This window comes from Brassica rapa, chromosome A03 (genome assembly GCF_000309985.2).
Source record: "Brassica rapa cultivar Chiifu-401-42 chromosome A03, CAAS_Brap_v3.01, whole genome shotgun sequence".
Classification (NCBI taxonomy): Eukaryota; Viridiplantae; Streptophyta; class Magnoliopsida; order Brassicales; family Brassicaceae; genus Brassica; species Brassica rapa.
This window is the reverse complement of record NC_024797.2, coordinates 18,398,771-18,460,283: the sequence shown is the minus strand read 5'-3', so window position 1 is coordinate 18,460,283 and position 61,513 is coordinate 18,398,771. Positions and strand designations below refer to the sequence as shown.

General features: G+C 35.1%; 9 protein-coding genes and 1 non-coding gene across 17 annotated transcripts; 5 read left to right on the top strand and 5 right to left on the bottom strand.

Moving 5' to 3' along the window:
- Window positions 1–7,555: 7,555 nt before the first annotated feature.
- On the bottom strand, window positions 7,556–10,348 carry LOC103859653 (pentatricopeptide repeat-containing protein At3g16010). Its single transcript, XM_009137221.3, has 2 exons — window positions 9,921–10,348; window positions 7,556–9,823 (listed from the first exon to the last, which is right to left on the bottom strand). Exons 1-2 carry the CDS (start codon window positions 10,003–10,005, stop codon window positions 7,986–7,988), a joined length of 1,923 nt encoding a protein of 640 aa, XP_009135469.1. The 5' UTR covers window positions 10,006–10,348; the 3' UTR covers window positions 7,556–7,985.
- Window positions 10,349–10,600: 252 nt separating this feature from the next.
- On the top strand, window positions 10,601–13,375 carry LOC103859650 (MAR-binding filament-like protein 1). Its single transcript, XM_009137219.3, has 4 exons — window positions 10,601–10,964; window positions 11,042–11,088; window positions 11,193–11,339; window positions 11,492–13,375. The coding sequence occupies exons 1-4, from the start codon at window positions 10,691–10,693 to the stop codon at window positions 13,193–13,195; spliced, it is 2,172 nt and encodes a 723-aa protein (XP_009135467.1). The 5' UTR covers window positions 10,601–10,690; the 3' UTR covers window positions 13,196–13,375.
- Window positions 13,306–17,289, bottom strand: LOC103859652 (probable sulfate transporter 3.4). Its single transcript, XM_009137220.3, has 13 exons — window positions 16,972–17,289; window positions 16,339–16,387; window positions 16,040–16,247; window positions 15,470–15,641; window positions 15,317–15,382; window positions 15,118–15,231; window positions 14,916–15,032; window positions 14,701–14,827; window positions 14,337–14,623; window positions 14,060–14,250; window positions 13,888–13,973; window positions 13,726–13,802; window positions 13,306–13,644 (listed from the first exon to the last, which is right to left on the bottom strand). The coding sequence occupies exons 1-13, from the start codon at window positions 17,287–17,289 to the stop codon at window positions 13,495–13,497; spliced, it is 1,962 nt and encodes a 653-aa protein (XP_009135468.2). The 3' UTR covers window positions 13,306–13,494.
- A 10,193-nt stretch (window positions 17,290–27,482) lies between these two features.
- LOC103860170 (coatomer subunit beta'-3) lies at window positions 27,483–35,062 on the top strand. Of its 8 annotated transcripts, none has more exons than XR_004456372.1 (26): window positions 27,483–27,688; window positions 27,995–28,015; window positions 28,119–28,180; window positions 28,298–28,352; window positions 28,492–28,528; window positions 28,637–28,962; window positions 29,064–29,195; window positions 29,278–29,426; window positions 29,567–29,635; window positions 29,848–29,998; window positions 30,102–30,167; window positions 30,417–30,605; window positions 30,863–31,003; window positions 31,150–31,224; window positions 31,327–31,503; window positions 31,591–31,682; window positions 31,773–31,889; window positions 32,167–32,281; window positions 32,380–32,451; window positions 32,684–32,880; window positions 32,979–33,072; window positions 33,158–33,264; window positions 33,443–33,572; window positions 33,677–33,782; window positions 34,142–34,242; window positions 34,894–35,062. XR_004456372.1 is itself a non-coding variant. In XM_033287910.1 (25 exons), the coding sequence occupies exons 1-25, from the start codon at window positions 27,686–27,688 to the stop codon at window positions 34,159–34,161; spliced, it is 2,748 nt and encodes a 915-aa protein (XP_033143801.1). In that variant the 5' UTR covers window positions 27,483–27,685; the 3' UTR covers window positions 34,162–34,460. The 8 variants fall into 8 exon arrangements, 4 of the variants coding, with proteins under 4 accessions (XP_033143801.1, XP_033143800.1, XP_033143802.1 ...); XR_004456371.1 differs by having other exon boundaries at window positions 33,677–33,827; XR_004456370.1 differs by having other exon boundaries at window positions 33,677–33,863; window positions 34,894–35,038.
- A 320-nt stretch (window positions 35,063–35,382) lies between these two features.
- Window positions 35,383–36,984, top strand: LOC103860169 (nuclear pore complex protein NUP50B-like). The gene is given in 4 exon segments (XM_033287346.1): window positions 35,383–35,412; window positions 35,490–35,969; window positions 35,972–36,145; window positions 36,148–36,984. Coding segments are annotated over 4 exon segments (957 nt in total). The 3' UTR covers window positions 36,421–36,984.
- A 2,787-nt stretch (window positions 36,985–39,771) lies between these two features.
- LOC103859649 (nuclear transcription factor Y subunit B-3) lies at window positions 39,772–40,794 on the top strand. Its single transcript, XM_009137218.3, has one exon. It carries the CDS (start codon window positions 40,014–40,016, stop codon window positions 40,581–40,583), a length of 570 nt encoding a protein of 189 aa, XP_009135466.2. The 5' UTR covers window positions 39,772–40,013; the 3' UTR covers window positions 40,584–40,794.
- Window positions 40,795–41,235: 441 nt separating this feature from the next.
- LOC117133252 lies at window positions 41,236–41,323 on the bottom strand. The gene has a single exon (XR_004457075.1). It is a non-coding gene; the product is annotated as a small nucleolar RNA snoR121 (small nucleolar RNA).
- Window positions 41,324–41,900: 577 nt separating this feature from the next.
- On the bottom strand, window positions 41,901–44,230 carry LOC103859648 (PTI1-like tyrosine-protein kinase At3g15890). Its single transcript, XM_009137217.3, has 4 exons — window positions 43,745–44,230; window positions 43,189–43,336; window positions 42,841–43,103; window positions 41,901–42,701 (listed from the first exon to the last, which is right to left on the bottom strand). The coding sequence occupies exons 1-4, from the start codon at window positions 43,786–43,788 to the stop codon at window positions 42,116–42,118; spliced, it is 1,041 nt and encodes a 346-aa protein (XP_009135465.1). The 5' UTR covers window positions 43,789–44,230; the 3' UTR covers window positions 41,901–42,115.
- Window positions 44,231–46,968: 2,738 nt separating this feature from the next.
- LOC103859646 (topless-related protein 4) lies at window positions 46,969–54,156 on the top strand. Its single transcript, XM_009137216.3, has 26 exons — window positions 46,969–47,411; window positions 47,592–47,711; window positions 47,795–47,974; window positions 48,047–48,160; window positions 48,259–48,417; window positions 48,520–48,697; window positions 48,775–48,895; window positions 49,003–49,118; window positions 49,205–49,373; window positions 49,492–49,601; window positions 49,811–49,880; window positions 50,010–50,083; window positions 50,368–50,463; window positions 50,536–50,631; window positions 50,988–51,115; window positions 51,199–51,433; window positions 51,514–51,678; window positions 51,780–51,878; window positions 52,046–52,189; window positions 52,269–52,379; window positions 52,468–52,647; window positions 52,729–52,857; window positions 52,954–53,049; window positions 53,123–53,311; window positions 53,396–53,562; window positions 53,643–54,156. The coding sequence occupies exons 2-26, from the start codon at window positions 47,632–47,634 to the stop codon at window positions 53,836–53,838; spliced, it is 3,402 nt and encodes a 1,133-aa protein (XP_009135464.1). The 5' UTR covers window positions 46,969–47,411; window positions 47,592–47,631; the 3' UTR covers window positions 53,839–54,156.
- Window positions 54,023–61,270, bottom strand: LOC103859645 (probable lipid desaturase ADS3.2, chloroplastic). Its single transcript, XM_009137215.3, has 5 exons — window positions 57,638–61,270; window positions 57,396–57,536; window positions 55,210–55,350; window positions 54,830–54,936; window positions 54,023–54,735 (listed from the first exon to the last, which is right to left on the bottom strand). Exons 1-5 carry the CDS (start codon window positions 58,142–58,144, stop codon window positions 54,540–54,542), a joined length of 1,092 nt encoding a protein of 363 aa, XP_009135463.1. The 5' UTR covers window positions 58,145–61,270; the 3' UTR covers window positions 54,023–54,539.
- Window positions 61,271–61,513: the final 243 nt, after the last annotated feature.

Below are 61,513 nucleotides of genomic sequence, written 5' to 3'. Positions count from 1 at the left end.
GGCTTCTCTCTCATCGCCTCATCATCCTCCGGTGAATCATCCTCGGAACGGGACTCTACTTCTGGTGATGAGGACAACACAGGGGATTCCCAGGATGAATTCATAGAAGTCATCTCTAAGCGCTCTAAGAAGCAACTAAAGGATAAGGAGAAGTCAAGAGCTAGGGTTAGAGGCCCTCAAATCCTCTAATTTTGCCTATTTTTATGGATATTTTTTGTTGGAACATAAGAGGTTTCATGATTCTGTAAAGCGGAGAGGTTTTAGAAAATGGTTCAAAAAAAACACAAACCTATATTCGGTGGTCTCATTGAGACGCATGTACAGCCGGCTAAAGCATCGACTATAGTATCGCGTACGCTTCCGGGTTGGTCTTTTGCTAATAACTATGAGTTCTCTGATCTCGGGAAGATATGGCTTCTATGGCACCCATCGGTTCATGTCGCAGTCATCTCGAAATCTCTACAAGTTGTTACCTCTCGGGTTAAGCTGCCATCGCTCAACTCCGAGTTTATTGTCTCGATGGTCTACGGCTCTAACTGTGCTATTGAAAGGCGTCAGTTATGGTTGGAACTTGAAGCTACTGCTAATAATCCTGCTATTGCGTGTTCTCCTTGGCTCATTCTTGGTGATTTCAATGAAATCATTGCTACTTCTGAGCATTCGAATGAAGCAAACATTGCCATAACTAGAGGAATGCGTGAATTTAGGGAATGTCTCATCCCGCTGTGATCTTTCAGATCTTCCCTACCGTGGAAATTCTTTTACTTGGACGAACAAGCATGTTTCTAAGAAGCTGGACAGGATTCTGGGCAATGATATTGGGCTGCAAACATTCCCCGACGCCCTCGCGGTCTTTGGAAAACTAGGAATCTCTGACCACACACTTCCCTCGTGCCTATCCAGGATCAGTTTAGGCCCAGCAGAAAGCGTCCGTTCAAATTTTTTGCTCACCTAAACAGCACCCCCGAGTTCTCAGATATCATAAGGGTTGTTGGCATGGTTTTGCTTTTTCTGGTTCTCGTCAGTTAGCTACTCAAAGAAGCTTAAAGAGCTAAAGCCGGTCATCAGATTTTTTGCTAAAGAAAATTATTCAATCTGGAAAAACGAGTGGTGGAGGCTTTTGAAAATCTCTCTCTTTGTCAGCAAACTCACTCTTGCTTCCCCCTCTCCCTCAGCAGCTACAGCAGAAGAGGAAGCTCACCGTAAATGGCTGGAGTTAGCTAAAGCAGAAGACTCTTTTCTCAGACAGTGTTCAAGAATTCAGTGGACGTCTTTTGGAGATGCAAGCACAGCTTTTTACCATAGGTCTATAAGGACGAGAAGGGACCAGAAACAGATCGATTTCTTCATTGATAACAATGATAATATCATTGACTCCCTGGAGGGCGTTAAGGCACATGCTGTGTCGTACTTCAGTTCGCTTTTGGGTAGCTCTGATCATCACACATCCTCATCACCCCCAAATCATCTCAGACTCGTCCCCTTCAGATGTTCACAAGAATCTGCAAATGCGCTAAACGCTCCTTTCACCGCTTCAGATATTCAGCAGGCCTTCCTATCCCTCCCAAAGAGTAAGGCTCCGGTCCGGATGGTTACCCAGGAGAATTTTTTCAAGCAAATTGGGCTGCAGTGGGAAAGGATATGATCGATGGGGTCAATGAATTTTTCGCCTCAGGATGTCTCCTTAAGCAATGGAACGCAACCATCATCTCCCTAGTGCCTAAGAAGACGAACGCCTCACGTATCTCTGATTTCAGCCTAATATCTTGCTGCAAACTCCGTTATAAAGGTCATCTCTAAACTTTTAGCAAATAGGCTAAAAACGGTTTGCCGCAGATTATATCAAACGTGCAAATCAGCTTTCCGTCCGGGCAGATTATTGGTGGAAAATGTTCTCCTGGCTACTGAATTGGTTCAAGGATACAACTGGAAATCCATATCGAAGCGGTGTAATGCTTTAAAGTTGATCTCAAGAAGGCCTTCGATACTGTGAATTGGGAGTTCATATTGAACACTCTTGAAGCCTTGGGTTTTCCTCCTTATTTTCGTCACCTGATCCGACAATGCATTACAACTACTAGATTCTTTGTGGCCATTAATGGTGAATTGTGTGGATACTTCAAGGGATCTAAAGGCTGAGGCAGGGAGACCCCCTTTTCCTCTATCTTTTTGTACTGTGCATTGAGGTATTTTTCACGCTACTGAACTCTAAATATGCTGATGGTTCGATTGGCCACCATCCTAACGCGGTTAACCCATGTGTCTCTCACCTCGCCTTTGCTGATGACATAATGTATTCTTTGATGGTGAGCGGTCTTCCTGCAAAACATCTCTAACACATTTGATACTTTCTCGGGATGGTCTGGCCTTGAATTGAACAGGATGAAAACAGAGCTTTATACTGCAGGCTTGACTCAGAATGAAACCTACGAACTCTCAGGTCTTGGCTTCATCACTCTAGGGTCTCTACCTGTTCGTTTCTCGGGCTTCCTCTTAATGCATCGTAACTACGGCTTCCAGACTACAGACCACTCATTGACAAGATTACCGTATACCGGCTGCTTCTCTTCATGGTCTAACAGAGCGCTTTCTTACGCTGGGCGAAGAGAATTGATATCTTCAGTTATCTATGGTATCATAAATTTTCTGGACATCTGCGTTTATCCTACCGAAAGGATGTCTGAAGCGCATCCAGAGTTTTGTTCTATGTTCCTATGGAGTGGAAAGATCTCTGGCCCGGTCCAATACAAAGTCGCCTGGACCACTGTCTGCCTCCCAAAGGCGGAGGGTGGATTAGGACTACGGGACTTTGGTCTCTGGAACAAAACGTTATGTTTAAAACTGCTGTGGTTGCTATTTGCAAATGGCGCCTCTCTTTGGGCGACCTGGATGAAATCAAATAGGATCAAGGATGAAAATGTCTGGAGCTGCGATGTAGATAAAGCAAAATCTTGGACTTGGCGTGCTCTCTCCTCCACCTGCGGTACTTGGCCTCTCGATTCTTAAGGGCTCAGGTTGGCAATGGTCGACTGATCAGCTTCTGGTGGGATATTTGGACACCTTTCGGTAAACTGATTGAATACTTCGGACCTGATGGTCCTCGAGAGCTGTCTATCCCTATTCAGGCCTCCATCTCCGCCGCTTGCAACTCTGAGGGGTGGCTCGTACGCGGGGCAAGGTCGCCTGCTGCTGAGACGCTTCAGATTTTCCTTACCACGATTCCACTTCCCTCCCTTGTGAGTGAAAATGACTCCTTCGTTTGGCATGTTAACGACACTGCTCTAGAAAGGTTCTCGGTCAAACGAACTTGGGAAGTCCTGCGTCACAGAGCTCCAACACAACCTTGGTCCTCTTATATCTGGTTCAAAGGTGCGATACCCCGCCATTCCTTCAATATGTGGCTAGCTCAGCTTGACAGGCTACCCACAAGAGCTCGTCTATCCCAATGGAGCACCAACATCCCATCATCTTGCTGCCTCTGTAATATCTATACAGAAGACAGAGATCATCTCTTCTTTCGCTGTGAATGGATGCTGATCTCTGGAACATCTGTCTGTGCAGAATGGGATACTCCTTTGCGGGGTTCCACACGTGGTTAGCTTTCTCCGAATGGCTTAGCCTGCGTGACATAATTGTTCCTAGGTTACTCAAGCGTCTAGTGGCCTCTGCAACTATCTACTCAATTTGGTCTGAAAGGAACAAGCGCTATCATGATAACATATCATCGTCTCCAACAACCATCTTCAAACTACTAGACCGTTTCATTAGAGATGCAATTCTGTCCAAGAGGAATCAAAAAGAGCGGCGGACTAATGCAACACTGGCTTTCTAGGGAGTGAAATTCTTGCTCTTCCTCTCATATGCTTTACCTTGTTTTTATTATTTTTGCCAAGGTAAACCATAGTATGAAACAACCGATTGTAATAATTTACAAACTCTACCCATTTTAATGGAATTCACATTTTGGCAAAAAAAAAAAAAAAATTTTATTTTGTAATTTTTGATAGAAGAAGGTAAATAAAGTTATCTTGTTTCGTGAACTTCAGAAAAAAAAAATTGTAGAGCGTTTTTTTTTGTAATTGTAGTAAGATGTTGGTATCTTTTTTGTTCCTTTTCTAGCCCGTCATAGCTATCCCATTGCTGCAAGCGGTGTACTTTTCTCCCCAGACGATGACTGGATTAAGACTAGCACTAATGCAAACATTACGCTATCCGCTCAGACATGTAAATAATTCAATTTCTGGTTTTCATAATTATATTTTTTCTTTCTTGATGATTTTCAAGTTAACTCTTCCAGTATTTTTTTTTCTTGGTGTGAACAGACACAAACATCTCTGATGGAGCAACTGTAACATTCAGCATTTGGGGATATATCTCAGACGATAGAAACTACCCCTTATGTGATCTAGTGGCGTGCCCAGTTGCACCTGGCCCCCTTGTGTTTACTTTACCTAACGTATTCACGGAGGAAGAACTAACCAGAATAGTAAGTTTTTCTTTACATTAACAACTAGTCTGAGACTAATTTTATAATCGCTGCATTTCAGATCTCCATTTTGTTGGGTTTTTTAGTGACCTAACAAGACCGCCATTTTTTTTTCCTTACAAAATACTTTTAGAAGAGATACTATACTTATTCGGCCACACTAAAGATAACGGTGGAGAATCAGGAAGACCCGATGATGTGCATCCACTTCGATTGTTTCGCAACGGCTGAAATGGTCCCTGCTTAGGGAAGTTTCCGAGTGAAACTATATGTTCCAAATCGTTTATGAGTCTGATTCTGATCTACTCTTGTATGCATGGTATTTCTAATGATGACATGATGTAACCTCTTTACCTTTTATGTGTAGTCCAAAAAATAAATAAATGTGTTAATAAACACACTTAACCTATTTCTATTTGTCTATGTTTCTAATCTGGTTTTCAAGCACCTTAAATTTTAAAATAGACTGATTAAGTAGTCTATGCGCGCAATTTGTGAAAAAAATGATCCACATTGCCTACAGCTTCAAGTATTGATTTATAAGTGATTGCATCATACACAAAAGCCTTTATCTTCCATCTCTCCCATCATTCTTGCAGCCTCCTCAAACATTCCAGCATGCGCAAAACATCCAAAAAGAGTATTATAAGTTACACCATCAGGCTTAATAACACCAGAACGCTTAATAACACCAGAACGCTTCATAGCTTCAAACATTTCTATAGCTCGTCTCAGCGCACCTGTTCTAGCAAATCCATTGAGTATGATGTTATGCGAATTTACATCCGGACTGCAACCGTTTTCTTCCATCTTTCTAAGCAACGTTTTAGCCTCGTTTATAATACCAGCCTTCACCATTCCTGACATAAGCGCGTTGTAAGCATAGACATTAGGACCACTTCCTTGGTTCTTCATCTCGTTGAACAAGTCTACAGCTGAAGAGAGCTTATGGTCAGACAGCTGAAGAAAACGTACGTGTGCATCACGTGGTTTAGTCTATATGGTTTTCGAGTCGGTTTTCCGGTTCTCAAAATCTTGGTTTTGAAATAATACCACCGAATTAAACCGAACTAGATAGTTATCTTAATGTCTTTCTTTTTTTCTTAGTGTTCTTTCCTTTACTCTGCAAATACATCTTTTTTTTTTTTTTAGTGATTACATGTCATCTATTTCATGGTAGATACTAAAGATATAATATAGGCTCATTAATTTGAAGCAAAATGTATAATCTACAAATTATTGCATGCATGTGTAAGAACATGGAAACATCAAAGGAATTATATATACTATATTTTGGTCAAATGTATATACTATTTTTGTAACAACCATATTTTAAGGTCCTCGCGTATAACGTATGAGATTATTGTAATATAGGGATATTACTTTGAGTAGCAAAGTCTGATAATCTATAGACTATAAAAGAGAAGGCAGGAATGTAGCATAAACGCACACACAAAAATATAAAGTCTATCTACTGATCTAATCAATATACATGGCGATATCTCACGGCCAGCCTTTACTTCTTCTTCTCCTTGTATCACTCTTTTTCGTACCTGCTGCTTTGGGCAGCTCCCGTGTATTCAGACCTTGCAATAGTAAGTAGCGGTTAATTAATGTTAAATTTTTGTATTTTTTTTTCTTTTGATAAGAAAAGCAAATAAAGTTACTTTGATTCGTGAAAGTTAAAAGAAGAAAATAGTCGTAGTAAGATGCTGGTATCATTTTTTCTTTTTCTTTTTGTTAGTAACTCATCCCTATCCCGTTAGTGTCCGAACTGTGGACATCTCCCCACACGCGGTTGACCGTAGCGGTAATTCAAATATTACCATAGCCGGTTATGCAGGTAAATAATTACATTTCTGATTTTCTTGTCAATTTAACTCGTCCAGATATAAAAAATACAATTGGTATGAACAGGCATACAAATCCCTGATGGAGCCACTGTAGTTGTCAACGTTTCGGCACCTTTTCTGGTCAATCCATATGTATCTATTAAAACCTTCCCCATCTGTGATATCACCGAGTGCCCTGTTAGGCTATTTGGCCGCTTTGCATTTACTGTACCTAACGCATTCATTCCGAAAGAACTAAATGGAGTAAGTTTTTCTATACATTAACAACTAGGCTGAAACATATTCAATAGTCGCTTCATTTCAGACTCCTTTTTGTTCGTTTTTATAACGACCTAACGAGATCGCTCTTTTCTTTCAATTGAAATACTTCAGCTGTTAAATATCGTTACACTAAGCATCAAGGTGGAGCAAGAGCCAATTATGTGCGTCGTATTCAATTGTGTGGTTACCGGTCGTAGGTCTACATAAGCTACCGATTGAAACTATGTTCCATGTCCTTTATGAGTCTGATTTACTCTTGTATGCATGGTAATCCTAATGTTTCTATCCTTTTTACCTTTATGTTTGTGTCGTCCAACAAATAAAATAAGCGTGTTTATAAACACATTTAACCTATTTCGATTTGTCTATGTATATTTAATCTGGTTTTCAAGCACCTTAAAATTCAAAAGAATTGTTGTTGTATTTTACATTTTGTAACCTAAAGCTGGAATATTAAATGTAAGTAGATTTGGTGTATTTTTCATACCTTCCATACTGGAACATATTCTTTTATTATAAAATGCTAGTAAAAATCTGGCGTGTTTTCCATGTTGGAATCTATGCTGACATATTAAGTGGCTCTCAATGTATAACCAAAGCCTAACATAAGATATTGGAAGAATAGCATATGAAGAATATATGAGTTTCAATCAGTTTTTATTTTTGTATGTTCCAAGTGTTTTATGAGTAAATGAGTCCGATCTACTTTTTTGTATGCATTGTTATCCTAATGTTTGTATCCCCTCTTTACCTTTTTATGTATCGTCCAACAAATAAGAAAAGCGTGCTAATAAACACACTTAACCTTTCTCTATTTGTCTATGTTTTTGAATTTGGTTTTCAAGCACCTTCAATTTCACAAGACTTCATTCAGAGTTTCAGACACAGCAAGCTGCTCTTTTCTAAAACTAGATAGAGTCACGGTGTGTTAAGACCTAAACAGTAGAGGGAGACGGAGAGCAAATAGCTTTGTCGATAAAATTAAAACAGAGTAAGAAATTAGCAAACGTTTCTCGTGAATCCTGAACTGTAGCATACCACAGAAATCAGACCTTACATAACAGTCTGGAGTGATATCAAAAACCCTCCATGAACTATACTTTACATGGTAGATCTCATGCAAAGGTCTCACCAACAAATAAGGGTTCCAACTTCCAAGGCACGAGCCTAGTGTACTCTTTAGTTACGTATAACAACAAACTATCGCAGTGGTATACTCCAGTTTAGCTGAATTGTTTAGGCTAATAAGGTTACCTCTAGGCCCTCATAGATAGATGATCAAAGTCCACTTCCATCCCTTCTGATGCTGCTTGAGCAAGATAGATGGTTATCTCTTTCTTTCTTTTTTTGTTTAAAGTGTTCCCACTCTTTGCAAATATCCCGGATCATAGAACATCTTTTACATGATCCACATTGCCCACAGCGTCAAGTATTGATGAGTAAGTGATTGCATCATACACAAAGCCTTTATCTTTCATCTCTCTCATCATGCTTGCAGCCTCCTCAAACATTCCAGCATGTGCAAAACATCCAAGAAGAGTATTATAAGTGACACCATCAGGCTTCACAACACCAGAACGCTTCATAGCTTCAAACATTTCTGTAGCTCTTTTCGCCGCACCTGCTCTAGCAAATCCATTGAGCATAATGTTATGCGAATTCACATCCGCAATGCAACCGTTCTCTTCCATTTTTCTAAGCAACGAATGAGCTTCATTGATCATACCAGCCTTAACCATTCCCGACATAAGCGCGTTGTAAGCATACACATCAGGACCACTCCCCTGGTTCTTCATCTCATTGAATAAGTCCACAGCTTCACTTAGCTTCCCGCACTTCCCAAAATGTTTGATCATCACTGCATAAACTCTAGAACTCACATTCCCAAAATTCTCCTTCAGCTCCTTAAACAGCTCGTTGGCTGCTTCGTATCTTTTCGCCTTTCCAAGAGCGTTTATAAGGCTGCAATACGCTGCAGGACAAGGCGGAAAGCCTATCTCATCCATCTCCTCAAGCAGCAAAAGAGCTTTCTCCACTCTATTGGTTTTACAATAACCATCTATCATGATGGAGTAAGTGAACTCACTAGGGGAAACACCTTCCGCCTTCATCTTATCAAACCAAGAACTCACTTCTGCAACCGGAGCTTTAGACTCAAACAGAGCTTTAATCACAGTGTTGTACGAAACAACACTGGGAGTACATCTCCACTTCCCCATCTCGTTGAAAACACTCAACAACTCCTCCACTCTACCCACTTTGCCTAAAACGTTCATCAGATTGTTTAAAAACACAACATCAGGACTCAAACCATCTCTAACCATGTTCTTATACAAACCATATGCTTCTTCCACTCTCCCTGCTTTACCAAGCCCTTTTACAAGCTCCGTGTAAGTATAAACACTAGGCAAGCAGCCTTCTCGTCTCATCTCCTCGAAAAGATCCAAAGCTTTATCAACTCCACCCACCTTAAAGTATACTCCCAGCAAAGTAGTGTATATCTTCTCCGTTGGCTCCAAATTATTCTCCCTCATCTCATCAAACAACCTTATAGCAGAATCATTCCGACCTAACTTATCATAAGAAGATATAACCGCGGAGTAAGTAACCGTATCTGGAAAACAATCACCTTCGTTACACATCTCGCTATAAACCTCATGAACTCTCTCGTGCTGTCCTTCCTGCATCAGCATCATAATCACAGAGTTGTAAGTGCTCGAATTAGGTTTGCACTTGCGTCCTTTCGCCTGATAAAACACAGACAAAGCCTTGCTAACCATCTTAGCTCTCCCTAACGCCTTCACAACCTCAGAGAGCACTCCTGGACTAACGCTAACATAAGTATTACGAACCACTTCTTGTATCGTTCTGTACATCTCACCGTAAAGCCTAGCCTCTTCAAGGCAGCGTATAAGGGCCATGTAAGTGGAGGAATCGTGCTGAAAGTTTCTTCTTTTACCAGCCCATTTGAAGAACTGGGTCTTGACGTTGATCTCGACGTCTATCTCGAGGACTGAACGGACTAGCCGGTGGTCTACTTTGAGCTTGAGGACCTCTAGAGCTTTCTCGGCGTCAGGTCCCCATTTGAAGATTTTGAGGATTCTGATGAATCTCTCGTCTAGCATCCGCACTGAAGGGTCTTTTCTAGAGAGTTTCCACTTCTCTTGTGGGTTCTCTGAGTACTCTGGGTTTGGAAGACTGAACATCTGAACAATCTCGCTTTCTGCGAAACGAATTGTTTTGAGAGTCAAAACGCCATAAAGGTGAAACCTTTTCTACTAAAAAATCTAAACTTTAGGAGGATATGATGTGCAGATAACCTGTTTGTTTAAATCTCTGAGAGAGGTGAGGTAGCGTTGAGACGCTTCGCTTCACGAGAATTGATCGAGACGTTATGTAGGCCATTTTTATAAACGGGTTTCGACGAGTTTTACTATTCCGGCGGTTAAAGATCGATGTGTTTGGAGTGGCCGTCGGCGTCGGTGGTTTTAGCAATGAGAACGGCGGAAAAATGATTAAGAGAGGTTAAGGATCAGACAGACGCACGTGGTTTTGTCTGTATGGTTTTCGGGTCGGTTTTTCCGGTTCGTAAAATAACTGCTTTTGAAATAATATCACCGGTTTTTCCGGTTCGGGTTATTCACTTTGGTTCACAATTCTGGTCGGTTTCGGGTGTGATTATCTAGTTTTCAGTTAATCCAAAATCGGTTTATGTATCAGTTTACTCTGTAAATTTGGTGAAAACCCAAAAAAAAATGTTATCTACAATCGGAGCAACACAGTTTATTTTGGTTTATTCGATTTATTCGGTTCCTGTCTGTCGAACCGAACAAATCGAACCAAAAACTGATTAAATTTAAAAAAAAAATCACTAATCAGATCATAGCTTCAACAAACCAAAAATCAAACATTTCGGTTCGGTTTGTTTCGGTTCCAGCCGGAATGTCAGGACTAGACTGATCACTAGTACAGCACAAAAGGAAGCTCCTTTTTGTTTGTTTGTTTTGGGTTCTCAGTGGATTTGCCATTTGCCACACATTCCCAATCTCCAAATAAACTTTTACTTCTTCTTCCTTCCCCGGAGAAGAAGATGGGTGGTTTCCTCATTGGGAGCACTTGCTCCTCCCCTTCTCCTCCTCTCCACTCTTCTCGCTTCCTCCCTTCTCCCTCTTCCTCTTCTCAGTTCCTGCTTCTCTGCTCTAACAATGCCGCCAAGTCCAAGCGTCGCCGACCTCCATCGGTTTCTCTACGCAGCCAAGACGCAAACAACGACGCCGTTTCACTCAAAAGAAGAGCCATTGTTCTCGTGGGTATCTCCGTTCTTCCCTTCTTCCAGCTTCAGTCCCCTGCTTTGGCCGATGAAAGTGAGTTCCTTCTTCTTGTTACTCTTCTGATAAAAATGTTATCTTTCATTGTTTTAATTAGTTTGTTATTATAACAGGAGACGACAATGAGATTAAGACATCAATGCTTAATCAAGATTCTGAGGTTTCTATATAAACTCCCTAGCATCCACCATTTGAGTTTCAATAGTGTTTTATAGGGATTGAGAGACTTTGTATGTTTGCTTTTTTTTTATGTGGTGGATTTAGGTTGCAGTTAGTGAAGGAACAACATCATCACCAAACACTTTTCTCTCTCTCCTAAATGGTCTTGGCATTTTTAGTTCTGGTGTTCTTGGTGCTCTCTATGCACTTGCTCGTAAAGATACCAAAGCTGCTCAAGAAACCATCGATTCTGTAAGCTTTCTCTTCTACAACTTGTTAAACCTTTTTAGCTTAGCAACTTTGTGTGGCAGAATGCTTGATTACTCATAGCACTTCTATAAGAGTGTATACCGTTGTCATTTTGATCCTTCCTTACTTGAGATACCGTTAACTGTGAGATACAGCTAAAGAACCAGCTGAAAGACAGAGAAAGAGCATTGGTTTTGATGGAGAAAGACTTTGAAGCAAGAATCCTGCGTGAGGAGGAAGAGTGGAACAAGGAACGGAAAAAGGCAGAAGAGGAACGATTCTCATTGATCAACCAGTTGAATTCTGCAAAGGAAGTGGCTGCGGGGTTAGGCAAGGAGCTAAGCAGTGAGAAGAAGATATCTGAGGAGCTTAAAGCTCAGGTTGGAAACCTGCAAAGCAATCTATCAAAAGCTGGTGAAGACAAAAGGGCACTTGAGACTGAGCTTAAAGAAAAGCTTGATTTGATTGAGGGGTTAGAAGATCGGATCAACTTGCTTAGTTTGGAGCTGAAAGATAAAAAAGAAGAAGTTCAAACTATTAGCACATCACTAGCTGAGAAAGAAGAAGAACTGAAGAAACTCAACTCTGCTTACACTCAAACCAGCAGTGATCTCGCTGAAGCAAAGTTACAAATCAAACAGCTTAAGGAGGAAGTCACAAGAACTCAGTCTGAAATAGACTCCAAGAACTCTGCCATTGAGGAACTAAACACCAGAATCACCACTTTAGTCGCTGAGAAAGAAGGTTACATCAAGAAGCTTGACGATGCTACAAAAGACTACAATGACTTGAAACTAACTTCTGAGACGCGAGCAGCTGCTGATGCTGACGTCATAAGAAGTAGAGAGGAGGAGATTCAGAAGATTAATGAAAAGCTGGATCATGCGGTGAAGGATGTTAACGAGAGTAGAGACAAAGTCGCTGACCTTACTGAGAAGTACGAAGACGCAAAGAGGATGCTGGAGATAGAACTCGCTAGTGTACAAAACTTGAGACATGAGCTCGAAGGAACGAAGATAACACTCCAGGCGTCGAGAGAACGTGTCTCTGACCTGGAGAAGATGCTTGATGAGTCGAGAGGTTTGTGCTCGAAGTTTGAATCAGAGGTTTCAAAAGTTAGCGAAGAGTTTGATAAAGCCAAGAAAAGGTATGAAGAGAATCTCGCTGATGAGAGACGAAACGGTGAGGTTTTGGCTAGTGAGCTTGCAGTGGAGAAGGATCATGTGAAGAAAGCTAGAGACGAGATTGAGGAACTGAGGCGTGAGGTCGAAGAAGCTTCTGCCAAGAACCAGAGCCTGCAAAAGGAGCTAGTGGAGGTTTACAAGAAAGGTGAAGCCACTAACAAAGAATTGAAAGAGGAGAAAGAGACTGTTTCGGCGTTGGAGAAAGAGGTGAAGGTGATGGAGAAGCAGATGTTAATGGACACGGAGGCCATGAAGGCCCTTGAGACAGACCTGGAAGAAGCAGTTAAGTCTTTAGACGAGATGAACAAGAACACAGCGACGCTTTCACGAGAGCTCGAGAAGGTGAACACTCATGTCTCGAGCTTGGAGGACGAGAGAGAAGTGCTTCAAAGATCGCTAGAAGAGGCGAAGAAAGCGTCAAAGGAAGCGAAGGAGAACGTGGAAGACGCGCATATCGTCGTGATGAGTCTAGGAAAAGAGAGGGAAGTGCTGGAGAAGAAAGCGAAGAAGCTGGAGGAAGACTTGGGGTCTGCAAAGGGAGAGATACTGCGCATGAGGAGCCAGCAACAGGATTCTATAAAGGCTGTGAATAGTTCAGATGATGAAGAGAAGAGCGATGATAAGGTTGCTGTGAAGAAAGTTGTCAGGAGGAGAAAGAGCAGCACTAGTTCTTGAAAGAGACAAAGGTTGTATAATGAGCAGAACTTGCTTATTATCATATAACTCTAATCTGTGTAAATTTTGACCATTTCATATAGAGTGAGAAGATTGTATCAGGCTATTCATGTCTAAAATTATGATCTCATAAACTATATGTTAAAGATTGAAATTACATTTATTATTATTATTATACAATTGAAACCAAAACACCCTCGAGGAGTTAAGGGCAAGCACCAAAAATTGTTTCTCAAGAGGCTGCTTTAGTCTTCAGAAACAACCATCCTTCTCTAGTAGAAGTTCAAAGTCTCTCAAATTCATGGCTGGCCATGAGCTTTCCATGTAGATGAGAGATCAGCAACAGCTTCACCAACTGTTAGATAAAGTCCACTCAAACCCAATGACTCAATGATCTTGGACTTCTGTAGCTTTTCCATCACACTCCCCACAGGGTTCACCAGCACAAGCTGTTTTGAAAAAGTGAAAAGTTAGCTTGTGTTTTACTACTTAACATAGGTAAGATCTTTGTTTAGAGATAGAGGTTTAACCTGAAGTGATTGCTTCTCCAGCCTCCTCCTAAGTTCAAACACCGCCTCAATCCCACTTGTATCTATGGAAGATACAGCTGAAACAGTTCAAAAAAGAGAAGGCATAAGTAAAGAAGATAAGTCAAAAGCTATGAGCATACCTCATATGAGAAGAGAAGTTACCTGTCATGTCAAGAACTATGCATTTTAAGGTAGTACCATTGTTTTCCTTTATCCGAGTTTCCTCTTCCCTTGTCCATCTCAAGATCCTACATAAAATCATTTCTATAAGAACACACACAAAACATATCAAGAATCAAGTTATTTAGTAATGAAGAAAGTTGTTTTGACTAACCTTTCTTGCAGGTAAGTGCTATTGACAAAGTATATTGGAGATTCAACAGCAAGAATCAAGAAACCATGGATTCTTGAGGCTTCTCTGTATCTTTTAAGACTCTGGTATATCTGAGTCCCTTGGATATTTCCAAACTCTAAAGTGTTTGGCCTGGTTACATGCAACAAGATCTTGATCACTGAAACAACCACCTGTGACAAGAATGTATCAAACTTAGATAACAAACAATCTGAGGATTAGTAAAAACCATAACCATAAATAATATATGTATACTCACTGCTATTGCTAGGCCAAGAGGCACAGAGACTAAGAGAACACCAAAGAAGGCACACATGCAAGTGAAGAAATCGAATTTGTCAACTTTGTAGAGCTTGTAAGCAGCTTGGTAGTCAATGAGGCCTATCACTGCGGTTAAGATGATGGCGGCTAGGATCAAGTTAGGAGTGTAGTAGAAGAGTGGCATCAGAAACAAGAGGGTCACAAGAACTGTCGAGGCCAACACAATGTTGGAAGCAGCTGTTTTTGCTCCAGCATTGTAGTTTACAGCAGATCTAGAGAAAGAACCTGAAGAAAACAATAAAATGTAAGTCGTCAAAAACATTGTTCCTTGGGCCACAAGGTGAATGAGATTGGTTTCTAACCTGTTGTAACATAGCAAGAGGTGCAAGAGCCAACCATGTTCATAAAACCTATAGCCATCATTTCTTTGTTCCCATTAACTTGATAGTTCTTTAGAGATGCAAAGGTTCTCCCAACAGCAATCCCTTCCTGAAAAGTCAATCAAGTCAAAGTGTTAAGCACTTTAGCACTTAACTCTACAATTTACAAAAGGATATAAAGATTTTGTAAAGCTTACTGTAAGAGAGAGAACCCCTGTGATGATACCGGTCTTGATGGCAAGAGCAAGATGAGTACCACTGAAGTACAACATGTTTGATGAAGGTGGATTCAAACCCTTTGGTAGATGTCCAATCTGCATTAAAAAATTGAACTGTTAGAATTTTCTCAATTCAGTTTTCAAAGTAACATAAGTCAAGTCTAGTTAATAATGTTCTTACAAAAGAGATGGCATGAGTCTTGTTCCTGATGAGGAATACAAGAAGAGTTGAGATAACAACTGATGCCAAAGGTGATGCAGCTGATATCCAGAAAAGTTTTGGCTTCCTCATGCTCTGTAAATTCGCCAGAAAATGTTAAATATTCAATCATAGCACAGTCTCTTTTGGTATAATGCCTGAAGTTTTTGCAAGTACTTACAATGTGTCTTGTGGTTAGGAGAATGATCAAGAAGCCAACCCCCATCACAATAGTTTCCCATGACCACTGAAATTGTAGTAAGTAACACTATTAGATAAGGATTTTTTTTATCAAAAAATAAATAAATAAAGAGGAAAGGAATGATTGACTTACTTCGGATCTATGGTTGAAAACAGAGGACATGACAGGAATAAATTGCATTTTGCCAGTGAAATGAACAATTCCAAGAAGGCCCTTAAGCTGTTGAAGTGACACAATCACAGCAGCACCAGCAGTGAAACCAACCAAAGTTGGCTTTGACAAAAAGTCAATCAAAAATCCCAGCCTGAAAAATTTTAATTAAATTTATGTAAATGTATAATACTAATCCAAAGTTGCTGACCATGAAAATTAAAGTGTAAAAACCACTAAGTAGAAGGAAGCATCTTGGAGGTAGACATTAGTACATGTCACCATCAAATCAAGTTATATAGAATCTTGGTCTTTTTTCCATAGAAAAATGTTAGTTATCTCTCTATTCATCATGATTAATGCCCCTTCCATATTCAGTGATAATTCAACAAAAGAGACTTAAGCAAAACTCTGAATATATTCTACACAATGAATTACTAAACTGCAATAATAAGCTTTACTACATATTCTTTTCACATGACGATTGCAGATTCCCCTTATTAGTTTGAGTTTTTGATTGGAAAATCTAAATTCTCTAGGTAATATTCATACCTAAGAAGGCCGAGTGAGGCTTGGAAGAGACCAGCAAAGAAAGTTGAAGTGAATGCCAATTTGAGATATAGAACTGGGTCTTGTGTTGGAGAAACACTCTCACTTAACATGGAGCCCATTACAAGTGATGCAATTGAGACAGGACCAACTGCAAGATGTTTTGAACTCCCAAGAACTGAGTAGATAAGTGGTGGCACAAAACTTGAATCTGCATGCAGCCACAAAACTGATTAATTAGAACCTGATATAGTTTATTACACTGATTAGTCTGCAATCATGTGATGATGGTCGATACTTACAAAGACCAACTATAGGTGGTAAGTTTGCTAGCTTGGCATAGCTGATTCCCTGCAATTTAAATTTCAAAACATAAAAACAAAAATTTGTAAGAAAAACCTTTAATTAAATTAAGTTTTTGGATAATTCTAAGCGAACCCACTATGAAATTAACGAGATTAAAGTATTTTTATTTAAATTTAATAATACATTGAATGACACTAAATAGTCCAAACAAAGGCAAAACATGTTATGTGTTTGCTTTTAACCTTCCGTGTCCAACCAGTAATCCCAACACTAATCAACAATGTAAATGACAAAACCTCGTTGTTACGCCTTTTATTATCCTACCAACATAGCTAGGACTTTAATTATCCTACCAACATATAAACAAAAAAAATCAAATTCTTTTTTGGTCAAAACTGAAAAGAATATGATAACCAAATTAGAAAACTGTAAAACAATTTCGATTTGATAGGATAATAATTTATTTAAAAACAGATCAATTATTTCCATTAATTTTCAATTTTTTGTTTAAATATATAGCTTAAGAATGATAAACCAATTTCGAAAAGGAAATAAAAATATTCACAACAAAACCAGAAAACAACAAAAAACAACTTTTCTAATTAAAAAAGGATTGTTAAGTGGTGAACCTGAGGGATGGCCAGACTGGCAATGGTGAGACCAGAGATAACATCAGACCTAAAAAGCTTGAGATCATACTGAGAACCCCATGTGAATATCGGAAACAAGCTTTGAAGACCAAGAATCACTTTGTTTCTCCATGTTTGGTTCCTAAACCTCTCTAACGGATCATCAGGAAAGAAAACATCAGCAAAGCGCTTCTTGAGTTTCTGAAACGTTGTTTTCTTGGGCGGTAGACAAACGCTGTGTATCTCCACGATCGTTTCTCTAGCGGTTGCGGTGTTGGGAGACGTCATATCTTCTACTCTGTTCGTGCCATGACCCATGGTTTAGAAGGGACTTTAAATGAACGGTTCTTGAAATAATAGAGATGCAGAATTCAATAGGTGATTTGGATGTGATTATGTTTGTAGGATTTTGTGAGGAAAGATGGTATAATTGTGCTTTGTATTTATAGACACTTGGCTCTAAAAGTGTAGTTGGTATTATGGGTAATGACATGTTTTTTTTTGTTTTACAAAACAAAAAAGGAAACTGAAAAGCGGTTTCATGGTTAAGTTTATAGGGGCAAATGCGTCATTTCCCATAATCAAGTTCGTGAAAAGGAAATAAAATCTAAGGAAATCAAATTTTCTGTAGAGAATGGCATATGAACAAATATATGATAAGATCGCAGAACAGGGGAATCAATGGGATATCATATACATTATACACAATGAAAATCATATAAAACTTGATACACAACGAAAATTACTAATTTTTTTAAATATAGTAGTATATCTAATCTATTAAAAAGCATTCCTTTTATAACATTAGATATATCTAGAAGTATAATACTTTTAAAACATTTATATCTCCAGTTCATATTTTACTCCAAAATAAAGTGAAAAATAAAGTAATGAACAAAAAATAAAAATTATTTCATTTATAGAGTGACGATTTTATTTTTTTATTTTTATTCAATTTTCACTCTATTTTGAATTAAAAAATGGAGTGAAAATGAAAATTTTCTAATTGTGTAGGTCAAATTAATTAAAACGCATTTTATGGTAGTTAATGTGTATATTTGTGATCTCAATTTTTCTTATAACTTTTTCGCCAAGTGTGTATATGCATGTCAAATAACCAGAGTAATTCATTGTAGTTAATACATGTGTATTTTGGTCAACTTATGTTTGTAAATGCTCACTCTTGGTTTTCATCATTTTATATTAATATATTTCTTGCTAGAAAATACTCCTTCCGTTCCCAAAACTAAGATTTTCTAAAATATGCACGCTTATTAAGAATTTAATAAATATTTATAATTTAATTTATTTTTTACTTTATTATACACTTTCTAATAACTTTTCACCAATAAATTTAATCAATTCAAATATTTTCAATTAATATTCTTCTAAAGTATAAAAATAGTACTTTAACAATACATAAAATCTATTTTTGTGGAACAAGAAAATAATCTAAAAAATCTTACATTCGAAAACGGAGAGAGTATAATTTTAGAGGTTACTACTCTCTTTGTTTCATAATAAATATCATTTTAACATTTTTTCTTGTTATAAAAAAATGTCACTTTACAATTTCAATGCAAATTATATTTTTAGCTAAAAATTAATTGAAAACTGCATTTTTTATAAATAATCTTATTTATCTCAAATACTATTGGTCAGAGAAGTGTAATTAATAACAATTTACGTATATTTCCGCCACTTTCTTAATTTGTGTGAAAAACTTCAAAGTGATATTTATTTAGAAACAGAAAGAGTATTATTTTATTATTTCTATGTTTTGGAAAAAAAAAACAATTGTTTTCGAATTCGTGATTTGGGAAAAGAAAAATGTTTCGAGTCTTATAGGATTCAGTGTCAAGTTAAAAGATAAGAGACTTACAGACTCCTGAACGTTGAATTTTTTTGGGGTGATGAGGACAGTTGAATTTGGGAAGACTGGTGGAGCTTCCACTTTAATGGCTTCAATTTAAATAAGGGAAAATCGCATAAAAAACCTTGAAAGTGTCACTTACTAGCACTTTAAACTTTGAAGTTTTTTCGCTAGCACTTTTAACCTTCAAAGTGACATTTTTATCATAAAAAACCTCCAAACAAGAAAAATGACCGGTTGAACAGGTTAAAAACAGTTTTTTTTTTTGAAAAAATAATTATTTAATTAATAAAATAAACAAAAAAATTAATAAAAATCGAAAAATTTAACAAAAAACTCACAAATTAAAAAAATGAGAAAAATAAATAAATATTTAAAAATTAAATAAAAAATAACAGAAAAATCAAAAAATAAATAAGATCAAATTAAAATGGAGAAAAATAAAAAAATCATAAATTAAAAAAAAAAGTGAAATTTTTTGAAACTGTTTTTAAAATTTTTATTTTTAATTTTTTAGTATTTATTTTTTATTTTATAAAATTTTAAACCCTAATTCCAAAACCTCACCTCTTAACTCTAAACCCTAAAGTTTGGATTAATTAACCCAAGGGGTATAAGTGTATATTTACCTCTTTAATGAAACTTATTTTTGTGATTTTGAGCCTTGAATACTAGTTTGAGAACAAAAACTTGGTTTGGTGTTATCTTAGTCTTTTTTTTATCAACACATATCTCCAATGATAATTTCCGACATTATATTTGAAAATGAAAAAAAAACTTTTTGAATTTTCAATTTTTGAAATTTATTATTATTTTTTCTGTATTTTAATTTGATCTTATTTATTTTTTAATTTTTAGTTATTTTTTATTTAATTTTCTAAATCTTTATTTATTTTTCTCACTTTTTTTTAATTTATGAGTTTTTTTGTTAAATTTTTCGATTTTATTATTTTTTTGTTTATTTATTAATTAAATAATTATTTTTTGAAAAAAAAACTGTTTTTAACCTGTTCAGCAGGTCATTTTTCTTCTTTGGAGGTTTTTTATGATAAAAATGTCACTTTGAAGGTTAAAAGTGTTAGTGAAAGAACTTCAAGGTTTAAAGTGCTAGTAAGTGACACTTTCAAGGTTTTTTATGCGATTTTCCCATTTAAATAATATCAAACATAAAATATTATACAAAGAAAAAATGGTTAAAAAGGCTCCACGTTGATTCAAAATTATCTGAAGATTAATTGTTGCCATAATTTTAAAATACATACAGATTCATACAAATATATGTGGGATCTATTATTGACCAGAAGATAGCAAATGTTTTGGTGTTAGCAATATTTGAATTGGTCACTCACTACCTAAGCCTCTCAAACTATGCGGATACTTAGAAGCCATTGAACAAAGCATTAAACGATGGAGAAAATTAATTTATCCCCTAATGACAAAGTCTTGGTAAAACTGCTTCCTCGTTTACTAATCTGTGTGTAGATGTAACAAAAGGTTAAAAAGGTGGCGCAAATAGATTGTAGAACAACACATTATTAGCAATTGAAATCATAGCTCCAATCTCTCTTACCCTGTGTTTAGGTAACACCCTAACTGTTGATTTCTTTATAAACATACATACATAATTTTTAATTAATTTCTTACGTTTTTTCTATTTTAAAATCCTACAAAATTATAAATGCCTTTATTAGACGTTTGAATCATAACTTTCATTTCATCATCGTTTCAGTTATACTATAGTCTTCTTACTTCTTGGTGATGTTTCAAGAAATTATGAAGTTTCACAAAAAAGTTTATAGTCTGAAATCTTTGACTAAATAAAATAATGATCGGGTTGTTCTTTTTACCTATAATGCTTTCTACGTACCCAACATTGATCGCAATAGTTCTCACAAAAAACATTGATAGCAATTTTTTATATGGATATCTCCAAAGGGTCGGTTTTCTTATATCTCGAATTTAAAACATTTGTGGCACGAAATGCTATTCTTTCAGTCGGATTTTTTGCTAAACTAACTTCAAACATGTGAAAAATTGTAGGTTTAAAGTCTGGAATTTTCACAGTTAATAAATAAATCGGTACAGAAAACAAATTTTACTAGATAAACAAGAAAATCAAAAGCAAACCTACTTTAGAACCGACATCCATATAGTCTTACAATAGAAATATATCTATACTCCAAGAAAACTTATCTTTCAAGTTACAAAAAACGTATATTTCAAACTAAAAGACGGGCATGATTTGTTAGTCTCAGTCTGTACATATATCAACATAAATAAATACTAAGTGGTATATATACCACTGTGAGAGCTCCATCCGCTTTCGTAAGATTTTTTTTATATCTATTATATATGTTTTTTTCTCTATTATATATGTTGCTAAAGCCGATATATACACTTTAGTTATCATCAGTATCTTCCCTTTTCTTATGTGATTTACTTATTTTTGGTTAAAAGAATCTTTTACTTGAGATTCGATTCAGTTCATTTTGATCATTATCCGTCGACGTGAACTTAGGCAATTCACGTAACACCATATTCATAAACACCTTTTGCGCCTCTGAGTATTATATGTCTCATGAATGTGTGGTTATTTATCTTTATAGTGCTCATTTAACAGATAATTTTCCTAATGACACGGTAGTTAATACTGATTTACTATTTGGTTTAGTGACAACAAGTTTGACATATGCTAATGAATTTTACATATATTCTTTTGATATCATATTATAGTTGAATGTAAGCTAAATACAAGAAAAGGGGAATACGCTAGTTCTAACAAAGACGTGACACATTACAACTTTAAAATGATATTAACTAAATTAGTAATGAGAAAATGAGAACTTAGACTAAACAAAAAAAAAAAGAAATGCATATATTCATGTATCGAAAAGTGTTGCTTTAAATCTCCATCCCACAAATGACTAATCCTTCCCCAAATTTCTAAAAAAATAATAAGAAAACAGATCCCACAATAGCATATCTTAACGCTGAAATAAGATATATCGAATTACCATTTCATGTCTTTATATTTGAGATGTTTTTCTTTTAAAGTTGTATTTGAGTATTGATTTATATGCTCAACAAGTTACGAAATATTTGAAAGAGCTAAACAATTTTAGGCTTTTTAAACGTTGAAAAACTATAAACCAAGATATCTCATGTCCAGGGCCGCCCTGCTTCTACGATTTTTTTGTTCTTCCTCGCCATTTTCTCAGTACATGGTCGGTAATTTTTTGACAATGCATTTTGTAGGAAATTTTTATCGGAATATGGTATGTTCTCTTGTAGTGCATATAGACTAAATTTATCAAATACCTATCATTTACGATATCTTTTGATCAATTTGTTTGTATCAAACTATAATAGAAACCGCATATAATGGAAACCTTAATTGTATATAAAATACAACATGCAAAAGGCCAAGGTGGAAAGAAAGAAGGCCAAGAAGAATCTCCAGAAGTGAGCATGAGGACGCGACCTCTCTTGTTACGCGGCGAGAGGTAGAGGCGCCATTATATTCCATTTACTTTTGCAGATTTTTTTTTCTTTATTTCTTAGTTAGATTCTTCTTGCTTTTTGTATTTATTTATTTCTTCTTTCAGAAATTATTGGAAAAAAAAATATTCTCGCTCTCTCTGTTCTTTTTCCCTTTATTTTTAATTTTCGTAATTTAATTAGTTTTTCGTAATTTAATTAGTTTAGTGAAGTATATAAATCATTGTCCACTTGTTCCCTTTTCCACTAAAACGTTAGTTACTATGTTACTCTGAATATGTTTATTCAGTATTGTATTCTCACGAATCTCTATCGTATGCACGCATTGTAAATAGATGTAGGCTATGGAGATATATATTATATAAAACATATAATTTTACTAATTGTTCAGTGGCTTTAAAATAATTTCCTTCAGGTGGAAACGGATAGATTGATGCTCCAACATGCTCATAATTAAATACCAAATGCAAAATCATCAATATCTGTTTTCCTTAAATTAAAATAATAAAGATTCCAATATATAAAAGATGTTAAATAAATAAATAAATAAATAAATATATATATATATATATATATATTTATGAAAGATGCAACTATTGTAAATATTGTAAAAAAGCATATGTTATGTATGAATACAGTTAAATTTTGGATACGCTGAGACCAAAATTTATTGGTGCTTTCTATGTCCGGGCCTGAGCAAGTTCATGGTCAAGATTCGATCTAGAAACTACATTACAAAATTATTGAAATTGTATAACCTAGCTTGATTTTTGTAACTACTATATCACTTACCAGTCATAAAAATCATGAGTTTCCAACTCACATCAATTGATAAAGAATAACGGAAAGGTATTCTGAAAATATCTCTGTTACTAATGTTAGGTGTTCTAAACACGAGGAACGTTAAAATGGAATAAAACAATACTACCTCCATTTCAAACATCCACGCGTTATACATTTTTTTTTTCAAAATATACATTTTATGTATTACTTAATAGTAAATTATAAATTTTATAAAACATAATTGTGTTTAATAAATTATACTCTCTCTGTTCTGAAATATGAGATGTTTAGAAGAATTTTTATGTTCTAATATGTATGATGTTCTCATATTTCTACCTAACTTTAACTTTATCAAAAACTGTATAATCAATTAAATTTAATAGTTCTATTTTGTAATTGGTTGAGTAGTTATTAATTTATAATTTTAATAATACTTTTTAGATAAAAAATAATTTTCTTAATAATCATGTTTATCTAAAAAATCTTATATTTAGGAATGGAGGGAGTATTGTTTACGAGTTGCGGAAAATAGTTAATTAGAAAAATGTATTAAAAGTCAAAATTAATATATTTTAATATGTATCAAAATTCTAAAATACACATATTTGAAAGGGAAAGAATATACTCTCTCCATTTAAAACATAAAATATTTTAAGTAGAACACACATATTAAGAAAAAAATTTGTATTAAAATATAATAAAATCTATAAATAAACACTACTCAACTAATTACAAAATAAATTATAAAATATGATTAATCACATAATCTTTTTATAAATTTAAAATTTATCTAAAAATATAGAAACATTTTATATATCGGAACATCAACATTTCTTAAAACATATTACATTAGAACGGTATCAACTATTTTATTAGAGTATATCTTCAGACGTTGGGTAGCCTTATATTAAATGTTTAAAATTAGTGGTGTGGAATCACATTAATTGCACACGTTTATAACACCATCTGCGTGTGATGAATTTTATTTGAATATACTTAACCTAAACATCAATGAACGGTAATTTTTTCAGTCAAAAAAAAAACATCAATGAACGAAGACGGTATATTGCCTAGTTTGAAAATTCTAGTCATACGGTTGGCCGATGTTGACTTGTATAATGATGGCAACGAAAATGGAGATAAAAGTCCTCCGTAATACATTAATAAACATTTGCTACTCTAATAACTAGTGGGTTTTGCACTTTTGCTGGCTATAAAATCTTCCATTTATAACCAAAAAAAATATAATTGAAGCAATTATTAACATATGTTGAGTGAAGATGCTGAATAACAAGTATTACACGATAAATTGAGATAACAAGCATGCCATGCACATTTCACATTTTATAACCATTTACTTTATAAATTAATCGTTGACAACAAATGTTAAATGGTGATAAAATATAGTTTGCTGCGAGCGTCCAGTCTATACTGCTACAGTCACAATGAACGCATTAGATTCGTGAGCTTGTTAGTGTCCACCCTTAGGCACATCCCACTTTTGGTAGCCTTTAAATTCAAAAGTGAGATCTTGAACATATGCAAAGATAACTTGAACATTATTAGTCCATTGATATATCCAATGGTAGATAGCTCTTTTGTAAAACAATGGAATGTCCAAGTTGTAGTTTTGACTTTTGATTGGTTAATGTTATTTTGATTTTCAAAAATTTATAAGTGGACAGGCATATTCTTGAGAATATACCAGTTTCATTATCTTTCGACCTTTCTTCTCTCTCAATCATCTCAATCTTAATTTTGACATAATTTTATTTGATCACTAGTTTTGACCTGGTTAATTTCTCTTCTCTGACGGCCAGTGCAAGCAAGGTCCCATCAAAAGAAAGCATACATTAGACATCATTATTGTAAACCCTATAGTATTTGAATATTATAACTACGATGGGTTTATTTAGCAAACTTGCATTAATACGAAGAAGAAGAAAAACCAGGAAAAGTCTTAACATAATGGGACAACAAGCATCCAAACAACAAATCTCTTTTGGGACTTGATGTGTGATGCGCCGAGTGATATATGCAACAAGTAGAAGTGAAAAAAGAAACTGTACAACAAGTAGTTCAAGTATATATTCAACATTTAGTCAAAAAAAAAAAAAAAAGTATATATTCAACATCATGGTCTAATCATGATATATTTTTTTTACACACGTAATTATCAGTTGTTATTTAAAAATTATGATTATTTCAAATAATTCATATGGGATACATAATCCTGACGCTAGGTATTCCTCAGATTCAACATAAACTAATTTTAAAAAAAACCTGAAGTTTAATCCCACCTGTTTTTCAAAATTTCAACCACCAGTTCGAGCACTAAGGTCTCTAATGATAAATTCACCAAAAACTTTTTACGGACGTCAATTAAAACAAAACAATCATGATAAAATGAATGACCTTATATCAATATATTTAAATATTACTTTAACTAGGGATTTTCCCGGGCTACGCCCGGGTTTTTGACAGTTATATTTTTTTAATATATAATCCACATATATCATGGCTATGATATATAAAATATAAATCATATATCAAATTTGCAATGATTTAAGCTCAAAATTTGCTTATTGTTACTATCAAAAATATATTTGGGATGCTGAGCAAACATGTGAGATGAATAGAGAGCATTTGTTAGCCTTTTAATTATTGTGGAATATACTTTTAAAAATCGAGATGAGTGGAATATACTTTTCGATTTCACGCACCTCGAAAAATTGTCAAGTCAGAATCCATTGCTCATGTCGAGAGTTGTTTATATAATAGCTTGCCAGTAACAGATAAAAACTCAAAAGGGGATGTTAAGTTATAATCATCATCATCGTCAGCTATGCGGGGAAGCACTTGAATCACTCAATCATCTAGTATTCCAATGGATTCCGAAATAAGTATGGAACTGGCACCACTCGAAAACCAACCAAGTTGGGTGATTATTCTCAATATTTGAGCTGGTTACTATCAGTTACTTCCTCCTCAGTCGCCTTTGATTGATGACTTGGCCTTGTTTACTAAATGGCAAATTTGGAAAATAAGGAGTATATTAACCTTCCCAAGTCATATATAATTCATCTCACAAGTGATTAATAACTCTATTATCAATCGAAAACTATGGAATTGAGATAAAACCAAAACATGGGAGGAGCGACATCAAATTCAATATACAAATATCAACGGTAATTCTTCTTAAGATTACAAACAAGTAAGACTGTATATATTGTAGATGCATCATGGTCTTCACCAAAAGACCGAGCAGGCATTGGAGGTGCACCATATAGGAAGGACTACAAGTCATTAAACCAAGTACAAATATTGATCTTTGGAAGTTGAAGTTGTCAAAGAAGTAATAGACTGGTTTCTGATGAAGTTGTGTTTGTTGGTGACAATTGGGTCCTCTTCAGTGAGCTTAATACCTTTCTAGAAGTAAAATGCTATTTGGTTGGAGCCAATCAGCATCCAGGACAATAGTAATGCACTCCGAATCATTGTTTCTGAAATTGACGATCTTGCTATTTTGTTAAGGAAACAAATTTTAAGATATGGTGTATCTTAGAACACTTTGTAACATATCTTTGCATCTAATACAATATATTGCCGACAAAGAAGAGAGTAGTATTCAACGATGAAACAAACAAAAAGCAATCATCCTAACTCGAACTGTATTACTAAATCTAGCGTAATATCACAACAGAGTTTTTTTCTTACATAATAATCATTTCTTATTTTCCTTCTTAGCCAAAAATTATCCATCTCAATGAGCCATTCTAGTATATTTGTCTTCTTCTCTTCGAATCAACTAAGTTTGTAATAACTTGATTGCAATGATAAAAAGAATTCATACATAGCTAACTTTCATAACAAAGTTTTTACTAAATCTAGCGTAATATCACAACAGAGTTTTTTTTTTTGCAACCAAAATCAGATTAGTTTTCAAAGCTACCAATTTTTTTTTTGGCTCTAGAAAACAAAATACATAAAAGACTTTATATCTTGGATTTAGAAAAATATACAAATGATTAATTAATGTTTTTAGACTTACAACCAAAAATCCTACAACAAAAATATTTACAGCTATAACAAAAAATAATAATGTACATTATTAATTCTACAACAAAATATACATCATTCTAATCAAACTCTTCATTTGTCATACCAAAAAAAAAATCAAACTCTTCATTTGTAAATTATTTTCCTTCTACTCGTGTTTTAATAATTTCGAGTGTTTATTTGAAATTTAGTGATTGACAATTTTATATAGAAAACAACATACAAAATTCACTTCTTTATTTTTTTTTGTTAATTATTAATTAGTTTTGTTTTATTTTAAAAATTTAAATGATGCGTCACAATTTGATTGCAGAGGTGACTTCAAATGTGTTTAATGTTTATAAATGAGATATTGATCTCCGCCGTATCTAATACACCTCTTCCTCTCTGCAATCACTCCAAACGCCGAGCCTAACGTCTTTCTTCAATCGCCGGTCTGCAGATTTGAGCCGCGATACGAGATCCGACGAGCAGATCTTCTGCTCTGCTTAACCTGCTAAGATGGTGAGAAAACTCAAATCTCCCGTTGATTTCTATTTCATCTCTCCCAGATCTCAAGCTAACCCACTCGCGATTCGATCTAGTTTCCTGCATTTGCATTTCATCCGTAGCTAGGCCTAATCTCAGCGCGATCGTGGAATCCGAAACTATCCGGATTCTTCTTTGTAGTTTTTTTTTCACGAAATCGAGGATAGTGTCTCGCATTTTTGGTTTATGAGATTGAATCATTGAAGATGGATCTGGTGATTGTGGCTTGCCAGATTTGTACTGACGATTCGTTATTTTTTTTTTTTTTTTTGGTTTTAACAGCCGCTCAGACTCGATATCAAGGTAATTGTTCTTCTTCATCTTCTTTCCATGAAGGATAGTATTAGGAACAGTTTCCTAACGTTCTTATCTGTGATTGCTGTGGCGATGATTTGCTTTGCATCAGAAAAAATTTGCTCAACGATCAGAGAGAGTGAAATCTGTGGATCTGCATCCTACAGAGCCATGGTCAGTAGTTTTCATCTTTGATTTTTGCTTACTTGCAGCTTTGATTCATGTTTTTTTGTATTCTGGATGTGGTGATGAAATGTCAATTTATTCTCATGGTGGTGGTTGGTGTTACAGGATTCTAGCAAGTTTGTATTCTGGAACCGTCTGTATCTGGAACTACCAGACTCAGGTGGGTGAATACTTTTTAATTTTTGTTTCTCTCTATCTGTTTCTGCTTATAAGTCATTATAAGAGACTTGATGATTTAGTAGTTGTTATGATTTCGTGGAGTTTCTTCTAATCTGAATCTAATATGATTGTCTTCTCAGACGATAACAAAATCTTTCGAGGTCACCGAATTGCCAGGTATAGTAATTTGACGAGCGTCTTTTTTGTTATAGATTTTTGACTCGCTGTGTATGGCCTTGTGGAGCTTTGTTTCTGATACTGAATTTTTTATATATGACTTTGCAGTTAGGTCGGCCAAGTTTATCCCACGCAAGCAATGGGTTGTGGCAGGAGCGGATGATATGTACATCCGTGTATACAACTACAACACGATGGACAAGGTTAAAGTGTTTGAGGCTCATTCCGATTACATTAGGTGTGTTGCTGTCCATCCGACCCTCCCATATGTGCTGTCATCTTCTGATGATATGCTCATAAAGCTCTGGGACTGGGAAAATGGTTGGGCTTGTACTCAGATCTTTGAGGGGCATTCGCACTATGTGATGCAAGTGGTATTTAATCCAAAAGACACCAACACTTTTGCCAGTGCATCGCTTGACCGTTCTATAAAGGTATGAAAAATGCTCCCAAGCTTAGATTTATGGCTTAGCCAGCAATAGGTGCTGTAAAAAGTGTTTGCTCAGACTGTTTTTTCATGCTTGTTCATCTTCAGATATGGAATCTTGGCTCCCCAGACCCAAATTTTACACTGGATGCTCATCAGAAAGGAGTCAACTGCGTAGATTATTTCACAGGGGGTGATAAGCCCTATTTAATTTCTGGCTCTGATGATCAAACTGCTAAGGTCTGTATCCAGTTATATATGTGATTTGTTAGCCTTAGAGCATATGTGTTCGCAGATCATTTACTAGTGGTTCTGGAATCAGGTATGGGACTATCAAACTAAAAGCTGTGTCCAGACGCTAGAAGGGCACACCCACAATGTGTCTGCAGTATGTTTCCATCCGGAGCTTCCAATAATACTCACAGGTTCTGAGGATGGCACTGTTCGCATTTGGCACGCCACGACTTACAGGTGTTTTTTCCTATAACCTTTCTGTAACAATGCTGATGCTTTTGGGGGGTATTGAAACATTCAACTACGCCTTTGGCACATGAGGTTCTTTCTCGTACTCATTTTCTTTTGATTTGTTATTACTACTTTTATTTTTTCAGGCTAGAGAACACATTGAACTATGCTCTCGAGAGAGTCTGGGCCATTGGTTACATAAAAAGTTCGCGCAGGTAAGGATTTGGACTCTTGCTTCCTCTATGTAGATTTTCTCTCTTAAGTAGAATCTTTGTGTCTGCCATTTTGTTGTTAACTTTCTTCTGAAATTGACGATTTGAAGAGCTAAGGGTGCTTATAATTAGTAAGAGCTATTGTGGGATCAGTGTTAACGCTGTATTCCTCTGAGCATTCACGACCATCTAACGAATGTGTTTGCATTTTACAGGGTTGTGATTGGATACGATGAAGGAACCATCATGGTTAAACTTGGACGAGAAATTCCTGTCGCTAGCATGGACAGTAGCGGAAAAATTATATGGGCTAAGCATAATGAAATCCAAACTGCAAACATCAAAAGTATTGGTGCCAGTTACGAGGTCTAACTTCTAACTATAATTACTTTAATATAGCATGGCTGAACCTGCGCGACTAAGCTGTGTATGTGTATTGTCTGATGATTTTAACCGTCTCTTTACCTAGGTTACTGATGGAGAAAGACTTCCCTTGGCTGTTAAAGATCTGGGGACCTGTGATCTTTATCCACAAGTGAGTGTTACTATACAGCACCGTGTGAAACTTGCCCTGTTGTGGTGAATTATTATAGGAGCTATTGGGATAACATTTTGAAGTTTTTGGTCTCACTAGAGTCGTGCTTCTGCTAAATATGATTTGCTTTAATCCCTCTTTGAAACCATTTATTATTCGAAATGAAGTGGGTAACACGAAGTCCCAAGAGCGTGGTTCAGAATAATCATCTCTTGTATCTCATGAATTGCTATTCATTCTAACTCCCAGAGCTTGAAGCATAACCCAAACGGGAGGTTTGTCGTAGTCTGCGGGGATGGGGAGTACATAATCTACACAGCTTTGGCTTGGAGAAATAGGTCTTTCGGTTCTGGACTGGAATTTGTTTGGTCATCCGAGGGGGAATGTGCAGTTCGAGAGAGCTCGTCAAAGATAAAGATATTCAATAAAAATTTCCAGGTCTGCTATTCTCACTAAGGCATTTCCAATACATTTGGTTAGAGTGTGCATCTAGGTTAAAGATACATTTTTTCTGGATTGTTATGCATTTTGTTGTTGTGAGACTTGTTGAACCTTGTGATTTCTTGAGACATTGTGTAACGATCTAGGGTTTCGGATAGTAATAGGATTTACATCTTGTATCCGTTTGAAATTTCCATAGTGCACCTTATTCTATATGAGTGAGTTCAGTCACAACACATCACTGGTATTTTCAGGAAAGGAAGAGTATTCGGCCTACTTTCTCAGCTGAGAAGATTTTTGGAGGATCCTTGTTAGCAATGTGTTCAAGTGATTTCATCTGCTTTTATGATTGGGCTGAATGTAGGCTGATTCAGCGAATTGATGTCACAGTAAAGGTATTCAACCACTGAACTTGTATCTGTTGTGGAATTTAACTTTCATCAGTTTTTTCCTATTCTTATTTTACATTTTATTTTCACTTGGAAGTGGTCTCCATTTGTATCTTCTCTAACTCTCTAGTGCTCCCATGAAAAATCTGCAGAATCTTTATTGGGCAGAAAGTGGTGATTTAGTTGCCATTGCTAGTGATACGTCATTCTACATCCTGAAGTTCAATGTGAGGGTCTCGCTCAACCTCAAAATTTTCAGGAATATATTTTTGCATTTCCACTTTCGTGGATTTTCCTAATGCTTACTCTGGTGTTCCTCTCTGTTGCAGCGTGACTTGGTTTCCTCCCATTTTGCTAGTGGAAGACAAACTGATGAAGAAGGTGTTGAGGATGCTTTTGAGGTTCTCCATGAGAATGATGAACGTGTTAGGACAGGTATATGGGTCGGGGACTGCTTCATTTACAACAACTCTTCTTCGAAGCTTAACTATTGTGTTGGAGGCGAGGTACTCTTCTTGTATTTTGATATCTTCAAAGATTTAATCATCTTTATGAGTTACACTATATCTTAGCCGGTAATATACTTATGACAGGTAACCACAATGTATCATTTGGACCGTCCAATGTATTTGTTAGGCTATATTGCCAACCAAAGTCGGGTCTACTTGGTAGACAAAGAATTCAAGTACGTTCCTTTTTTCTGTCTTTTTATTTCAGACGGTTTAATAGCTCATTCAAAATATGCTGACGTATTTCACCTTTCTTGGGAATGCAGTGTCATAGGATATACCCTGCTGCTTAGCCTGATTGAATACAAGACTCTTGTGATGCGAGGTGATTTGGACAAAGCCAATGAAATTTTACCTACAATTCCTAAAGAGCAGCATAACAAGTACGTTATAAGTTATTTTAGTCTAAATTTCAACATTTACATATTCAATATGTACCGCAACTCATCTCCTACTGTGTCATATGTCCTACGTGATGTTATTTTTAGATTTCAAATGGTCTTTGTTGTTCAGTTTACGAAGAACATTGTTATTTTGGTTTCTTTGAGATGTTTACGAGGATTCACTCAACTTGATATTATATTTCCCTCATCTATTGTATTTCACTATTTTGTGTACATCTCTCTCTGACTTTGTTCTGGAAATGCTTCAAATTGTTAGTGTTGCTCACTTCTTGGAGTCTCGGGGAATGATTGAAGATGCTTTAGAAATTGCGACCGATCCTGACTACAGATTTGAGCTGGCCATACAATTGGGTAGACTTGAAATTGCCAAGGTAAATATTATATGTGATGATTGAATGCTTAAGAAGTACTTTGACTATATTCATTTACTTAGCAATATGTTTATTATCCTTGTTTTCCATGCTTGTAGGAAATCGCTGAAGAAGTGCAGAGTGAGTCTAAATGGAAGCAGTTGGGAGAGTTAGCCATGTCTTCTGGCAAGGTATATCTTCTCCAGAATATTCTTTCCTAATGTTTTGTACTGGTAATTTTAAGAAATTGATTATTTTTAGATGCTATATCAGTTGATTTTACTACAATATATTGTATTGATAAATAACGCTGCTATTATAGATTTTATGATGGCATTGGCTTTCTTCTAATCTTTATGGATTCATTTTGATACCTACTATCTAAGTGTTTGTATTGCATTTCTGTGTGCGTCATCATGATAGCTCCAACTGGCCGAGGATTGCATGAAGTACGCTACGGATTTGAGTGGTTTGCTACTACTATATTCTTCTTTGGGAGATGCTGAAGGGATGTCAAAGCTTGCATCCCTTGCTAAGGAGCAGGGAAAGAACAATGTCGCCTTTCTTTGCTTATTCATGCTGGGTAGATTGGAAGATTGTCTGCAGTTATTGGTGGAGAGGTATTTCATTAGCGCTCAAATGGCGTTTTATAAAAATCAAATCCATATATGCTTTGTGTTATCTCGACACAAGATTTTCTTCTTTTTTTCTTCTCCAGCAACCGGATACCAGAAGCTGCTCTGATGGCACGTTCTTATCTTCCAAGCAAAGTTTCAGAGATAGTAGCTCTCTGGAGAAAAGATCTAAGCAAGGTTACTTATTCATCTTTCTATCAATAATGGTGAATGACCATAAAAATGTCATATGTCTTTTAGTTACATTTTGACTTGTCAACAGGTTAATTCGAAAGCAGCAGAATCTTTGGCTGATCCTGAAGAGTACCCAAATCTTTTTGAGGATTGGCAAGTTGCTCGTTCTGTTGAAGCTAATGCTGTAGAGGCGAGGTACTCCTAGCATATCTTTTTAGCTAATGATCATTATGTTTATTATACGATTGTTCTGAATAGGGAGCGACTCACTATTTTCACTTGTTTACACATTGAGATTGTTAATGTTGATAGCTCATACCCAGAGTATCATTGGTTTGGTCAAACCAATAAATTTACTCTTGTTTATCTACAGGGGAGTTTATGCTGCTGCAGAAAATTATGCAACCCAGGCCGATCAACCTTTCATTACCCTCGTGGAAGCCTTCAGAAACCTGCAAGTTGAAGCAGAGGAACCATTTGAAAATGGAGACGGAGATCACGAGGTAAGTTCTTTTGGGAGCTGTATTTCTTAAAAAATGGTTCGTCTGAATCATTTGCTAAGCAGGACTCGACGTTTACTTGTATTTTGTTTTTTTACACTGTGCAGGTAGCAGAAGAAAATGGTGATGCAGAGAATGAAGGAGGTGAAGAGGAAGAGAATGAAGAAGAAGTGAATCAAGAAGAGGGAGTTGTTGATGAAGATTCTACAGATGGTAGTGCTGTACTTGTTAATAGAAGTGAGGGTGAGGAAGAGTGGGGTACGAATAGTAAAGACAACCAATCAGCCTAATAAAGCAAGTCAGTCCAGGATCAATGTTGAAAAATCAAAGATATTAAATAGATTTTTTCACTGAAACTCCCACAGCAAATAAAAGTTGGCCGGTTCTGACATGTCATCTCTTGTTTCTTTGCATGAGATGGGATAGGTTGTTGTTATATGAGTTGTAACTTTTGTTACATCTCTGCATTGTCGTGGCTAGGATCTGGAGACTTGTCTCTCTCAAAATTTAATTCATTTTGCAGTTAGTGTGAACTCTAATCGTTTTGAATTTGTGTTTTTTATTTTTTGCAGTGCTTACGCCACATCAGTAGCCAGTAAGAGTACTTGGATCCATATTTGGATATGGAGCAGGGGAATCAGTTCTTGGTGGAAGATGTTTGGTTTTCTTTTGTGTTATTAGCTATGTTACATGGAAACGGAAGCGGATACGTGGAAGCGGAAACGTAAGGAAGCGCAGAAGCGAGATTTTTAAAAATATTAGGAAGCGGGCACGTATTGGAAGCATATATCCATATATATATATTTTTTAAAATTAGGACTAAAAATTACATGACTTAAATTTGAAATAAAGCATTTATTCATTTATAATAATTTTGAAATGATTTTATATTAAAACTGTAAAAATACACATAAATTAAGTTTATAAAAAATATTATATTAATGATTTTTAATACTTCATAAATAATTGACACAATATATTTCAATATGTGTTATATCTTTAATAAAAAATCTCAAAGCATAAAGATAATTTATAGTATTATTTTTAATATTTGTATATTTATAACTCAATGTTCATTACTATTAATATTTTTTATTTTACATAAATTAAAACTATGGTTTTATATTTATTGATATACATTGTATTTTTTTTTTAAACGGAAGCATGATTTCAAAACGGAATCGTAAGCTTCCAACAAGTATTTAAAGAAAATATTTTAGAAACGTTTTGGAAGCGAGATTCCGCAAGCTTCTACAAGATTCCGATTCTGATTCCGGTTCCGAAGCGGGAAGCGGACGTCCGATGAAGCTTCCGTGCAACGTAGGTTATTAGTGCTCCCAGGTGGTTTTACAATGATCATTATATAATAAAAGTATACAATCGAGAGTTTATATCTTTTGTTCTTACAAAAATCTGGTTTTAGATTTTCACAGCTCATGTGTTTTACAAATTGCTCGTGCATTATATAATTTTTTGGAGACCTTATAGTTTTTGCTATGAATTGCAGTGAAAGGATGTAATGAACACATCGTAGTGCATGTAAGCTATCAAAAAAACAGAATTGATTGAAAAAATCTTAGATTTTAGGGAATTTGGACGGGAAAACTATTTAAAAATTTATGGATATCTAAATCAATTAAAATACATAAATCAATAAAACCTCCTATTTTAAAATAAACCATATTTAATAATCTAATCTAACAAAAAATAAACCATACTGAAAAAATGCTATATCACCAAATAACGTCAAAATCATACCAAAAAATGGATTATTTGGAAAAGTAAATAGGAGAAAAAAAAACAGAGATAAAAAATGGATTTATTATCATATCAGGAAGAACACGTGTTGTCGTCATACAACAGTCACTGTAGTAAATGCGGCTTGTAATTTGAGATTTTAATGTGCTAATATAAGATTAGCCTCGCTTCTTTCTTCTTCCCTGTGACTCAGAAAATGCTCAGCAGTCACCTTCGAAAAAGAGAGGTGCTTTAAAGGAGCAGTCACGTGACAACCCTGGTCTTGATGATGATGATGATCAAGACACTACTGCTCTTGAGAGTGGTACCTTCAAGACTGCAAGTGAGGAGGCGGTGGCTACCAGAAGAATCGTCAGAGGTGTTGGCTGCAAGAGTGGAACTGTTATTACTGAAGAGGCTAAAGGTGACAATGGCAACAGCAACACTGATAAGGGTAGTGACTGTGGTGTTGACAAGAGTGAAGCAGTTAATGGTGGAGAGACAGCTGAAGATGAAACAAAAACAACAATAGAGACTCAAAAGGCTAAAGATGATGAGGGGAGTGACTGTGGTGTTGACAAGGATTCAGCTGGTGGTCAGACTGAGAAAGAAGGCACTGATAAGAATGGAGATAACAGTGGATTCTTTACCTCGCTGGAACTACTACCATCTTCCCATCAAAGGAAGAGGTTTCAGTGGAAACAGGAGAAGAGAACGAGAGAGCAGCCTTCACAGCTGCTGATTCAGTATTGTTCGAATACCTTGAAGGAGGATGGAAAGAGCGTGGGAAAGGACAAGTCAAGCTAAACGTATCAACAACCGATAGCAGAAAAGCAAGGCGCTATTAATGAGATCAAAAGGAAACTACAGGCTGATCTTAAACGCAAGTCTATACCCCGAAATGAAACTGGCGAGCATGGACAAGAAAGGCATCACATTTGCTTGTGTAAGGGAATCCAAGAGTGGCTTATCTACGTTTGCACTCAAGTTCAAGGATCCAGCCATTGTGGAAAAGTTCAGAGCAGTTATCGAAGAACATAAAAAGAGTAAACCCATGAGTGTAAAAGCAGTAGCAGCTCCTTTGAAGACACCTGAGAACTCGCCCGAGGGATAAAGAAAAGGCTTTTGTTCTTGTCTTTAGTTGTTTGAAGTTCAAATTTGGCATAGGGAATAGAGAGAGAGAGAGAGAGATACAAGATCATTTAAAACTCCTTATGGGCTTCGTAATCGTATGAATATTGAATGTGACTGCTGTTGTCGTTAATCTTTTTTTATCTTAACTCAATATCAAATACACATCCGGCTTAGAGTAGCTAACTCAGTACACAAGAACTCATCCCAAGGGTCAAACACTACATTTGTGTATAGTATTCGCTTATCTCATCTCATTCCCTCAAAGAGTATGTGTATAGGTTCTTAAATAAATGAGGTTATTCGATTTAGTCTGACAATAATATCACCATAACCCTTTTCTCAAAAAAATATAATAATATCACCATGAAAATTGACCCATGACTTAAACATCACCTCATCTTTAGTGGAAATGCGTTGCCACGGGAAGAGACAAGTTTCTGAGTCATGGAAGTGTTAGAGCAAGAGCATCAGTGAACTCCCTTTTAGATTCATCTTCTTAATTTTTTATTATTAAATTTTTTAATTTTTTATTTTGATTTTTTTTTTAAAAAAAAAAAAAATTGACCAATCACAGGCCGCTACGTATCGTGGGGCCCGCGCTACAGTGATGAACTTTAGGAGAGAGGGTATCACGCAGAAGAGGCGAGACGAAGCGAGTTCATCACTTTTGCTTTTTTTAATATTTTTTTTTCTCGTAAAACGTGTGAATCTCTCTTCTAAACCTCTAATCCTCTAATGCGCTTGCTCTTATGTACTATAAGGACAACTTGAATAACGTGAGTTAGTAACTTGGGGCGAAATAATACCTTCTGACCTTTTCAATTTTGCGTTACTTTCTTCTCGTGTGAACTTAGGGAAGAAGTTTTATGCTTATATACTTGGATATACTTCTTTTGATTAAAGAGAACCTAGAAAGGTATTACAGTCTTCTTTTTAACGCTAAAAAAGCATTACAGTCTAAATTTTACTGAAGATGAATATTCATTTTCTAATATTTTTTTAGAAAAATCCTCCTATATATTAAAAGAGAAGTCACTTTAGTGAGGTCTGGTGACGTGTCGTTCATAGCTAAAGTTTCAAAAAAATTATTATAATTTGATTGGTCGATTGTTTTTAATTTTTATTTATTTAAATTAATCTAAAAATTTAAGGTAAGTCTAAAAATATTTAACATCACCTGCCATATAATCAGAAAAATATTACAGATAGCAATTTATGGCAACTAATTATCGAAATTATAAAAATATTAATAATATTTTATTTATTACTTTTAATATTTATAAACTATAAAATATAATGAACGAATTTTTATATAAGATAATTATAATAGGTTTATACTCTACTTGATGAATTGTATTCAAATATATATAATAATTATTTTAAATATTACAAAATCCAAACATGTTTATTAATATGATTTTTAAATTATTTATCGTTGTTTACAGAATAAATTTATCAGAATTTTAAAATTATTTATATAATGTTATAAATTATTTATAAAATATAAATTCTACTATATATTGATTGAGAAGTCACATAAGTGACTTTTTATTACGTGTTAATCATAAATTAACTCTTCAAATTGTTATAACTTGATTCACCGATGATTTTTAATTTTATTTATTATATATATATCTAAAAGGAAAGGATAATTCAATTACCACTTTCCAAATAATCTACATAATATTAGAAATAATTATTTATGGTAACTAATTGTTGAAACTATGAAAGAGTAATAATGCGATCAATTTTTTATATATTTATAAATTACTTAAAATAATAAACAAAAATGTTTATTTGAATTGATATAATGATTTTATATTCGTATAGAAAGAATTATATTTATATATAAAGTATCATAATAACTATTAATGTCTAATAATTCAATGCATGCTTTATAAATCATTTATAAAATTATAAATACATTTATAAAATTATTTATATTGGCTTATCAGATGTTTTAAATTATTATAAGAGGTTCTAAGTCATTTATAGAAGCTTATACATTAATTTATAAAATGTATTTTGAAAATTTATCCTCCTATTACAATATTTTGAATTTTTTTCATTTTTAATGGTAAAATTCTTCAACTATGTTTATTTAATGTAGAAACCCTTAAACTAAAGATTTACTGGTAGTAATGGTAATTATGACCTGTTAGAGTTTAATTCATTTAATAAAGTTAGTTTATGGAGATTTTTCGTTAAATACTTAGTTTGGGGGTTACCCAAAACAAACTTAGTTGAGGGGTTTTAACGTTAAAATTCCTTATTATTTTCTTATTATCTATTATTTAAATCCTTATAGTGGAATTTGTTTTATCAAAAACCAGTTGCAATCAACTGACGTCTTTCCTAATATCATGCATTTAATATTTAAATATATATATAACAAGATTTGAGTTACCAAAATTATGTGTATATTATAACTAGAATATCTTAAAAAATTTATTAGAAGATATTCTATTTCATAGCTGAATTAAAATTTATTAGAGGATATGTTATTACATAGCTTCTCTTGAAAACTATGTCATTTAGAAACTTAAACTAATTTGCTATATAAATATCACGACACTTCTATTAGTTTCACGCATCTATTTTTAAGTTTTCATATGTTTTTGATCGTTCTAATTTAAATTCTACTTTTGCGATCTTGCGCATGTGTATGATAATCAATAAGTAACTCATAGACGGGAACACCATTACTGGTAATTTTATGGGGGATTCTTCTTCTCCGTTTATTTTTGTTCTCTTCCTCTCCATGTTGTATCTCTATCTATATTTTTGCATCAGTAGTGATTCAACTAACAAAAAAAGACGACTCTGTTTATCCAGGAACTGATCATCCCTTTCGAAAAAGGTAATTCTTTTTTTATAAAGTTAAATCACTTATCAAGAATATAATATAAAATGTGTATGCTAATCAAGTGCAATTTATTTATTGTGTGTGATCCTCTTCAGTACGTCTGAGAGCCAAAGGTAATCTCAAAGCTTCTTAAAAACTTTGAAACTCATTAACGTTGTCCTATCAATTATATAATTTGTCAATTATATAATTTGTTATCTTTTGGGGATTGTTTACATCTTTAAATATTTTTGTTAGAATTACCTCTTTTCTGACTCAAGTCTTAGAGAAGGAAACCGTAAATCATCTCAGGTAATTCAAATCTCTCTTTTATATTTCATGGCTAATTTTTTATTGGGTTTATGCGTGAAATATTTGTTTTTTCTCAATTATATTTTTCTGATGTTTTAAGATTAGTGTTAAATGTGATCGTTTGAAGTATAATGAAGGATCAGCCAGATACTCCACTCTGTATTTACAACCATATTCTACTGCGTGGGTGGACTCCGCACCGCCAAGATCTCAAGTCCCTCTTTTAATCCAACGGACATTATCACTGCCACGTGTATCTAACCTTATCGACGCACGAACGACCCATAACTACCCACGTGTCATCACGATCCGATTATTATCCTCTCGATCCAACGGACCCAAACCACTCTCTCTCTTTCTCTCCTCCCTCTCTCTCTCTCGCCGCCACCTCCGATTAACCGTTCGCCGTTTCCGAGATGGCGGATTCCGACAACGATTCAGGCGGCCACAAGGACGGAGGCAGCGCATCGTCGCGTGAGCAGGATAGGTTTCTCCCGATCGCGAACGTGAGTCGGATCATGAAGAAAGCGTTGCCGGCGAACGCCAAAATCTCCAAGGACGCGAAGGAGACGGTGCAGGAGTGCGTATCGGAGTTCATAAGCTTCGTCACCGGAGAGGCATCCGACAAGTGTCAGAGAGAGAAGAGGAAGACGATCAACGGCGACGATCTTCTCTGGGCGATGACGACGCTAGGGTTCGAGGATTACGTGGAGCCGTTGAAGGTTTACCTGCAGAAGTACAGGGAGGTGGAAGGGGAGAGGACGACCACGGGGAGACAGGGGGATAAGGAAGGTGGAGCTGGAGGAAATGGGAGCTCGAGTGGCGGCGGAGTTGGAGGAGGAGGAGGATATAATGGTGGAGGAGGTGCGACGGCGGGAGGAGGGATGTACGGTGGGATTGTGACGATGGGGCATCATCATCAGGGACACGTGTACGGTGGTGGGATGCATCACACGCAGCAAAGCGGGTCCGCACGTGCTGATTAGTTAAGTTCTGACTCGGTTAACTCGCACGTGGTGATTGATTAAGCTTTTGACTCCGTTAACTCGGAATGGCTCTCTCTAAAGCTTAGATTCACTTATATATGAAATGTAAATGTCTTATCTTATCTTTTTCCTTGCTTACTTTTTAATGTGAAATGTAAATGTCTTATATCTTTCTCCTTGCTCAATTCTTGTGAATGGTTTTTTAACCAAAGGAACTTCCCAAAGAGACAGGCAGCAAGATGTAACTAATCCAAAACCAAAAGATGTAACAAAGATGTTTCTGCAAAATCACTGATCAGTCTTGTTCAGAGGCATAAAAAAAAGAAACGTTCTAATTAAGAGGTAGCCACAGTCCTCGGCTAATCTTTTATCATTAGTTAGTGTCTACCATAAGCGAATCATAGGCTACATCAATAAAACAGCGTAGAGAGCTTTGTAGCTAATCCTATTTAACTGAACCATGTGCTTATCCACAGCATTAGCATCAACTTAGACACTTAGAAGCTATGCAGCCATATCTCAGAGTTCTCTTTTTTTTTTTTTTTTTTTAACACAATATCAGAGTATTCTATAATCCTAAACTGTGTAATAAACTCGAAAGTATAACGTACGTATCCTTCCTGCACATGATTAGAAAAAAAAAAATAGAATGAGCTCAGACGGCACTTGCTATCGTCACAGATGGTCAGGACGACAGCGACGGGCTAAGCCGTCACTTTAATTGTTTTATCTTCACAGCTCGAACCCGGGTTTCACCCAGAGTTCATCTACCAGATAAACCACTCGGCAAGAGTGATATTTGTGTTAAAGTTTTAATAAAATCTTAATATCAATTCAAAACGTATCGTTTTGACACGGTGGGTGCAAGAACATGAAGAGGAAGCACACAATGGGACTTTGGGCACCGCGGAAGAAGAGACTGAGGATGAAAAACACACACACTTTTGGAAGAGGTATATATCGAGACTCTCAACTCTTAAGAAGATTAGCGACAGCAAAAGTATTCTCAAAATGTTTAGTCTATTGCAGAGGAGGTGCTCTCTGGAAGATTGGATGAACTAAACTTATGTTCGAAACAGACGAAGTGGGAAAGCCAGCATCAGAAGAACATGGTGGAACAGATGATGTAGTAAGGAAGATGCTAACAGAGGTTCTGATTGATAACGCCAGATTAGCTCTGTTCTTCGCTGTTCCTTGTCCGGACATGGAATATCAGTAAGAGAAGCAGGAGCAGTAGAACAAGAAGGAAGTGTTGATCTAGCAAGAACTGTTCTAAGCAAGATCCTTGAGAAATGATTTCATCTGATTCAGATCATGTTAAGAGTGTACAAGTTTCAGTAATTAATCCATAAATAAAAAAAGTATCAATCTTTCAAACAAGACCAAAAGCATCACAAACTCTGCCTTTACATACCAACAATACCACACCTTAACAAACACCAATCAATCAAATCAAATACCACACTATGAACAGAAAATGGTAAAAAGAAAAAAACAATCTGAGAAAACAAACTTTCTATGCCTAAAGATCCCTACTCTTGTTGTTGATGATGATCATCCTTCTCTTCCGAGATCACATCTGCACCCTCCTGATCCTCTCTATTGTTTTCATCACCGCTACACGGTTTCTTGAAGAGAGGATTACCTTCAAGTTCAGACATCTTTTCCTTTGATTCACTCATCAACATCTCCACCACTTGAGACATTGTTGGTCTCCTCTCCGCCTCTCTCTGACCACACAATAGACCAACCAAAACCACTTTCTTCAACCTCTCTCCCACGTCCTCCTCTTTCACCCTCTGGTCCACTATTTCACCGAACTTCCTCTGGTAAACAAGTGGCAACACCCACTCCGTTAGACCCTCCTTTGCTCTCTTGCCACTGACCAGCTCAAGCAACAAGATACCAAAACTGTACACGTCACCCGCTTCTGATGCAACACACTCTGGTGGAAGATACCCATTGTTATTATTATTATTACTTTTGGCTTCATCTTCTGGCATCAGTTTACCATATCCAAAATCCGTAACCCGAGCTTCAAACTCAGAGTCTAGCAGCACATTGCTAGCTCTCACATCACCGTGGACTACGCGCGGCGTTGCGTGATGGTGTAGGTACCTAAACAAAAGACAAATATCGTCAGAAACCGCAACATATAATATTAATTTCATCCCAGCGGTCACTCGAACTAGAGACCTCTGAGCTAACGTCGAAATTTAAACTTCTCTCATGAATGGTTTTAGATAGGGAGACTCACGCAATGGCCTGAGCAGAGGTTATAGCAATCTTGATCCGCTTAGTACAATCTAGAATGCACTCAGCTGAATGCTGACCATGAAGATGTGAAACAAGGCTCAAGTTCGGCATGTAGTCATACACAAGAAGACGTTCTTGTCCTTCGTTACAGTAGCCACGCACACTCAACAAGTTCTTGTGACGGATACGTGAAAGAATGTCAACTTCGAGAGTGAAGTTTATATCTTCTCTGTTGGTCCATGACTTTAATCTCTTGACTGCAACCTATAAGATAATGTTTTTGTAAAGCAACAAGGAGGTTGTACTTGTACATAAGAGTTAAGGGTTTAAAGAGTTTGAGATGAGTTACTTGTGAACCATCTGAGAGCTGACCCCAATACACACTGCTGAACCGTCCTTCACCAAGTTTGTTGTCGTAGTTGAAACTGTTTGTGGCTGCGTGAAGTTCTTTTAATGAGAATATCTTACGAGGTGGTTCTGTCTTTGCTTCCTTGTCCCTATGTGACATCAAAACCAAACTTAAACCTCAAAAACACTATTTTTAGATCATTTCATTAACAAATCAAGAAACAAGAATTGTGAAATGCAAAAAGACTTTAATTCAAAATCATCACTTGCACAACTCATGTAATCTGCAAGAAAACAACTTTTTTAATTCGAACTTGCAACAAAAGAAACAAACTTTACATCAAAAACCATTAGAGAGCAAGGAGAGTTGAGCATAAATAGTCTCCAAAATTGATTATAAAATCTTTAAAATCCTAATCAGGGAAGTAACACTAAAACTGATTGAACCAATAACAGTTTTTACCAGTAACCCAGCAGAGAAAAAAAATATCAGAAAAATTCAAAAACGAAAAAAAAGGAGAATTAACAATCATAGAGTCAATGAATCGAGGACGTACCCATCAGATCCTTTTCCACAACAGCTACTAAACAGTTGCATCATCAAAACAAACCCCCCAAAATTGAAATTGAGCTGCCTCTGATTGTAGATTCTTTCTCGTTATTGCGGAACAGAGAAAAATGTTACAGAACAAAGTACATGTCTTTAGAGTTGGCTCTGATTCGTCTTTGACCTATCCCTAGAGAGAGAATACAATTTAATTTATTTATTTTTTTGCACGCTTTACTTTTTCTTCTCTGAACAAACTTTAAAATATACATACAAAGTATAAAGCTGATTCAAAACAATTAAATAATAACTTTACCAAAAGAAGAAATCAAAAATTTGAATGTTAGTAGCGGTTGTATATATATTTTTTGTTTTATTTTTGTTGTATATTTTTAACCATGTCTCTGTTTACAAGTTGTCGATATGGTATCTTTGCATTTTGAATTGTTTTTTTTCTTGTAACTTAGCATTTTGAATGTGTTTCAAAAAAAAAAACTTAGCATTTTGAATTGTTGAGTGTTGTGTGTTTGAGGGCCGGCTGATGAGTCACGACAACTCATCAGAACCTTTTTATTCAATATTTTTCAAAATATTAAACAAATAAAAGGGACAGAAGATGATTCTCCAATCTTCTTTTATAAAAAAAAAAGATATCATAATTGAATAGCTGTAGTTATAAGGTTTTTTTGGATTATAGCAATATTACGTTTGATTAAATCCCTAAAGAATCAGAAAGATCTGAGAGGAATGTTTGCTCTCATCGTGAGATTCTACTTGAGCTTCACTAACATGGGCTTAAGGAATTATGTGCTAATTAATTGCTATAATTAACATAGCATATGTTAGAAAAAAAACAAATATGGATATAAAGAAGAAAAATATATTACGAAATTGGAAGAAGACTTAATCGTTGAGCTGGTACATGTCCATTAAGCAGGACTTAAAAGCCCATAACCCATAACTGATGTAGGATTACTATTGCATTGCAGGGAAATTTATTCTAAGCATATGAATCCTTACTGTAGAAGCATATTGTGGGCTAGTTTCCAGTCCATCAAACTCTTTTGAAGTAGACTGGTTTAAATTTTGACAATATAAAGTTTGGCTTATAGATTGAACACTGGCAACATCAATATACACATCCAAATTATGTAAATCATCACCTTTACACATGATGTAAAAAAACACCCACCGGCAGTCAAATCAAATAATACCCTCAGTCATGTGCTTCACATTCCAACAAAACGATCAGTTCCATCCAGTACCATTTTCAGATATGTGGTTTCACTTCCCTTATACATCCATTAAAAAAAAATTAAAAGTGTGGATGTGACTAACTTTTTAGTACGAACTTTGATGTGCTGAAAAGGTTATGGTTCTTCAGACAAAGGCGCAGAAGTATAATTAAACTAAAGTGCTTTACTAAGCCTTTTTATAGTGCCGTGAAGCAGGAGAACATCCTCTGACGTAGAAGCTAGAACGAGTGCCATTATTGCCACTAATTTTTTGGCCCCGTTTCTGAGTTCAGCCACAAGCTGATGATAACTCATCACGAATCATGGACAAGGCTCATACCCGGTGGCAATGCCCAGACGGTCCTCCCGCGTGACATAAGTATGTGTACATAATATTTGTGCTTGGGATGGCGTACGCGTATTCTCATAATCTCTAATTTTTTCCAGCTTGATCCACGCCTTCACGAGTCTCAATATTTTTGCTCAATATACTGTACAGACAAGGCCGAGTTCATCGTCACGTTAAACGTAAGTTCATGTTCAGTCAAGTTTTTTACGCCTTAGGCCATCCTTTTACCAAGAGCTCTCACTACTAAATATTACTAATATATAATAATTAGAAAGTTTATCAAAATTTTGATATACTCATGTTAAAGTTTTTTTTGAAAGCTTTTGACATGAATCTTTTAAAATTTTAGAGAATCTATTTTATTAAAACAGCAGTGTGACCCATTGATAAAAGTAAGGTCCAACAGATATTTCAACAATACATATTTTTTTAATGATAACTGTAATGCCCTTTTAATTTTTTTAAGTAACTACTACATGATCTTTTTTTTCGAAACCAAGTAACTAACCACCACTCCTTACAAGTTTGAACTTTGAACATACCGTTTACTTTTTTTTTGATACCGTTTACATAGTTTTAATTTTTGAGAGTAACCACCACATGTACACGGCTACATTTTTTATATACGAAATTAAATCATTCCAATTTTATGAAAAACATTTTTTTTATCTAATCTATTTATTTAATTACTGTTTTATTGCTAAACAAAATTGTAACAATACTTTATTATTTTTTTAAAAAAAAATTACTGTTTGAAAATATAGTACCATATTAATGTGTTAAAAGGTTATGGCACAAATGTATAGTTTAACAATATAATAAATTCAATACAATTATCAAAATAATTTACTAATCATTTTTTAAAAAAATTACGCAAATATAATCACAGATAAAAACACAAATATGATTACAAAAAAATACATAAAATACATATATGATACAAGGAAAAACACAAGTACATACTTATGAAATTTGATTTATTTAATATACTTACAAAAAATATATATTTTATTAAATTCATATCATTCAATAATAAGATTATACAAACACATAAACATATAAATTATATTAGGCAAAAATTTTAAAAACAAAAAAAATATACCTGCCCTTTCAAGGGCGGGTCAATATCTAGTCTATTTTATTAAAATATTAGTGAGAGGTTCTATTTGAAAATATTCCGATATAAATGTCCTAATGGTGGTTGTAACAGTTCTTGCCTTGTTGGAGAAATAACACTGTCTTGTTGATTACTATAACAAAAGTAGAAAATACAATTTTATATATTCGTTTATTTGTTACCCTTTATTACATAATTTATATTTCCCAAAATTAAATATCCAAAAATTCAAATCTTTTAAATAGAAAATATAAGAAAGAAAAGAAATTTCTCTTAATTAAAAAAGTAATTCACATATGAAATAAGCATTCTTCTCAAATTTCAGATTCATTCCATATTATCCTTTAATATTGTTGTCATTGCAAGAATAAGTTTTTAAAAAATGTCAACTGTTTGCAGGAAAAAATATTTAGATATTATAAAAAGTGTTGTTCAAAAAAAGATTTTATATATTATTTTTGACGGTTAGCTGATGTCATAAATATATATATATAGGCACCAAATTCTACACAGGAACAGAGATAAGCCAATTATCAGATACCACTTTTTATTTTTTATGTTTGAAAAAAGAAGAAGAAAAGACGAGAGCTACACGTCAAAAGCTAGCGAACGCATTTAATTAGACAGCATCAGTTGATTACTTAGATTCGCAACAACATAAGTACACACACACACATTTTAAATACGTCATTAAATTAAATTAAAAAAACGAGCTTATCATGGTGGGGTGTAATAAAAAGTACAGTATATAATTATTATTAAATAGACGCCCAATGACCACACAAATAAAAATAAGAGAAAAAAGCAATAAATCCAAAAAGAAAGAAAAAAGGAAACTCCGGAAACGAGACAGCATCAGTAACCAGCGGCATAAATAGCCCTCCCCACGTCCCACTCTCTCTCTCTTCTCCTCTCTCAAAGTCTCTCTCTCTCTCTGCTTCGTCTCGCTCCTTCTCCAAAGTCAATTTCAACACAGGTATACTACTTTCCTCTCTCTCTCTATCTCTCGCACGTGCCCATCTCTCCACCTGTTGATTCGCCTCCCAATTTCAATTTCAATTTCGATTTCGTCTGTTTCTAGATCTCATTTTCGCTTTGATTGGGATTTGTATGCTTGGAAACCCTAATTTCTCGTGTTTGTGTGCTGAATGCAAAGTGTTGGTTGCATGAGTGCGTAGTAGTGAGAAGACAAGGCTATGTCGTCGCTCAGCAGAGAACTCGTCTTTTTGATTCTCCAGTTTCTCGACGAAGAGAAATTCAAAGACACTGTTCACAGGTCAAACTTCAAATTTCAAAGAGAAAAAAAAAGATTACTTTTTGAAATGAGTGTGTTGAGAGGCTTGTGGTTTTGTTTTCTAGGTTGGAGAAGGAGTCTGGTTTTTACTTCAACATGAGGTACTTTGAAGACAGTGTGACCGCCGGTGAATGGGACGATGTGGAGAAGTACCTTTCTGGGTTCACTAAGGTTGATGATAATCGTTACTCTATGAAGATCTTTTTCGAGATTCGTAAGCAGAAGTACCTTGAAGCACTTGATAAGTAAGTCTTCTTCTGCTCTCGTTTGGATCCCGAAGATTCATAGTTGATTCATTTTTTTTTTCCTTTTTGTAGGAAAGATAATGCCAAGGCTGTTGATATCCTTGTTAAGGAGTTGAAAGTGTTCTCCACGTTCAATGAGGAGCTTTTTAAGGAGATCACCATGCTTTTAACCTTGACGAACTTCAGGTAGAGTCTTTGGTTTCTTAGCGCTTGGGTTATGTTTGTGTGAAAGAGAGAGACTTCAATGATAATGTGTTTCTTGCTTCTCGTTTTACTTTTTCAAGGGAAAATGAGCAGCTTTCCAAGTATGGGGACACCAAGTCTGCAAGAGGTATTATGCTGGGGGAACTTAAGAAACTGATTGAGGCAAATCCTCTCTTCCGGGACAAACTTCAGTTTCCAACTTTGAAGAATTCAAGATTAAGAACCTTAATAAACCAAAGGTGCGTTTAACCTATGCTACAACCTTCTTTGTTTGTATTGTCTCTCTTCATTTTTTCTTTCGGTGAGGAAACTAACTGAATGTGATTGTGCTAAAATTGTAGTTTGAACTGGCAGCATCAGCTTTGCAAGAACCCAAGGCCTAACCCGGATATAAAAACACTCTTTATTGACCATAGTTGTGGGCATCCAAATGGTTCACATGTTGCTTCCCCTGCAACTAATCATTTGATGGGTTCAGCTCCCAAAGTTGGAGGTTTCCCACCATTAGGGGCTCATGGTGTAAGTGTTCTAAGACACAGCTGACTAGTTTTTTTTTTGCACAGGAATTTTAAATAATTGCATATCTCTTGTTTCAGCCATTTCAGCCAACACCAGCTCCTCTTACAACGTCCCTTGCTGGATGGATGCCTAATCCATCTGTATCACACCCTACTGTTTCTGCTGGACCTATCGGCCTAGGAGCCCCCAACAGTGCTGGTAATGTTGTACAACTAATTTCATAATGTGGAGATCTCATTGTGTGATATTATGTTTACCAATTAGATACTTCATCATAATCTGTATTCATCATTTCCTCCTTACAGTGTCTATGCTAAAGCATCCCAGGACTCCGCCGACTAATAGCCTAGCAATGGATTATCAGACAGCGGATTCTGAAAGTGTATTGAAGAGACCCAGGCCTTTTGGTATATCAGACGGGGTATTAACGGCTGCTTATTCGTTTTTCAGCTTGAGGTCTCATCCCTAATATCTTAGAATTCACAGTTTTATTTGGACATTTTTCAGGTTAATAATCTTCCAGTCAATGTCTTGCCAGTCACATATCCAGGGCAAAGCCATTCTCATGCAGCTTATTCTACTGATGACTTACCCAAAAATGTTAGCAGGGTTTTAAGTCAGGGTTCTGCCATTAAGAGCATGGATTTTCATCCTGTACAACAAACTATGCTTCTTGGTTAGTTTTCTCCACCGAAGGATGCATCACCTATGATTTATGCTGGTTTATACCATAGTTGCCTGCAAAACTTGTTGATTTATCCTCTTTTAATGTTGGATTTGAATTGGTTTCATAGTTGGCACCAATGTTGGTGATATTGCAATATGGGAGGTGGGTAGCAGGGACAAGCTTGTTTCAAGAAGCTTTAAAGTTTGGGATCTTGCTGCCTGTACTGCGAATCTTCAGGTATGGTAATCTTTTTATTGATATATTGTAAGAGTGGGAAGTGTTTTTTCTTATGCTAGGCATAACAACAGAAAATTAGTGAGAAACTCATCAAGGTTATAGCGATTTATCTGAAATAAATCATAAAAAGTTTTAGTATGGGCATATATATATCAAGAACATCTTTTCCTTTTGCTTACCTGTTGTTTGGTCTCGTTCTTGTGCATTAGGCTTCACTTGCTAGCGAGTATACTGCAGCAGTAAATCGAGTTGTTTGGAGTCCTGATGGAGGTCTTCTGGGTAAGCCATTCTGTGATCTTCCTGTCGTATTGTAAAGTCAATTACTTGTGTCCCTTATGGGTTTAGTGCTGGTTATTGTATAAACGTTGTGGTAAATCCAGCGCTTATAACGTCTACCTCCTATTTCAGGTGTCGCATATTCTAAGCATATTGTGCATATATATTCGTATCATGGCGGCAATGATTTACGGAATCATCTAGAGGTTTGTCCACTTACTCGGGATTTTGTAATTGGTTGAGTTTGCACCAACCTCTGTAACTTTTCCTAGTCAGTTACCATTCAGCTTATACTTTACTCCTTTGAAGTATTATTGTTATATACTTATATGTGGATGTATAGTTCCCAGGTTTATACATTTGTTCTTGTCTGTAGGATTCTACCAATATTGTCTTATTGGCTCGGGTCCCTATTTGTGTTTGTCACTGAGAAGCATTCTTAGATCTTTGATCTTTGATTTTGTTTTTTTTTGTTTGTTTACCGTTATAGGTTGATGCTCATGCTGGTAACGTCAACGATCTTGCTTTCTCCCTGCCAAACCAGCAGTTGTGTTTTGTGACTTGTGGAGAGGACAAGACAATAAAGGTTTGAATCATGGAATATGTTTTCAGAGTTGGATAATAGGAGCATCCTGCTTATTAGATACTTTTTCTACAGGTCTGGGATGCTGTTACTGGAAATAAATTGCACACATTTGAAGGTCATGATGCACCTGTTTATTCCGTGTGCCCACACCAGAAAGAGAATATTCAGGTAGTGTCATATGCATAAAATGTCTCCTGCTCTTTATTCTAGGACATTCCATAAGATAAAAATTGGAGTTTCTGCTCAACTAGAGTTCGAACTTCTATCTTTCGCCAAAATTATATTATTTACAAAAGTAAAAATACAATACATATACTGTTACAAGCACCTGCAGCCACATTCTGTTTCCAATGTATAGGCTTGAAACTCACTTTCTCGTGTTAATATCTTGTGGTTTGCTGTATAGTGATGTGGCCACTTTTATGCTTCTTGCTTTACATTTTTAGTATGTGCGCAAGCTTCACTTTTAGCCTCTTTGGCCCTTGAGATTGTTGTGATGGAGTTTTTTTTTCGCTTTCTGTCAGTTTATATTCTCAACTGCTGTTGATGGGAAAATAAAGGCTTGGTTATATGACAACATGGGTTCTAGAGTGGATTATGATGCCCCCGGTAGATCTTGCACGGCAATGGCATATTGTGCCGACGGAACTAGGTAAATTGACTCCCTGCCATCCTTTTATGTTAACTTATCTATCCTTTTAACTCATGTCTCTTTTATCTTCTCGTTTGTTGCAGATTGTTCTCTTGTGGTACTAGTAAGGAGGGGGAATCATTCATTGTTGAATGGAATGAAAGTGAGGGAGCTGTGAAGCGAACATACCATGGACTGGGGAAACGGTCTGTGGGGGTTGTTCAGTTTGATACCATGAAGAATAAGTTTTTGGTTGCTGGTGATGAGTTCCAAGTCAAATTCTGGGATATGGATAGTGTTGATCTCTTGACTACAACACATGCAGACGGGGGATTGCCGGTAATGCTCTATATTTGATCTCAGTTGTTATTGGTCTAATTGACCTTTAGAAGGAATGGTTGCTAACATAATATTTTCAGTCTTCCCCTTGCTTAAGGATCAATAAAGAAGGAACTCTGCTGGCTGTCTCAACTACTGAGAATGGAATTAAGATACTAGCGAATGCTGAAGGTTCCAGAATTTTGCACTCCATGGCAAACCGTGGCCTTGAAAGCTCTAGAGGTCCTCCTGGTTCAGTTGCAAAGGTAAAACCTGTCATCATAACTTTTATGTTCTGCTATATCTGTAAGCTGTGTGCTATTGCATGAGAAAAAAAAAAACTGAAAATGCATGATTTTGTTAATAGGGTCCTATAGTTGGAGCATTTGGGACTCCAAGTTCAAGCACTGGAATGAGTCTATCAATGGCTGATAGAAGTGGACCCGGGGCTTCTGTTACTGGAATGGTAATCCCACCTGTGAAATGTTAAGATATCTTGGTTGATTAATATTTACATATCGTTTCTCTAGTGAAGTTGGCAAGAGATCAACGTGTAACTGTTATTATCAAACGCCAAACATTGGTTCTTTCTTAAATACTTACTAAGTTTATTTCACAATCTTTTGGTTTTAGAATGGAGATAATCGCAATCTGCCAGATGTCAAACCACGAATCCCTGATGAGGCAGAGAAATCAAAGATTTGGAAGCTGACAGAGATCAGCGAACGTTCTCAGCTTCGTACTCTTCGGCTTCCTGACAGCCTGATACAAGCAAGAGTATGTATCCCAAATATCCCAAACACGTTATTCTCTAATTCTTATCTTTGTCATGATGTCATCTTGTATTTGGATGCAGGTTGTTAAGTTAATATATACAAATTCTGGAAGTGCTATATTGGCATTGGCTGAAAATGCTTTACATAAACTATGGAAATGGCAAAAGAGTGAGCGGAATCTTTTGGGAAAGGTACATCATATCCGTTGTGATTCAATATCTAGTGATGTTTCTGAAACTCAATAGTTATATCTTCTTATATGATTTTTTGCTTGTTTAGGCAAATAGCCATGTACCACCACAGCTTTGGCAGCCATCTAGTGGAGTTGTAATGACAAATGACACGCGCGAGGGAAGCAAAGAAGATGTAGTTCCATGCTTTGCTCTATCAAAGAATGATTCTTATGTCATGTCAGCCTCAGGAGGAAAAATTTCCTTGTTCAACATGATGACTTTTAAGGTCTCTCCATTCTTAGTTACGTCTACTTATCTGTTGGGTTACAAGCTTCGCAGTTACTATATATCTTTGTTTGCTTTGCAGACGATGACAACATTCATGGCGCCTCCTCCAGCAGCGACTTCCCTTGCCTTCCATCCCCAAGACAATAACATTATTGCTATTGGAATGGACGACTCGTCTATCCAAATCTACAATGTCAGAGTGGATGAGGTATCTTGACTTAACTGAAAGTGTTTAAAGACTTTTGTATTGTTTTTCATATAAACAATATTTCAAACAACTTTTGGCTGGTAATGATTCTTGTAGGTTAAAAGTAAATTGAAAGGTCATCAGAAGAGAGTGACTGGTTTAGCATTCTCAAACGTTCTGAATGTACTTGTTTCGTCTGGTGCTGATTCCCAGGCATGCTTATATACTACATTGGCTCTAATTATGTTATCTGTTTTACAAAGTAGTTCTGATTTTGTTTGTATAGCTTTGTGTATGGAGCACGGATGGATGGGAAAAGCAAGCTAGCAAACAGATACAAATTCCCAGCGGGCATTCACCAAACCCACTTGCTCATACACGCGTTCAGTTCCATCAAGACCAGACACATGTTCTTGTTGTCCATGCCAGCCAGTTGGCTATATATGAGGCTCCTAAATTAGAGAGCATGAAGCAGGTTTGTTGCTACATCCCATATCTCTAGAGCTTTGCATTAAAGTTATCTCAGTCTTAATCAGTTATTTTTCTTCTGAATATATAGTGGATCCCGAAGGAATCAAGTGGTTCGGTGACGGATGCTGTATACTCGTGTGATAGCCAGTCAATCTACGCAGCCTTTGACGATGGAAGTGTGAGTATCTTGACGGCTACGACGTTGCAACTGAAGTGCCGCATTGGTCCCAATTCATATTTGCCTTCAAACCCGAGGTAAGAACCCTGCTGTTATCAAACTTATGACCATTGGCCTATGCAACATCAATAACAACACCTGGTTTCTGTTGAAACAGCTCGAGGGTATACCCAGCCACCATCGCAGCCCATCCCTCTGAACCAAATCAGTTTGCAGTTGGACTAACAGATGGTGGTGTTCACGTGATCGAACCACCAGGACCAGAAGGGAAGTGGGGGATGTCTCCACCGCCTGAGAACGGTGCAGGACCAAGTGTCTCCTCAGCACCAGGATCAGATCAACAGCCGAGGTGAGGTGTGGTCTGATTCAGCAAAGCTCTGCACCACCATGATGCAGCCTCCCTCCCAAGTTATTATTTATATACTTTGAGAGGAGAGCTCTGCGATTGTAGGTTTATATATTCTCACATTCATAGTAGGTGAAAGGTGAAGCAAGCAGTAGTGTCTTCCATTAAGTCTAGTGCGCTTTTATTTTTAAAATGGTTTCTTTTGAGATTTATTCTTATCATCAGATAGTTTCTTTCCCAACAGTATCTTTTTAAGATTTGGTTTGTAGTTAAAGATTGATTAGCAAATTCAAAAATGCTGGAAATGTTAGTTTTCTTGGAGGCATGCTAATGACAAAGCTCTTATTTGTTGAAAAGAACTAAGGATTTTTTTGAAATTGGAGGAGCAGAATCAAAGATAATTATTAAAATCTTAGAAGGTAATTTATGCAAGGAATTAGCTGCTATAAAGGATCAGACCAAAGCCATTTTCTTCTTTTAGGCTTCTTTGGTATTCTTAACATTAGTGACCAAACCAACAGCCTCGAGAAACTTTGTTGTTGTGAAATACCATATTTGTATATAATAGGGAAAACCAACAGCCTTGACAAAAAAATAGAGATCACATCTGGAGCTTGTGTTCCTTAAATATATCCTATCTAACAAACCACGGTCTCGTTCACTTGACTTTATTATTCTTACATATAGGACAGAACATCAATAATACAACTAGTTACAAGCCATCGTCTTCTTTTGAGCTTCAGAAGGTAACTTAACGTTCGTGGCCAAGCCAATAGCTTCAAGAAACTTAATAAGATACCAAGTAAAGTCGAGCTGCCACCACTCGAGTCCATGCCTAGCCGAGAACTCGAATGCATGATGATTGTTATGCCATCCTTCACCAAATGTTATAGCCGCTACCCACCTGATTCATCCGGTCGCCAATTTATTAATTATTTTTTGTTACTATTAGTATTTAATGAGATTACATATATAAATATGTATAGTATAGACATTACAAATTGTTTTTGGAGAGGTCAGGTGTGTTCCAAGCTCGTGTTCCCCATGTATGGCAAACTGAGTTCACCAGAAAAGTCCCGTGGTATCGAGCCACATTTGCCACACCCTGATGTTACAGACTCTCTTATTATTTCACCTTTACCCTTAAGATAACATTTTTTCATAATCTCATGCTAGGTTTTTTTTTGTCGACATCCATTCTATCGTCGGATTTAAATCCCGATATATATAGGAACACATCAACAACACTAATATATACATATGTAGACTACTACGCTACATGCAAAACTACACTCATGACTTGCCTCATTCCGATGATGAATGTCTAAATCAAACTATATATAACTCAAATCTCAATACAAGAAAGAGGTGTCCTTACAATTCCCCAGACGAGGAAGGGCATGCGTCCACAAATATAGAGGAGAAGGGCAAAAGCCATCTCATGCAAAAGTATGGTTCGCTGGAGGAACTTGTAGAAGGGCTGCCTTACGAGATCGTTTGCATTCTCCTGTCCACCACACTGCATGCATCCACTAATTTAGTAAGGGTTAGGCCAGATGTGTAGTTTAAAAAAAAAAAAAAGCACCCTCTTTGCAAATATCACTAATTTAATTGTGCTCAAAACAAGAAATTTTGTGAGCTTTTCAACTATTCAAAAAACTCGCAATTAACTATTGTTATTATATTATCTTATGAGAAATGAAAACTTCGTTCTCACTTCGAATTCCTCATATAAAAACAAAAGACAAATATTCAGTTGTATGAATATGCATGGGCATTTGGGTATCCTTTCGGAGTCGGATCAGATATTTTGGATTTTCGGAGTTTTTGGTTGTACTCTCCTAATAGTCTCATTCTAATATTTTATTAGTATGAGTCGGTTTAAATAATAACAATTCGGAATCGATTCAAATTTGTATTGCATCCTAAAATTCATAAAGTAACTTTATATCATTCGGATTTGTGTTATATCATTTCGGTTATATCCAAAGAAAAAAACAAAAATTTAAAACAAAACATAAAGGATAGTTAAATTGAATAGAAATTAATCCAACACACATATAAAACTGATAAAATAACAACAAAATGTTAAATCAAGCATAAAAACAAACATCATTTGTAACAATATGTATTACCTTATATATAGAGTAGATTTGTTTTTTCAACGACCAAATTATGAAATTCTTATTTATAACTAATTGGATATTTAAGGTATTTATTTAAATTTTAATAATTATTTTATATGTCATATCAACATATAAACATTGAACTGAGTATTTGAAATACTTATATATATTACAAATATTTATATTAACTATGATTTTTTTATTTTTTGGGTTATATGTTCGGTTAATAACACTTAAGGTCTAGATATATTTTGTATCACCCTAGAAGTTTCCTTCGGATATTTTATATTTAGGATTGGATAATGGGTCGGATTCGGATTAGATTTCGTTTCGAATTTTATGCCGAGGCCTATGTGTGAGTATTTCAGTACGTGTATGAAATTATTTTCTCATCCACCTGGGGAATGCTCTAAGTAAAACCAATCATGAGATTTTAGAGGTTATGGACAATATTAATAAAATTTGGCTTTTATTAATTTAAGACCCGTGTGATATATATATATATATATATATATATATATATTACTCATAAAATTAGAGGCTAAAGATAAATGTTTCATCCCCAATACCATTCATGGCTTTAAGACCATATATTAGCCATCAGATCCAAAAGACCTGATGTGGTAGCATGGTTATGGGACAAGGTTGGTCCAATACAACATCTTTGATATGCATGTTTGAAGTTGTTTCACAAATCAGACTTGAATCAATGAGTTTGTTTGAGCATGATTATCAACCTTGTATCTGGTGGTTCAACCACATAACTCTATGTTTTAATGAAAGTTGTGTTCCAAAAAAAAACTTAAATGAGTTATTAAAATTTAAGGTTTAATATAAGATTGTGATTAGGAGAAGGACAAGTGACACTATGTGGAAGAGTTTACTAATAAAAATACGTTAAGCATTTATATAGGTAGTTTTTCAAAAAATATTCACAAAATAATAAAATAATAAAGTATGAGAGAGAAACATAAAAAGTTGAAAAATTCACATAAATCTCTCATTTGAAACCTTCAAGAACTTGACAAAGAAAAAAAGAAACCTTCAAGAAATGGTGAAAATACTCTCACGTCTTGATTGCAAGATTTCTGTTTTCACCTTAAATTTTAATCACATAATTAAACTGTCTTAAAATATTAATATTAAATGTTGAGAAAACACTTAGAAAAACTCACCAATGTTCAAATATTTTTATGTAATTCTCGCCTACTATTTATTTTTTATTCTTTTCTTTTGTAGGAAGAGACTCATGTTTAAAGCACCGATGATGTTCTTAGAATTACATGATTATCTTCCCATGTCCATTAGGAAATCCGAGATTAAATTGGTTTTTAACAATTAACCATCAATGAGTTTGTTCAGTATTGAACTATTTGATAATCTTCCCATGGCCATATCAGGAAATTAGTTGGATTCTTAACAGTGGACCATTTAATACCTTTTTGTGGATATAACCTGAATCAAATATCCAAGCCATGTGACTAAACCAAAACCCCTGTGTAGGACTGTGTGGGTCACGTTGTGTATCACAATGCTTATGATGGTACCGATGGTTGCTCACCCACTCTATTGGGTCTCCCTGCACACAATTTGCAAATCATGACTTAAACATTTGCGATTCTTTTAATACATATAACGTTCAGATCAAATAACCATCTCCAGAATATATAAAAGTCAGACCTGAAAAGCCAGAAGGCCACCATAAGCAAATAGATACTCGAGCCATTTCGGTAGATCGAAACTTCGGTGAGAAAGATTCCGGTGATAACACAAGGTGATGCAGATTCCATTGATGGCAACGATCCAAAGGAAAACACGAAAAGCCGACCAACTTAAGTAAAATGGAGCCAAGAGGCTCAGCAAATGAACCCCAGCAACTTGGACTAACCTGATCACATCCCAATAATTCCAACTCCTTTGCCAAAATGCTCTCTTCTTTCTGGCCACCACAACCTCCGACAATGGTATCCCCCAGGAGCTCTCAATCTGATCTGGTGCATCATGAACACCCACGAACGTATATCTCTTGTGAGGCACGGCGACGGCGCCTCCTCGTTTGAAGAAACCTGAGTTTGTATAGGTATGGGTGCGATAAGTAGAGAAAGCATTATTGTTACTGGTTTTATGTTGTTTAACAAATGATGGAAACGGAGAGAGTGGTTTGAGAGTTGTAGCTAGAGACACCATGGGTTCAGGTTGTCAAAGCTGATGATGCCTTTTACATACATACCCAGTGTGCTACTATATATACACACGCACGACTGGAAAGTTATCCCTTGTTTTGCGCGGGTAATAAAATAGGGCATACAAATTAAATTATTAAAAAGGATTTTTTTTTTTTGATATTTTATCTTCTACAGTTTAATATTGTGAATATTCATAACCGGGGAAATTAAAATGGGGCATATAAATGGTTAAAATATTCATAACTGGGGTAAAAAACTAAATACAATGATTTTTTTTGTGAAAATATAAATATATTTTTCACTGAATATAATGCATACTGAAGTTTTATACTCCTTCTGTTTTCTATTATTTGATATTTTAAAGTTATATTTTTTTATTAGTTATTAAAAATATACAAAGTTATGTATCACAATTTTTTTAAAAAATTGCATTGAAAAACAAAAAAATATCATATAATTTGAAAAAATAGTTCTCCAAAACATCTGTTAATAAACGAAGAGATTGTATATATTTGTTTTTTAAATAAAGATGCAAATGATGCATGGATAGATGAGTCAGATGAGTTATAAATGTTTCATGGAAATAATATATAGCCCATAATTTTGAGATGCATAGGGATGCGAGCTCCATAACTAGCAATGTCGGTTCTTATGGTAAGCTTGGATACGGAGCGAATATCCGAAAAATCTACATTATCTGTGATTTTTTTCCGTCCTAAACGAATATCTATATTTGTGATTCATTTCGATTCCAGAAAATTTGGATCTTTTAACTTCTGGATATCTAGACTTTTTAAATATTCGCGGATTATTCGATTTGATATGCCAATTATATTAAAAAAATTAGAAAATAATATTTAACATTTTAATTAAATAAAAACTTTAAAATATCAATTTAAAGTAAAAAGAATAATATCATACTAACAAACTAACATTTTTAACAGAAAGTGTAAAGAAAAATTCAATATTAACAAGCCTAATAAGAAAGTTATATGTTAATTTTTGACTCAACATAAAAATTAAATTGGCTATACAATAATCCAAAACAAAAATTTGAAAAACAACTTAAAATTACAAATTAACCAAATTATATCACAAGTATTTATATATATAATAGTTTTGTATACGGGTCGGATCAGATATCCGGCTTTCCAAAAAATAATATTTGTGATTTGTTTCGTTCTTTTCGGATATCACATTTTGCTATTTGCTTTGATTCGAAATTTTACGGATATCCAGATATTTTGGATCAAATGAAAACGAATAACAGATTGGATCAAATTTAACAGATAATTTGTCCAACCCTATGATGGTATGCAGAAGAACCATTGGAAAATACCCCTGTTTTTAAACTAATTCCCCTGTTTTACTTAGATCCATAATTTTTGAGAATATATAAAATTTACTTTTTAACTTTAAAATAACAAAAGTCTAAAAATTATTTTATACTATTTAAAGTAATGTAAATATAGATACTGAAAATAAAAAAAATGTTTCAATTGGTTATTTATTTCTAAAAGTTAGATGAATAAATTTTGATATATTTTTTCATACTTAATAATTTTTTTTTTAAAATTTCTATTGGATTTCATAAATGTGAGGACCCAACCAACATGTATATATAAGAGATTGTTAAAGATTCTATGATTAGAACTCATGTATATGATTACAAACTAAAATTATATTTACTTCCTTTCAAAATGATGTCTATTTTGAAGTTTTTAATATGTATTTTAATTTATTATAAATATTATTTTTGGTGATTAATTATTTTTAACAAATTTTGATTAATAAAAATTTAATAAACACAATTAGTTTTTTTTCTTAAATTACAATTTATCATTATAATTTAATAATAATGTATTTTGTAATAATTATTTTTTTTAAACATAGAATATTTTAAAACGAAGGAATTATCAAATTTATTATCTTATATAGAAAGAATAAATGCTTTTTTAAAAATTTGACATATAAGGAAAAAAATTTGTTTCCAAATAATAGAAAAAGTTACATGAGTTATCAAGAAAAAAAAAACATATCGAAATCCCATATTGTTTGTTCTAATGATATGCAATTAGAGATACAAGATAGAATAAACTCACTGAAATTCAAGATGCATCAATGACATAAATACTTAAAAAGGATGAATAAGATAAGTTAATTGTGTGAATCACTAAGTATATAATTAGGCCCCTTTTAAGTGACATTTTTGATTATGATATCTCTAACTGTTTTTATATTTGAATTCAAATTCTATTAAAAACGGGTAATCTTCCTCAGTTCACATCTATTTTTACTCTAAAAATAAAGTTTAATATTTTCCAATATATTAAAAATATCATTTTTATATTTAAAGAAAGAAATAATATTCACTTATTTTAGAGAAATATATTATATTTTTCCTATTTTATTATTCTTCTATTTAAGAAAAAGTAGAATTTTTTTGAAGATCATTGTCTTACATTTTTTTAGAAGAAAATGTTCTTGCTCAGAACGCCAACGCAAGATGGTTATTCTGCCACCTCTCTCCCCTAGTGTTACTATCTCCAGCCACCTCCAATTATTTTGCAACATTTATGTTCACATTAATCATTTACAACTCATACAGACAAATGTATTTTCCTTCTTTTTTTTTTGAACACTACAAATGTATTTTCCTATTACCAACTATTCCGTCCATATCATATAATGATATTACAAGATTTTCGTATCAATTTACAATACATATTTTTACAAAATATTTTTATATATTTTTACAATTATATTTTGTTATTGAGTGAACATGATACATGTTGTTTTATTTTCGAAAAAATAATAGAAATAATTTTTTAATTTATGATTACAAACCTTAAACATCATATTTTACCAAAAAACCCTTAAACATCATATTATGTGATACAAAAGAGTTTGTATCAGTTGTACTCGGAAATATTTCCAGTTTTTTTTTTTGATATCCCTGGGATCCCAGACGGTAAACCCAGACTAATTCCTACGAGATCTTCCATCCGGACATGCACGGTTATAGGCGGGAAGATAGCTAAGGTGACTCAAACCCAGGGCAGACACTCCAGCTGGAATTCCATTACCACTAGACCAAGAGCTCTTAGTTAATATTTCCAGTTTTCCAAAGCTTAGTTTTCCATACATGCGAAGCTGCGGTCATCAGAAAAGTGGAATGTCGCACGAATACCGTTTGCAGTTAGACTTACCGATGGTGGGCTTCACGTGATCGCAATGCCATGACTAGAACGGAGGTGGATAATGTCCCACCACCAGAAAACAGTGCAGGACCAACCGTCTTTAATCAGGGTCGGCCATGAAATTTATAGAGTTTGAGACAATTACTAAACATATATTTTTCTAAATTACT

Bases quoted from the DNA above. Each gene is read 5' to 3' on its own strand.
- LOC103859653 (XM_009137221.3), bottom strand. From the start codon at position 10,005: ATGGCCTACATAACGTCTCGATCAATTCTCGTGAAGCGAAGCGTCTCA. The intron at 9,824-9,920 runs GTTATCTGCACA...TTCGTTTCGCAG, and splicing joins TCAGAGATTTAAACAAACAG to AAAGCGAGATTGTTCAGATG.
- LOC103859650 (XM_009137219.3), top strand. From the start codon at position 10,691: ATGGGTGGTTTCCTCATTGGGAGCACTTGCTCCTCCCCTTCTCCTCCT. The intron at 10,965-11,041 runs GTGAGTTCCTTC...TTATTATAACAG, and splicing joins CCCTGCTTTGGCCGATGAAA to GAGACGACAATGAGATTAAG. The intron at 11,089-11,192 runs GTTTCTATATAA...TGGTGGATTTAG, and splicing joins TGCTTAATCAAGATTCTGAG to GTTGCAGTTAGTGAAGGAAC.
- LOC103859652 (XM_009137220.3), bottom strand. From the start codon at position 17,289: ATGGGTCATGGCACGAACAGAGTAGAAGATATGACGTCTCCCAACACC. The intron at 15,383-15,469 runs GTAAGTCAATCA...CTACAATTTCAG, and splicing joins TTTTCAACCATAGATCCGAA to TGGTCATGGGAAACTATTGT. The intron at 13,645-13,725 runs GTTAAACCTCTA...TTTTCAAAACAG, and splicing joins TGGAGAAGCAATCACTTCAG to CTTGTGCTGGTGAACCCTGT.
- LOC103860170 (XM_033287909.1), top strand. The intron at 28,963-29,063 runs GTATGAAAAATG...GTTCATCTTCAG, and splicing joins CGCTTGACCGTTCTATAAAG to ATATGGAATCTTGGCTCCCC. The intron at 31,890-32,166 runs GTACGTTATAAG...TCAAATTGTTAG, and splicing joins CCTAAAGAGCAGCATAACAA to TGTTGCTCACTTCTTGGAGT.
- LOC103859649 (XM_009137218.3), top strand. From the start codon at position 40,014: ATGGCGGATTCCGACAACGATTCAGGCGGCCACAAGGACGGAGGCAGC.
- LOC103859648 (XM_009137217.3), bottom strand. From the start codon at position 43,788: ATGATGCAACTGTTTAGTAGCTGTTGTGGAAAAGGATCTGATGG. The intron at 43,337-43,744 runs GTACGTCCTCGA...GATGTCACATAG, and splicing joins TGTGGAAAAGGATCTGATGG to GGACAAGGAAGCAAAGACAG. The intron at 43,104-43,188 runs GTAACTCATCTC...ATTATCTTATAG, and splicing joins AGCTCTCAGATGGTTCACAA to GTTGCAGTCAAGAGATTAAA.
- LOC103859646 (XM_009137216.3), top strand. From the start codon at position 47,632: ATGTCGTCGCTCAGCAGAGAACTCGTCTTTTTGATTCTCCAGTTTCTC. The intron at 49,119-49,204 runs GTATTAACGGCT...GACATTTTTCAG, and splicing joins CTTTTGGTATATCAGACGGG to GTTAATAATCTTCCAGTCAA. The intron at 53,050-53,122 runs GCATGCTTATAT...TTGTTTGTATAG, and splicing joins CGTCTGGTGCTGATTCCCAG to CTTTGTGTATGGAGCACGGA.
- LOC103859645 (XM_009137215.3), bottom strand. From the start codon at position 58,144: ATGGTGTCTCTAGCTACAACTCTCAAACCACTCTCTCCGTTTCCATCA. The intron at 55,351-57,395 runs GTATTAAATGGT...GGATGCATGCAG, and splicing joins CAGGTTATATCCACAAAAAG to TGTGGTGGACAGGAGAATGC. The intron at 54,937-55,209 runs GTAAGGACACCT...CTGTAACATCAG, and splicing joins CCTTCCTCGTCTGGGGAATT to GGTGTGGCAAATGTGGCTCG.